Source organism: Coptis chinensis, chromosome 1, assembly GCF_015680905.1.
Source record: "Coptis chinensis isolate HL-2020 chromosome 1, ASM1568090v1, whole genome shotgun sequence".
Taxonomy (NCBI): domain Eukaryota; kingdom Viridiplantae; phylum Streptophyta; class Magnoliopsida; order Ranunculales; family Ranunculaceae; genus Coptis; species Coptis chinensis.
Genome location: NC_141456.1, coordinates 35463560 through 35532798, shown reverse-complemented (window position 1 = coordinate 35532798; position 69239 = coordinate 35463560). Strand labels below are relative to the sequence as shown.

Genomic DNA, 69239 nt, shown 5'->3' with positions numbered 1-69239 from the left:
CTTTCTAAGTACCTTCAAATTGTCAATCAAATACTGCCTTCTTTCAAGAAAGTCACTATCCACCATTTCCTACGGGAAGAGAACCGCCATGCTGACAGCTTGGCGTACCTCGCAATCCAGACACCGAACTGCGACCCCAGGCAACTACTTATCGAAGTAGTTAACAGACCGGCTTACCAAAATGAGCACGTCCTAGAGATTAGCGACCTCTGCCCACTCTCTGACACTCAGATGAGCCAAACATGGATGCAACCTATCATAGACTATATCCAGCTAGGCAAAGCACCAACAGATCGTACCAAGGCAAGACAGGCTCAGTACCAGTCAGGTCATTACTGCCTAGTAAATGGTAAACTTTTCAGAAAGTCTGCCGGAGGACCACATCTGAGATGCATAAGCCCATAATCCAAATGATTTTCGCAGAGATCCATGAGGGAGAATGCGGAAATCATGCAGGAGGTCGCTCTTTGGCCCATAAAGCGATCTCACAGGGATACTTCTGGCCAAGAATGCAGATCAACGCCAAGAAGTATGTATTAAAATGCATTAAGTGCCAAACTTTTGGCCACAACATCATCCAGCTAGCTCGAGAGCTCATCAATATCGCCAGCCCTTGGATATTTCACATGTGGGGTTTGGACATCATGGGTCCATTCATCCCACAGAAAAGCACCAGATTCCGATTTCTCTTAGTTGTAACAGATTACTTCACCAAATGGGTGGAAGCAATCCCCTTGGCTCATGTCAAAGAATCTCATGTCAGAAATTTCATCTAGAACAACATCATCACTAGATTTGGCCTACTTCATACATTGGTCATGGACAATGGCTCCTAATTCAAGGGAAAACCAGTTAAAGAATTTCTGGCAAAGTGGAAGATCATTCATGTATTCTCCACACCCCAGTATGCTCAGAGCAATGGTCAAGCAGAAGCTAGCAACAAAGCAATTATGGAGAACTTAAAGAAGAATTTTGAAAGAACAAGAGCCAGTGGCCAATGTAGCTAGAAAACATTCTATGGGCTCACAGAACAACAGCTCGCTCTAGTACAGGCGAGTCATCGTTCTCATTATGCTATGGCACTGAGGCCGTCATTCTGATCGAGCTGACAGTCATACCGACTTGATCAGAGATCGTCGAATCCAGATAGAACGACTCTATTCTCTCTCGAGAAGTCAACCTACTAGAAGAACGTCGCGACCTAGCAGCCATTCAAGTGGTCTCTTATCACCAAACTCTAAGGAAGTCATACAACAAATGAGTAAATCCTCGAAGCTTTCAACTTGGTGACCTAGTTTTGAAAAAGATTAAAGACGACTCAAAATTGGCTCCAACATGAGAAGGCCCTTACATCGTAGAACGAGTCATTGGCAATGGAGCATATTGGATCAAAACTCAGGACGGACAGACATTACCTCGTCCTTGGAATACCTTTTTGTTAATTAAAGAAATTTTATCAATAAATATTTCATTTGCATGAGTTCTTACTCTTATCACTATACACATTATTCTCGTTTGCATCAATGCACAACTCATTCTCTTAGGGAAAAACGCTTACTTGAACTAAAGCACTCTCTAGAGCTCAAACGTTCTCCACAACAAAACGCTCACTCGAGTTCACAGGCTACATAACCTTAGTATTTCTCACTAGTTGAAGACCTATACTTCTAAAATGCTCTCTACAAGCAGGACGCTCTCTAAAAGCATAACACTCACTTGAACTGAAACATTCTCCATGACAAAACGCTCACTTGAGCTTAAGCGCTACATAGTTCAAGCACTTCTCACTAGTTGAAAAACTACATTCGTATGATCAACTCACTGCAGAATGCTCTCGAAGAACAGCGCGCTCACTCGAGCCCAAAGGCTCTTTAAGAGTCAAAACGCTTTCTTAAGCCACACGTTCAATCGAGCCCAAATGCTCTAAGGCACCATAAATCTCCCTACACGACGGGACATACATTTCTAAGTCAAATTCCTACTAAGGTGTCACAGCAACATGCAATAAGCATTCAGATAAAAGTAAGCAAATATTTCGAAGCAAACATGCATTTCATAAGTGTAAACTACAAACTGCCTGAACATACTCAGGAAACCAATTCTTTAAAGTTTACCGAACTGCCACTTATGTGGAAACCAGTTCGTCCAATACAAAAATTAAAGCAGATAATAAAGGCGAACTGCCTAGGTCGCCCCAAGTTATCAGCTCTTAATGTATCTGACCCATGCCAAGCAACAATATTAAGGCAAACTACCCAGGCAAGCCTAAGAAGCCAGTTCTAATGTATCACAACTTAAGCTGTTTCAAACAAAGGAACATCACTCAAATCTCGAATTCAAGAAACATTAGCCAAATCTTCAGTGGCCAGGGGCTCCAGTATGCCCTCCACATCGGCTCCAGCAACAACTTCAGAGGAAGTACCAGCAATAGTTTGATCAAGACGGCTTTCCACAATCTCTAACAAAGAAGTACCCAAAGGAGGAACATCACATGCATCTCCAGGTATGTCTAACACTGGTGTACCTGAAGCACCGCGTTCCTGTTCATCCTTCAAAGCAGCGTACGCTTTCTCTAGCTCCACAAAAACAAAGTCCAGAGCATTATAAGCGTCATTCGCTTTTTGGGCGACCTCCTTACAGCATTTTGCATAGTTTGTAACCGTCACGAGCTCCGCCTTCACTTGAGCAAGTTCATTATTCAGCATGACCTTGTCCAGACAAGCGTCCTGGTACTTCCCCTTTAGTTCATCAAACTTTTTTTTCTTAGCTGCTTGAACGAGCTGGACGTTCTTTAGCTTTTCCCTCAGCCCGTCAACAACAACCTTCTCCGACTCAGCAATTTGGGCAATCTCTTTAAGCTTGCGATACCCACTGATCAACTATACAAAAAGGGAAAGGGCAATCAATCAAGATTCAAATGGATCAATTACAAGAAACATGATAAAATTATAACAACACTTACCAAGCATTGGGACAGATCCATCAACCTCAAATTTTCTTTTAAGCTCTTGCCATCAAGATCACTTCGGTCACCATCCAGAGTGATACTCTCAAGCAGAAAACCCGCTACAGGAGCTGACTTATAGCTACAGTAAGAACGCTTGACAGTCCGCTTATTACCCTGGTCATCAACGTACACCAGGTTGCGGTCCAGATTGTCTTGACTAATCACAGTTTTCCCACTTGCCTTACTCAGAGCCCTCTCTTTCGATGCCGGGGTACATACACCAAAGCCAGCAGGTTGGCCCCAAACGACTCTAGGTCCAGCCGCCGATCAGGCGTAACCTTGGACCTCGAACCCCTTACCCCTTTACCACTAGTTCGCTCCGGAGCAGCACCCCCTCCACTCCCAGTAGAACGGTCTACGATCCTAGCCAGCTTGGCAGCTCTAGGATCAGGCGAATCCGCCTTTCGCTTGACCAGACCGCTTGGCCAACGAGCTACAAAGCCAATCTTTTCCAGGTCAAGCAGAGACCCCTCCCTCGCTTTCTCCACTAGAGCGGCTCCCAAACCATCACCTCCACCACCTAGGACAGGTCGCCTAGTAGACCCATTCCCTGATCCAGACCCCCCTACAGATCACCCGTTCCCACCATGACTCCGGTTCCGCTATTCTCTCGTAACAATACCACTATTTCCCCTCTCCATTATCGACTCAGTAGACGACTCACTGTCAATTACACCTCGAGCTCGTTTCTTATGGTTCTTTCTCTTCAACCGTATCTCCCAACCTCCCCTCTCCACAAAGTAGTTCGCTACTTCAGGCAGCCTCGCTTGTTTCTGAGCTCGACTAAGCTTAGCGAACTTCTCAATCACTCCACACTTACTTCTCCTTGTGATAGCGACCTCTGAAAGAAAACCAGCTCAAAGGTCAGATCAATATAGAACCTATGTTTCAACAATGCAACAAAGAAAACATAAACATACCAGAAAAATTACAAACACTAGTATCAATACTAAACCCAGGGGCACAATAGTTTCTAACCACCAGCAACGACCTCTTCTCCCAGGGTTCATTACTAACCCCATCCAGGACGTTTGACTTCTTAGTTAGTGTCTATAAACTAAAGTTATTGGCCCTTGGCCGCTTCACAGCAAAATGTTCCACGATATCACCGACCTCAATGCGGTACTCACCACTCTCATTTAATAGGTCGAATACCCTTAGCAAACGCCACGTATTGGCAATGAACTAGCAGGGCATTTTCTCACAAAAGTTCAAGAAATCACAGGTTAACCGAGAGAATGGTAACCTCATCCCAGCCTTCAGTTGTCCCTCACAAACTACAACTCCATAATCTCTAGGAACGAACTCCGCACTAAAAACGTTCTCTACGGAACACACCTCATAAACGGCCAGTTCGCTAACCATAATACCACAAGATTCTCTTAAATCTACACAACTTTTTACAGCACGCTTATCTACAATTCTAGGATGCAACCCACTCGAAACAAAAACCTCTTCACGACCAGAGCTACTTGTTACCACAATTACAGAATCAGACTTTACAACCTCCTCCTCACTCCCAAGCCCTAACGACTCCTCTACTACTTCGTTAGAATGGGTGTCATTTGAGTCAGACATGTTTGACTTTTTCCCTCTCTTTTATTATAAGACAACGACCTAAACAAGACTACAAACGAAAAACCTTCAAAACAAGAAAAGGAAAATGAAAATGGCAGAGAGACTAACCTTGATACTCTAAACCTTTCACAAGCTCTGAAAAATGAAGAAACGGTGGCTCTAGTTCTCCAGACACGTTTTGTTAAAAAAAAAACCTTCTAGTTCCCAACATAAGTAATGATAGCACTCAAACCCTACGCAACACGTCACCTTATACAACGTCTTTTCAAATTCCACAAAACAAGTCGGTTGCTATTTCTGCTCATACCTGTTCGTATCCTCACATGTGCTAAACACGTGCTATCGTTCTCTCTCAGCAGGTCGCTCCTCTGCAAAAAATTGACCTACTGAGATGGGGCTGTGTGAGGGAGTAATATTCACATCCAATGAATATCACACACGTGTCCAACATATACAGAATTACCAAACGACCTCATATCCTCATCCTCACAGCTCGCTTCATAATGACTCGACGTAGGCAAGCGACGCGCACAGGTCGATGTCACCACCAACCGATCTCATGTACTCGACCTACAAGCTCGCTCCAAAGTAACTCGAGTCGAATAGAAGATCTTAATCAGAACCGACCTCCGTAGCACTTACTCCTCTCGCTCCATAATGGCTCGTAACATATGTCTTTATTTCAGCCATCAAGACCGAAGCTTCAGGTATGCAGCTCATTGATTCTTCATAACTCGCCATCATAGCTCGCAAGTGACCTGAAGACCTGGATCTGACTTGAAGCAGGAGAGCAAGAGGTGCGGGCACCTTGCCTATATAAAGAGGATGATGAACTACTTCTGACCTAATTTAAGTTCCCCCCCCAGAGAAATAGCTTGATACATAGGCAGTTCGTCCATACGAACTCGGTCAAATTTAATCCAAGATCCATATCTCCCCTTCCATTGCCTATGTTTCTAAGGTTAATCCAAATCTAACCTTTACACAGTTCATTAGACATTAGTAGCTTTTGCTTTCAAATGGGATTGACATGTTGTCAGTGGTTTTTCTCTTTGATTTTGTATCTCACACAGGATTGCCTATGTTTCTAAGTTAATCCAAATCTAACCTTTACACAGTTCATTAGACATTAATAGCTTTTGCTTTCAAATGGGATTGGCATGTTGTCAGTGGTTTTTCTCTTTGATTTTGTATCTCACACAGGTTTGATCATTCTCTGTTTAGAACTTAAACATCTCTAAATCGTCATCTAGACAGTGATTAGCAGAAGTAGTAAGTTACGTGTTTCTTAAAACCTCAATTCTGGTGTGCGATGTCTCTCCTTATTGACTGAAATCAAAGAGAGAAGCACTTAGGATTTTAGCAGACCAATGGAGCACAGACTTTCAGTAGAGTAAGTGCTTCTAAAATAGATGAAAATGGAATTGAACCAAGTGTTGCCATCCTAAAAAGCTGAGAAATGGATGAAAGATATAGAAATGCAAAGCTGAATACAAACTTCTTGCCATAGTGATATTTGCAATTGCCTTAGTGCCTTCAGCTGATGATCTGATGCAGACCAGGTTGCCAATGCATGTCATTGAACTGGAAAAGCGGGCAACAAAGTCGGAAAGACATGGGCAAGCCTATATTTGATTGGAAACGTCAAATAAGCATAACCCACTGCTTTGCCATGGGCACCACCCTCTCGGCCCTTAAATCCATCGTTTAGGCCTTCAAAATCACGTTTTTACCGTTTTAGAAAAGTTTTGTTTTTGCTATATCTTTTGATAGAAGAGTTCATTTTTGATTTGGTTTGTTGGGTTAGTTCTATTTTGATTAGTAGTTTCTTAATATGTGGTTATCCCAAAACTTTCTACTTTTGGAAAATTTCAAGTTTTGTGTTAATTAGGGTATTACACCTATATAAAGGCTGGTAGTCTGTATTAGGTTTTCAATTTTGATTAAGTTAATAATATTAAGAGTTTCTTCTCTTGTTTCCATTGTTTTGGTATTCCTTGTGTGTGAATCAACAAACCTTGAAGCCATTCATCTCTGGTATTTCATAAGAAATCAATAGGTTTTAGTGTAGGTTGTGAAAATCTGCAAGTTATAAGTTTTTCCCTATATCAGTTGGTATCAGTTGCCTCATATCTTGCACCATGCCTCCAAGAAGACGACCTGCTGCAGCACGCGAAGTTCCTCTTGCTGATGTTATAGTACGTGATGATGTAGCACGATTATCACGACAGGTTGAGGCGTTAGCACAAAGATGGTTGACGTAATGACTCAACTACAAAATTAGAATTCAAATCCATGTGTTGTGGAGGAGGAGGAAGATCAAGACGGTAATGATTTTGAAAATCCTTTTGCTGAATATGGTCCTGCTAGAAGGAGAAGGGTGTTTCATGAAAACCTTAGGGAAGAACGCGAATCTCGACGTTGGGAATTAGGATTTAAAGTTGAGATTCCAGAGTTCCATGGAAGTTTACAACCAGAAGAGTTTCTTGATTGGATTAATACGGTTGGTGGAAATTTTGGATTTCAAGGAAGTTCCTGATACTAAACGAGTTCAACTGGTGGCTACTCGGTTTCGTGGACGCGTTAGTGCTTCATGGCTACAAATCAAGCAAACACATTTTCGACATGGTAAGCAAAAGATTGAATCTTGGGAAAAACTTAAGAAGAATATGCGCTTAGGTTTCTTGCCTTTTAATTATTCGAGGGGTTTGTATCAACTCCTTCAAAATCTGCGGAAAGGACTCAAAACAGTTGATGAATACACCCAAGAGTTCTTTCAATTGGTGTCTCGGAATGACTTGGCAGAAACACATGATCAAATGGTCTCCAGATATGTTGGTGGTTTACGACAACCTTTCCAAGATCCTTTGAACCTGCTTGATCTTTATTCTGTCACAGAAGCACATCAGAAAACACTGACTATTGAGAAGCAGTTAAACTGGAAGAGTGACAATACTCAGTGGTCTAGCAGTTCTAGAAATTAGGGCAGTAGTACTAGCACACGTCCGGCTACAACACCTCCTAATAAAGCACAAGCAGCTCGCCCGGGATCTCATTGCTTTAAGTGTGGTGAACTAGGCCATATCGTAGCTCAGTGTTCGAAGCGTAATCCATCATATAAAGGTTTGTTTGTTGATGTGGACGATGCACACGTTGATGACTATGGCGTTTTTATGGTGAAGCAGTCTTTGATAATAATGAAGATGAATCGGTCACAGAGGAATTTGTTTCAGGTGATCAAGGGCAAGCTTTGGTGATACGCCGATCATGTTTTACACCAAAAGACACTGAAGGAGCTGGCTGGCTTCGTAACAATATTTTTATGTCCACCTGTACCATTGAGGGTAAAGTTTGTCACATGGTAATTGATTCTGGTAGTTATGAGAATGTGATTTTGGAGGAAGCAGTTTAGAAGTTGAAGTTGGAGACCACTGCACATCCCAAACCTTATCATCTAACATGGCTTAAGAAAGGCACCAAGGTAGTTGTTTCTAAACGTTGCTTGGTCAATTTTTTCTATTGGGTCGAAATATAAGGATAAGGTGTGGTGTGATGCTGTTATTGTGGATGCATGTCATCTTTTGCTTGGTAGACCTTGGCAGTTCGACAGGGATGTTTCTAACAGTGGTAAGTAGAATACCTACAGTTTTATGTGGGATAACACTCACATTGTGTTGGTGCCTACAAAAGAGGGTATGCTTAAACCCGCTAAGGGAGAGGCCGAGGGTTCAAATCTCTTGTCTATGAAATAGTTTGAAACTGAAATGCAGGATTCTGGAATAGTTTATCTGTTGTTTGGTGTTGATACTGGTACTTGTCTTGGTATCCCAGAGCGTGCACACCCGTTAGTTGAAGAATTTTAGGATGTGTTTCCTAATGATTTGCTAGATGAGCTCCCACCTCTGCGTGCTATTCAACATCAAATTGACTTGGTCCCTAGTTGTAGCCTTCCTAATCGGCCACATTATCGCATGAGCCCACTAGAGCATGAAGAGCTTCGTCGTCAAGTTGAGGATCTTTTAGCTAAAGGCTTTATTCAAGCAAGCCTTAGTCCTTATGTAGTACCTGCTCTTCTCACTCCAAAGAAGGATGGTACTTGGCGCATGTGTGTATAGTAGATAGTTGTGCGATAAATAAAATCATTGTTAAGTATCGGTTTCCGATCCCCAGATTAGACGATTTACTAGATCAGTTGAGTGGAGCTACAGTTTTTACCAAGTTGGATTTGAAAATTGGTTACCATCATATTCGGATTCGGGTGGGAGATGAATGGAAAACAATGCAACATTCAAGACTCGCGAGGGACTCTTTGAATGGTTAGTCATGCCTTTTGGCCTTTCGAATGCTCCGAGTACATTTATGAGGGTTATGAATGAAGTGTTGCATCCTTTTATTGGTAGTTGTGTAGTCGTCTACTTTGACGATATTCTGATTTATAGTGCTACCCCGGAGTTACATCTTTAGCATCTTCGTGATGTTTTGGCAGTTTTGCGTATTGATGAGAAGCTTTTTGCAGCTATCAAAAAGTGTTCCTTCATGACAGACCATGTGAAATTTCTTGGTTATGTGGTTTCTAAGGATGGTATATTAGTTGATGAATCTAAGGTTCAGGCAGTTAAAGAGTGGCCGACACCATCCACTATTCATGTAGTGCGTAGCTTTCACGGTTTGTCATATTTTTATCGTCGATTTATTCCTCACTTCAACAGTGTCATGGCTCTAATTACAGATTGTATGAAGGATGGAAAGTATTCTTGAACGGAGGACGCTGATAATGCTTTTTCTTTAATCAAGCAGAAGTTAATCACAACTCCTGTTCTTACTTTGCCTAATTTTTCTCAATCATTTGAGTTGCATTTTGCGCATCTAAAGTTGGTATTGGCACAATTTTGAGTCAGCATGGCAAGCCAGTAGCATTCTTTAGTGAGAAATTGAATGTGGCAAGGAAGAATTACAATACCTATGATGTTGAATTTTATGCAGTGTTTCGGGCCTTACAACATTGGCGGCATTACCTAATCCATCAGGAGTTCGTGTTGTATTATGATCATGAGGCTTTGAAACATCTTAACAGTCAGCACAATATTAATTAGTTCTCGACATAGTAGATGGTCTTCTTATGCCTAGCAATGTACTTTTGTTCTTAAACATAAAGCTGGTGTTCAGAACAGGGTTGCTGATGCTCTTAGCCGTCGTAGTTGCCTTCTCACTACTATGCACAACAAGGTACTTGGTTTTGATTCCTTTCGTGAATTATTGGCTATTGATCCCTTTTTTGCACCTGTGGTAGCTGATGTCTTAGCCGGCAATCATTTTGATTTTCTTATGCATGATGGCTTCCTATTTAAAGGGAAACAATTGTGTGTGCCTGAGTCTAGCCTTCGACTAAATATTATTCAAGAGCTTCATGGCGGGAGGCATGTTTGGAGAGATAAGACGTTTGCTCTTATTTCTGATTCTTATTATTGGCCATCATTACGACGTGAAGTGGCTAAGTTTGTGGAGAGATGTCGTATTTGTCAAGTTTCTAAAGGCAAATCCACCAATGTAGGTTTATATTTGCCTTTGCCAATTCCATCTCAGCCTTGGGCAGATGTTAGTATGGATTTCGTATTAGGTCTTCCCCGTACACAAAGAGGTGCTGATCGGTTTTCAAAAATGGCTCACTTCATTCCTTGCAAGAAGAAAATTGATGTTGTTCGTATGGCACAATTATACTTTCGTGAGGTTTATTGTCTTCATGGACTTCCTATGTCTATTGTCTCCGATCAGGATGTACACTCGTTTCCTTAGCCATTTTTGGAGGTGTTTGTGGAGACTTGTTAATACAAAGCTTGATTTTAGTAGTGCTTACCATCCCCAGACTGATGGCAGACTGAAGTTGTTAATCGTTCTTTGGGAGATTTGTTGTGTAGTTTAGCGGATACCAATTTGAAGTCATCGGATCAAAAACTTTTCCAAGATGAATTTGCTTTTAATCGATTCGTGAATAGGAGCATTGGTTTCAGTTCATTCAATGTGGTGTATGGTAGTAATCCTCATTCTCCTTTAGTTTTGGCTCATGTGCCTGATATCAAACGTGTTCATGATAAAGCAAAGGATTTCATTGCAGAATTGAAGCATGTTCATGGTGAAATTGAGAAGCACTTGTTAGATTATGTTGCAAAGTATAAATTGGCTGCTGGTAAGAAGCGTCGTTTTGTTGAGTTTGAGGTTGGTGATTTTGTCTGGGCTGTTTTGACTAGAGACCGATTTCCAGTTGGTGAGTATTCCAAGCGAGCAGCAAGGAAGATTGGCCCATTGGAGATTCTGGAGAAAATTAATGCAAATGTTTATCGGTTGAAGTTGCCAAGTCATATTCGTACTTCTGATGTGTTTAAGGTTAAACACCTTGTTCCTTATCATGGTGATAGTTCTGATGATGATGCTTTGAATTCGAGGACGAATTCTCTTCAGCAGGGGGAGGATGATGCATTCCAGGTTGGCAATGCATATGTCAATGAACTGAAAAAGCGGGCAACAAAGTCGGAAAGACATGGGCGAGCCCATGTTTGATTGGAAACGTCAAAATAAGCATAATGTCACACCCCGAATTTCGACAGAATTCGGAAAAACATTATTTGTTCCCGACTCTTCGATCTCCAAGGTGTGACGCACTCTCAACTTCCAAAAACCCATAAACAGTTTAAATATGCGGATAATTAAAAACCAATAAAATTTTTTAAACTTAAACAAGTGTCCTCTTCATTATAAAAATTTACAAATGAAAATACAAAAACATTGTCTAGACTGAAAATCTATATCACCTCAAAGGAAAACAAAACCTATCTTGAAATGCGACGCTAACGCAAACCACGAGCAGCAACCAATCTTCTTCAACACTAAACCTGTAAAGACTTATCAACTGTGTTCATTTAATGAACACACCCGATAAGCAAACATGCAAATCGGTTGACATTATAAAAATCTTTGGTGTGAGTAGCTCTAAAACACAACATATACTTATATACATATATTTACACAATCTATAAGGCAGTTAGTTCCTCCACCGAGGCGCTTTAACTTTCAACGACTAATACAACATCCTTAAGTATAATAAGTAAGGCAGGTAGTTCCTCCAATCGAGGGCTTTAACTTCCCACTAACCACACAACAAATCATATGCGATAATAAAAGGCATTTAGTTCCTCCACGAGGCGCCTTAGGTTCTAACTAAACTATAACCAGCCAAGCATATACAATCATCTATCTAAAGATACATCATTAACCAATACATTACCATAATTATATTAATTAAGGCTTTCTTTGCGTGTCCCTAAAATCACGTCGTATCTATGTCTTACCTAGTTTCCCTAGCTACCACAATCGCTACCCAACGCCGAACATGTACATCCACATGCCTCCCCTTACATAATGAACCACTCCGTGCGTAACCACCCTGAGCGGGATGCCGCACACCAGGTAAATCCTCACACGGAAGCCAAATATATGTGGGCATCGCCACTATTCGGCATAAAATATTGTGCATCTCGTTCTATATTAAGTAACGGAATAATCAAGCCACTATTCGGCTACGCCGGGAGGGCCATTCAAATTTTATTGAAACGCCAGAGGGCCAATCACATTACTTATGCCCGAAGGCCATTCGGATTAACGAAACGCCGGAAGGGCTAATCACATTACTTTACGCCCAAGGCCATTCAGATTAACGCAAACGCGGAAGGGCCAATCACATTACTTTAGCCGAAGGCCATTGGGGATTCGAAACGCCGGAAGGGCCAATCACATTACTTACGCCCGAAGGCCATTCAGATTCACTGAAACGCCAGAAGGGCCAAATCATATGAGTTGTGGTAGCTAGGTTCTAGGATTTTCGTTACGTAATTTATTCAAGTGTCATCTATTTATGACTCATAGTAATTCCACTATACCACGTGCAGGTCAATTACCTTATTGCACTAAGCCACAATATTTAGAAATATCTCAATTATATCTCATAACAACTTTTATTCTTTCACGTGCCAATATATTATTGCACTACGCCACAATCCCGTGGGAAATATCCACAAATACTATACTACCTCATAGTAGCATCTCACATATATAATAATGGAGCATTTATATAAATCTATGTCTCCAAAACTATTGCATTCAACATATATATCCCACATATTACATAGTGTCACAACATCCACGTCAAATCTTAATTAGATAAATGACAACCAAATTTATACAAGTTTTCACAGCATTTTATTACTACATGTGTCCATATAATATACAACATAAAACGTAGCACAATTAGACAGTCCACAGTCCACAATCAAAACCCAATATATATGTGCTTTACACACTACTCACGTCAAATCTAAATTAGATAATGACCAACCAAGTTATACAATATCCGACAACGTTTTATTATTACATTTATCCATAAAAACAAATATGTGAAAAACTGGAAAAGTCAACATTCCACAGTCAACGGTCAAAGTCAACAGTCAATAGTCAAAGTCAACATATCATGGTCAAAGTCAACATGTCATGGTCAAAGTCAAACTATCGTTTCCATGTTCGACAGGTTCAGGGTCGTAGCCATGGTTCATGGCTAAGGTCAATGTGCATGGCTCGTGGGCTCATGACTAAGGTAATGGTTCGGACCCAACTGGCCAAGCCCAAATCTTAGAACCCGAAAGTCTAAAAGTTGAAAGACCCATATAGATCTATTTTAAGTCCTATGGACTGGCCCCAAGCAATATTAGAAACTGACCCAAAACAGTTAAGTGGTTCGGTCCAAAAATTGAACTGAAACCGGCCCAATCAAAACTAAAGTGAGCTGGCCCCATCAACTAATAAAATCAGCCCATAGAAACAAATGAAATTCCGGCCCAACCAACTAAACAAGCTAGGCCCAAACAAAACAAAACAAGGTCGGCCCAACCAAAACCAAAGGCTTTGGCCCAAGGCCCAAACCGATTTACTGTTACTGTTCATCTTCTCCACCCATTCTCTTCCACCACCAAAACCGACCACCACAAACCTCCACACAACCACCAATTCCAACAAACCGAAAATGGAGAGGGTACAAACCCCCACCACTTTAATAAAACCAAAAACTCTAATTCATTCAATCCAAACATCACCAAAATTAGATCTAGAAATTATTTCGGCCGCCATTAATGGTTCTTCCATCTCCACTCGACAGCCCCCAACCATCCCCACTACCACCAAACATCATTCAACCAACCCACAACAACAAAACAGTTTAAACTATTTTAAAAACGCATCAAAACAAATCCTTCAGTAACACAGTAATGGACGTTCGACGCCATTAAAGCTTCTCAAGCTCCAACAGCACACTCTAATCCCATCTCGACGTCCTCACACACTCAAACATACCCCCTTCAACCCATTATCACTCAACCAAATAAAACCAACCAAAAACGGCCCAACCACCGGCGCCATTAGTGCCGACAGCATTGACCAAACTTCCACTAACACCAATCTTCAAACCAACAATAACCCACCCAAAACAAAACAACAAAATAATAAAGGCAGTAAGATTCATGGGCTGCGCCTCCCTGAACGCCTGTTCATAGTTCGACAGTTCAAAAACCAATTTTACCAAAGTTTCGACAGTTCTATATCAAATCCGAAATTTAACAAGGTTTAATAATACAAATGGCACGAAGTCCAATACAACAGTATAATGAACAGTATTAATAGGCCGAAACCTTAGTCGGTATAATTCGATACCACTAAAACCATAAATCCGGTGAAATAGCAAAATAGCTACTCACCTTTATTAACAGCTCGATGAATCCTCCTAGCCCGATTCGTCGCGCTCCAACCTCCAGCAAACAAGCTTCTAGCTCTGCCTCCATTTTCATTATTTTTATTATTTTTAAAACCCTATTCTCTATAACAATGTGTTTATATACTTGGGTCCGAAACCCAAGCCCAACACAAACTCGGGCCCAGAAAATCAGGCCCATATGTCCAATCCAATCCAACGAATTTTGAAAATAAATAATTAAATTAATTAATTAAATAGATAAAACGTATTTTAAAATACGGGCGTTACACATAACTCACTGCTTTCCCGTGGGCTCTCGGGCCTAAATCCATCGTTTAGGCCTTCAAAATCACGTATTTGCCGTTTTAGAAAAGTTTTGTTTTTACTATATCTTTTGATAGGAGAGTTCGTTTTCGATTTGGTTTTTTGAGTTAGTTCTATTTTGATTAGTAGTTTCTTAATATGTAGTTATCCCAAAAAAATTTATTTTTGAAAAATTTCAAGTTTTGTGTTAATTAGGGTATTACGCCTATATAAAGGTTGATAGTTTGTATTAGGTTTTCAGTTTTGATTGAGTTAATAATATTAAGAGTTTCTTATCTTGTTTTCATTGTTTTGGTATTCCTTATGTGTGAATCAACAAACCTTGAAGCTATTAATCCCTGATATTTCATAAGAAATCAACAAGGTTTTAGTGTAGGTTGTGAAAATATGAAAGTTATAAGTTCTTCCCTACATCATGATCACAAATGTGAAAGGAATTCCTCTGTTCTTAAAAGCTGAAATAGAATAATTTTGGTCCTACCCTTGAAATTGATGAATGGTCTTGCCCCGCATGACACCAATATCTGGTTCCTTCTGATGGTTTTACTAGCTAGCTTGCATACTGTTTTCCGTTACACAATTCAATTCTCAAAATAATGCACTCCTACAATCGACCTTGTCATTTTCCGTTTTCTTTAGGCTGTCATTGTTTTTGTGATGCTGCTGTCGGCAGCAGCATCAGGTGTTGTGAACTTGTGATGGGATGAAAAATCCTGTTGTGAGAATGTTGTTTGGAACTTCTTAGGTTTTAGTGGTGCATGTTTGTCAGGAATCAGGTTGCTTGGCAGGGCTTGGCTGCTTGTGGCTGTTCTGACTTGCAATTACTGTTAATGATTGTGGAGTGAAAAATGCCAAAACCTAGATCGGTAATGTAAACATTTAGATGTTGGGTCCATTGTCACCAAATTTGGCCTTAAAACGCGTTTAATTGACAAGGCGTTTTGTTTCAGTTTAAAATCCGAATTTTTCAAAATATCGCGTTTTAAACATTTTAAACTTAAAAAACGTTTAAAACCAGAGATTTTGAAAATTTTCCGTTTAAAAACTTTTTTTAAATCTAAAATAAAACGTGAGAAGAAAAATGGATTTTGGAGTTTACCCTTTTGAAGAGTGGGCGTTAGATTGACTTATTGAGATAATTCTATTTTGCTTTGGACTATTAATGTTTAGAAATTTTAAAATTATTCACTTATTTATAGTACTTGATTATGCAATTATGGTTAGTAATTAGTAGTATCTTATTTAGGGGTCGTACTGAATCTAAAACTTCTAGTATTTGGATGAGTAATTGATAATTTGATACTTTCATGTATTTGATTTTTTTTATTTATATTATTATTTTTTTTATTTTCTGTGCCTATTTTTTTTTCACTTTTATAAAAAATCAAACTCTTTATCTATCGTATTTTTTATCATTGGGTTTTACCGTTTATTTTACGTATTATACGTTTTAAATCCGTTTTTTATGCCCAACGTTTTTTATATTTTTTTTCCGTTTTTTTTCCGAAACGTTCCGTTTAAAACACGAACTAAGTTTTTTTCAAGTACGCCGTTTTAAACCCGTACTATACTTGGTGACAATGGTTGGGTCATTATGTCTTGGCTTCGTGAAAGACAAACTATTAACGTCATACATAAAGGTTTCTTCAGTCGATTGTGGCCACTACAGTACTAAACAAAGATATGCCAAATTGAAGAAACTTCACTACTCTATAATTGATCCCCCTTAAGATTTTCTAGTGTAACAATTTGCAGCAAGGTCGGGATCGATTGTCGAAGATACTAGTACATGTTTAGGCTACTAATACTACAAACCATAAAAATATAGGAGAACAGTCACATTCGCTATATACCATTATCACAGAGAATTAAACAGGCGTGGAACGTATTTAACCATCGAGTAGGTACTGTTTAGAACAACTTGTGAGCTCCCAAACCAAACTTAACATTGAGTTGTTTCTCAAAAGTACTCTCACGACCGAAACTTCATTTTCATTCATGCTATAAAAAAATTTACTGAATGAAATCTGACTATTTCTAGCGCAGTGCAAATACTAAAATAATTAGATTTCTCTCTTTCTTTTAGGTAAGAAATGTTTAGTAGGCATGCTGACCAAAACCAAGCTGTCATAAGGGACTATTCTTGGTGATCGATATTTAGTCTTAGTTATCGCATTCTCTTAACTAGCAGCAACTTATTTTAGCTGCTGAGAACTCTAAGAACCCACTCAACATTGTTTTGTGTAGAGAAAAGTTCACTGGGAACTCTTTGCTGTAAGGACTGTTAGCATAGTTGTATCAACACAGCAACTAGCAACTAGAGTATAACAAAAGGAACAATAGACAATGACATAATTAACAGGTAATAACTAAGGCGTGGATTAGGCTGTCTTTAAGGAAATATTTCACCTCTTCCAATGGTGCAGAAAGGCAGCAGTGACGTCTTTCTCACATGATTCAATGGTTAACAACAATCTGACTTTGTACTAGAACAGACTACCCTCTAGAACAACAATAGAACAGACTACCCTCTAGAACAGCAATATAATTCTCTCTGGCGGCTAAAGGAAGAAGAGAAGAAGAATAGGATGGGATCGAGTTCTGTTTCTCTGAGATGGGTTGAGATCAACTCTATTTTCTATGGACGCACAACCCCTGTATTTATAGAGGTAGGTCGGTCACAGTTAGTGGTGGATAACCAATGTGGGACTATCTACAATGCACTAAAGTGGAGAGAACACACTTTGTTCATCTCCTCCACTTTGCACACACACACACACTAGTATTTAGAAATACTTATAGAGATTCCAACAATCCCCCACTATTTCAAAATACTAATAGTCTCCCATTATTTTGGAATAAGATATTACAAAAGAAATGGGTTAACTAAATGCCAGAGAGAATCGAAAAAACAATGGATAAGATACTGGTGTTTTACGGGCTTGAACCAGTCATAGGGTAACATGTCTTATAATACGTGAAAGTGGTGGATGAAAGAATCTTTAAACCAACATTCTCTTGTAGTAAAATAGATCACATGCACCCACACTACTCTTTCAATATATGTCCGTTTAGCGATTGTTGCTTTTTGGCCCCTCATATTTTGTGTTCCATGAATGCTCTAGAGTACTTGCCCGTATACTCATAAGAACCGACCTAGTTCTACATTCACGTAGGTGGATATCCATCAAGTGTACATTGTAGTTAAAATACACTATCTCATTATAAAATGGACTATGGATTCCAATAAGAGTAAAATAACTCATCCTTACTCATTGCAATTATAGTTATACAAAGTATACTATAGTAACATCTCGCTATAGGGTGGGACGTCTCATAAATAAATAAGACGATAGTACTACAGGACGACGAAGTGGTTTGTTTTTCCCTTTGAACCTACTTCATGGGATCTCCAATCACATAGGTAGGGTTGCGTCAGTGTCGCCCTATATATGGGCATAAGTCCCATCCCCCTCGACGTATAACCACTTGCCTCCAAATAAGTGGTACGCGCTAAAATAATATAATAAGACCAACATGAGTTATAATTCCTATATTCACCAGTCATTCAATTCTGTAGTGCCCGAAATTCCCTTAGACCATCCGGCCAGTCTGGTTTAAGGTACGCTGTGAGCTTCAACTATATCCAAACGTTAACATTTTGACAATTGAATATAGCAGTTACAGAAATGAGTTTAACAACATAATGAACTATCATTTTCAATGACGGTATATTATGTGTTTCAAATAGAAATTTCTCTGTCTCATACACATTCTCAATGCTAGCACTCATGATATTAAATAATCTAAACAAAGAGAGATTAACACATATGTCTTGCTTTACTCTAAAGAAAAGACACACCTTTATCAACAATGGTACTTTGACATCCATATGACACTAATATGTTATTGAATTGCTTATGCCATTTATAGGCGCTTGAATCAACTCATACAAAGATTTAACTAAATTGTATACCTTCAGCTCATCACCTGGTACTACTTGCAAGGTATTGTAGTTCCGCACAACTACTTAACTAGAGTCTTTAGAATTCTGTAGAAGAAATTCTAGCTATATGAGCAAGGTTTCAAAGTAGTATAAATCTTGTTTCTGATTGAAACCCCTTGGCTATTATTATTAGCATTGTATTTTTACAACTATCACGTTTTAGTTTTACCTTAAAAATCCAATTCAACCTATAAATCCCCTAATAAATCAAGAGTCCAGTTTAGAGGAGTTGTATCCTTAAAAAAGGACACTTCTCATAGACAGACAACTTTCTTATAGGTTAATTAATGAATCTTCCTCAAGAAACATATAAACATCATCACCGTGAATGGTGGAAATACTCATTGATAGTCTTCCAAATTTCTTGTGCAGAAATTATGGGATTATCTTATGTAGTTCATTATGAACATTCAACCACTCTATGCCAATTTCTCAGAAAGCACAACCTCAAATAAAATTAGCATATAAGACATTCAATAATAGTGTGGTATCTACAAAATTGTTATTACTCATGACAACTGAAAACAAACATCACTATTATGAGTTTCATCAATGAACATCTACTAGATAATTCTAGGTCTCAAAAAGACTTATTTTAGATTCATTCACAATAGCCTTGGCAAGACACCCCCCCACATTTTGAAGCATTTTTGGATAGGCCCAAGACCTTTCCATAGTTTGTAGTTCAGTGTTTTTCCAGTTATCTTGTGAGGTAAACTTTGGTAAAACAGTGTCATGCATATGGGTCACAACCCCCCCACAGTTCAATGGTTACTCAACCTAATCAAATTTACATGCAAAACACAGTATACCGCTACAAACATTAAAAGAAATAACAACAAATATGCCTCTTATGACAAGAATATACTTTACTCAAGTCTATGATTATGAATCATATTAAACATAGTCATATTATGTTCATGCTATCTATATGAAAGGAAATCCACAAGTGATTCAAATGAATTTTAAAGAATAGAAGAATTAGATGAAAAAGGTTTTACTCAAGATAATATCATTATCATTTTTCTTTTCATCATTCAACATTCCAACTTACATAGAGAGACAATCCACGCACTTATACATCATCTTGGTTATTTATTCATAGTCATAGGAGGATAATGCCTAATAAGACAATCCACAAGTGTTACATCTCTTGTCTAAAATAGTCACTGGAGGATATTGTCTAAGAAGACAATCCATAACCTTACATCTCTTTGACTAAATTAGGTTTAGGAGGATATTGATTGTTTCCCATATTGTTTCCTATACTCAAAGAATTTCGTAGTAGAACAAAGGAGAGTGCTTTAATACGGCAATCAAAAGATAAGTCTTTTACTTTGAGTTATTGTTTGTGTTATTATTGGATTATGACTTTAGAAATTTTCTGATAAGTTGGTTTTGTTTGGGAAACCTATTAAAGATTGAATATTTATTGATCTTTTGTGGTTTATCAAACCCTATATGGTTGTAGACCTTTCTCCTACATTTGTAGGAGTCAAATATGAGATTTCTATCAAGAAAAACGTCAAAGTTCGTTTTTTTGACAGTTCGTCGCTCGTTATGGAAACTATTGTAACTTTCAGCTCAGAGCTCGGTTTTGCAATCCGCTTTTTGTGTTGGATAGCTGATTCAAAGAGCTTTCCAGTGGCATAAGGCTTGATACCAAATTCGTCCTGAGCTGGTTCAGAATTACAGTTCTTTTGAACTATTTTTCTAGAAGGAGGAAAATATGGTAATTCGGTTTTTCAATCGGTTAGGTATCGTATTCTTTCACTCTTTGCAATTCTTTTGATTTGATTATATGGTGATATTCTTGCCTTGAGTTGCATGCTAGTTTTCTTAGGAGAAAATCCCTAAGCTTGAACTTTTTAATAACCTAATCAACAAATTATACGTATTTATCACTAAGATATTAATTGGTTGGACTAGAAGTAATTTGATATTAATTTTCTTTGTACATATGTAGATGTATGTAGATAGTCTAAGAGAGACCTTAAGATAGTTAATATCAACCACACTCAAATCTTGGATAGTAATTATAATGTATTCAATGCATAATTGTTTACCTCTATTGAGTGTACGTGTTGTTAGACGATGGTTATAATTGTACTGTTGTGAAAATACATGTTAGATGAAGTAACTTGTAGTTTATATCCAATATAACATATATTAAAGTTGTGTAGCATGCTAGTTTTAGATATTAATCATCGTAGATTTACTTTGAACTTGATGATAGTTTATTGGTAAATTTTTTCTAGTTTAAAACATTAATGAGTTGAGCCATTAGATGTTGTAGTAGTACTTGAGGTCTTGTTGATAGGGTATTCTATCTTGCTTGAGCTCATGTAAGGAGTGGAGGTGGAGTCCTCAGTTGTTTTACATATTCAGTGGCGAGATTTGCTTAATATCGTATACCTTTTGTTGTGAGGGGTACAATGAAAGTTTATTTTTCCTGAACCTATGATATGATATTAACCATGTTTGACATGAATGTATTATTTAACATTGACATGAAGCTTAACCATGTCATATATTATTAAGTAATAAGCATCGTTGTCTATAATTACTATCCAAGATTTGAATGTGGTTGATATTAACTATCTTAAGGTCTCTTTTAGACCATCTACATACATCTACATATGTACAAAGAAAATTAATATCAAACTACTTTTAGTCCAACCAATTAATATCTTAGTGATAAATATGTATAATTTGTTGACTAGGTTATTAAAGAAGTTTAAGTTTAGGGATTTCCCTCCTAAGAAAACTAGCATGCAACTCAAGGCAAGAATATCACCATATAATCAAACCAAAAGAATTGCAAAGAGTGAAAGAATATGATACCTAATCTATTGAAAAACCGGATTACCATATTTTTCTCCTTCTAGAAAAACAGTTCAAAAGAACTGTAATTCTGAACCAGCTCAGGACGAATTGGGTATCAAGCCTTATACCACTGGAAAGCTATTTGAATCAGCTATCCAACACAAAAAGCGGATTGCAAAACCGAGCTATGATCTGAAAGGTACAGCAGTTTCCGTAACGAGCAACGCAGCTGTCAAAAAGACGAACTTTTTTTTTTTTTTTATAGAAATCTCATATTTGACTCCCACAAATGTAGGAGAAAGGTCTACAACTATATAGGATTTGATAAACCACAAAAGATCAATAAATATTCAATCTTTAATTGGTTTCCCTAACAAAAACGAAATTATCAGAAAATTTCTAAAATCATAACTCAATAACACAAACAATAACTCAAAGTAAAAGACTTATCTTTTGATTGCCGTATTAAAACACTCTCCTTTGTTCTACTACGAATTTTTTTGCTTAAGATTGTTAGCATAGTTATATCAACACAGCAACTAGAGTAGAACAGAAGAAACAGTAGACAAGGACAAAATTAACAGGTAATAACCAATGCGCGGATTAGGCTATTCTTAAAGAAAGATTTCTCCCCTTCCAATGGTGCAGAAAGGCAGCAGTGGCGTCTTCCTCACAGGATTCAATGGTTAACAGCAGTCTGACTTTGCACTAGAACAGACTACCCTCTAGAACAACAATATAACTCTCTCTGGCGGCTAAAGGAAAAAGAGAAGAAGAATAGGATGGGATCGAGTTCTGTTTCTCTGAGATGGGTTGAGATCAACTCTATCTTCTATGGACGCATAACCCCTGTATTTATAGAGGTAGGTCGGTCACAGCTAGTGGTGGATAACCAATGTGAGACTATCTACAATGCACTAAAGTGGAGAGAACACACTTTGTTCATCTCCTTCACTTTGTACACACATTAATATTTAGAAATACTTATAGAGATTCTAACAAGGACCGCCTAGAGAAATAACGGGACAATCTTGGTTTAATTGGCTAAACATAAAAGCAACACAAAGGGAACCACTGCAGATGCTTTGTGATTAAACGGTGCATACATTTTGAAACTATCTGGAGAAGAAAATACATCATCAAAGGTGGGGTACTATTGAAACAGCAAAATACGCATGGACGACCTTTGTCCATGGCAAAATAAGCGTGGGATGAAAATGTTGGCCAATGGGAAAAACGAACTTGTCCTCGTGTAGATTCAGCGTGTGGGTGGATAGCACAATTTGAAGGCAGTTTTGCATTGTCCGAGTTATTATCAAGTCCTGATTAACCAGATTAGTCAAGTCGAGTTGGACACGATTCACGCCAAACCAGTGGAGTGCTCTGCCTTGTTTATTCCAACCAGAGTCAGTTGGTCATATTTCAGCAAAATATATCTATATGAAATAGTAGAGAAATATAGCAAAATGTCTACCAAAATTTGAGCTTTGAAAGAAAGTTTGAACCCAAGACAAGGCTACTGAGACAAAGTTACATGGATATGATTCCCAATCAAACTGGGGTCTTGAATCAAAACTCGGTTACAGTACATAACCCACACAGATGTTACACTCAGAGATCTCCTTGTTGACTCTGTAACCCAACAGGCACTAAGAGTTCATACTCACCTCAACAGTCTTTAACAGAATAACTGATCTGGTCAGTTCAGTAGTAAAAGGTCAGGTGTTCCTGTCTCCTTTCCCTTCTTTGATAGTCACAAAGTTATTCCGAAAATCCCTTCAATCCCTTCCTCTGAAGGTGGGGAGGATCTGTGAGCAAATAGTATCCTGATGTAAGCTTTTTAAATAAAATAGGCTAATGTGAACACAACAAAATTTCAAAGAACAATCTCCAAAAGCTAAAAGTTGAATTTCTTTAACTAGGAAAGTTTTAAGAACAGCAAAATGTTTTTCCTGTGGTACTAGATTTGGAGCAGATAGCAATTTCCATGCCCCATCAAAGAGTTTCCCAACTCAAGTATTCTTTCGTGCCATAACAAAAGGGCAATTCACAACTAGAATTTAAAAGGCCCAGGTGTAGTCAACAGTTCTCCTTATACGCCAAGTACAATCGTCAAATAAATAACGATTTAATTTTGAACAAAACTTCAGACTTCGCATTGATAATGATTTTTGATAAAAGACAGGAGACGAAAAAAGGAAGGCATAATAATTAGGGTTACAAGGCATCCAACAAAACAATGAACAAAAACGATGAACTTGATTTGGTTTTTGGGAATGTTCCTCCAAAGCTAATCAGAGTCGCGGACTGCTTGAGATTGTTATTATTTGAAATTTCTCATTGGAAGCAAATTATCCCTAGTGCAAGTTTTGACGATTGCCTTCGAAAACCATCTGAAAGAAGTAAATGAGTCCACATTGTAGAGTAACAACATTCAGTGATCCTATCCTATCTAAGGACAAAATACTTAATGATGACATCATGCAGACTTGCCAGCTTTAGCTTTCTTCTTTCTCTCTTGTAGAAGAGTAACTTGGGATCGCTTCCGTTCTTGGCCAATCTGAATAACAAATGAGAGCGATCAGAAATTGTCAGACCCACAAAAAAAAGAACTCGTAAAATGTCACCGAATAACATCAACATAGAAGAATTAACAATGAGGATCATACTTTTAACAATGAGGAAGGATCATACTTTTGGTTAACTCTTTGAAAAACAAACCATTTGCTCAAGTATAAGATAACACAGCAATAATCATACAAAAACGACACAAGGATCACCCACGTAGACTGTTGCTCAGGGGTAAAGATAGTGCTAGGAAAATACATTAACATATCGAGATTCACGTAGGTTAAAGTCCCTGTGTATGACAATCTAAGAGAATGGGAACCACCCCCACCCCAAGAAAAAAAAAACTTAAAAGGGGAATTAAAAGTATACACAAAGACAACGCCCTATCTAAAATGGTGGTGTAGCATAAACCTGTTTCTGGATTTAATTTATTCAGAACCATATCTCATGATACTTCAATTGACACTCACACCACCTCAAACCATGCCCTCTTTGGTTTTAGAATTCTCACCTGTTAGACTCCCTGGGTTACAAAGCCAGACCATCTTAGATAGTTTCCTGGTCGTTAAACCTATTGGAACTTTGGAAGTAATCTTGCATTATCTTGAATGCGCAGTCCTAATTTATATTTCCTATTCTTACCATGCACTAATCTCAACATTCTGGGCCATGCTGAAGAGCACAACTCAAATTATAAATGCTTAATAAGCTGTGGATTGCTCTATTTTTATATTGATAGATCACAACCAGAAAAGCTAAAGGAAATTCAAAAGCATCAAATGCAAATCCTTGTCACTGAAAGCGGATACGATACCACAAGAACCAAGACGGGTTGAGTTAGATGCTAGACAGAGGCTAGACGATAGAAAGGAAGAACTACAAATCCTTATTGCAATTGTTGAGTTGTGCTATTTTGTTCCTAGATCGAAATTATCTAGTCCCATAGCTTATAATACCAAAAGCCTATTCTAATATACTCCCCCAGCCTCTCCAGTCAAGCCATTTTTGGTTTTTCTCTGGCTCTTTTACAGCCCTGAAATGCAGATTCCCTTCTAACTGTAGAGGTTGGAGTGGTTAGAGGTTTAGTACATGGCCAGACCATCTTATCCTCTTCATTAAATTTATTTGAGTTATGCTTTGTTACGTTAAATTGTGTATTTATTTGTATATAAAAATAGTAATAATAGAACACGGTCAGAAATGCCAAAGGAAATAAAAGAATCACAACTATAAATCAAGATTAATTTTAGAATACTCCATTATTGCACAGATTGACAAACAATAGTTAGTGGTTGGAGCAAAAAGAGGGATACCTTCATCGCTTTATATAGTTTCTGCTTCTTATTCGACATCCCAACCTGAGAAAGCCTCTCAGCATCCTTTGCAATTTGATCAGGATCTGGAAGAGCCTCTTCCTTGGCCTCTCTGTCCTCAATCGGACTCTGCATGTTCCTATCTGAACTAGAAGCAGTAAATGGTATCCCCCGAACTTCCATCTGTAGTTCATCATGATACTGCTTCTCAAGCTTGGACATCTGCAATATACCACCACCCAAATCAAATTGTAAGCCAAATAAGGTCATAACAGGGATTTCTAATTGCTAAGCAGAAGAGAGCTGTGCCGAACGACACCGACAGAATACAAGAATAAGAACATGAAGGCGAACGAATTATTAACCACCAAGAGAATTGGACAGAAATGAATAACAAGTTTCCTACTTGTAACATGCTATTTAGTACTCTAATAGAAATAACTTTCTTAAGTCTAAGTAAAGAAAAAGTTTCATAATCAAATTCCTAAATAAGTAAAGAAATGAGGTTTTCTTTCTTAATGCATGGACGCATAACTTGGTTCATAATTTTCTTAATAACCTTGAGTGAAAAACGGTAGTGTTGTTTAACATGGGTCTTTCGTGCCGAGGAAATACACACAGTTGTTTGAAACTTTGAATAAAAAAAAATAGCAGTTGACAGGGCTGTTTTCCACCACGGGCTGGGCCGTAGGTCTGAGTGTTTCTAATTTGAAACAATAACAAAACCTTTCTATGACGTTATCAGCGCATCAAAGATAAAGGGCTATTAGTTGGATAAACATATTCTAAATTACCTTTCGCTTTTTTTCTACTGCTTCATTGGCTTCCGTCCGACTGATAATTCCTTCCACCAACAGATTACGTGGATCTTCTATATCTTCTGCATCAAGACCTGGCATTGGCATCTTGCTGCAGCTTGTAGGCGTTTGATAGTTTCTGCATCAGCCTCATTATCAACAAACGGTGACAAGTGCGGTGGAGGTACCCTATCAATTGATCAACAAGACGGTGAGTATTTTTCTCTCTATGCTCAACCATCTGTGAATATTCTAGGTACGCAGCTCATCTGAAGAATTACTAAAATCTTACTCAATAATGAGATAAATCAGGGCGGCTAACACAAAAACATAATAAACTCATAAATAAGGAAATGGATATTTGAATTATTGGCATTATTCCGCAGATCTTTGTATACTCAACTATGAACTTACAAAATGAACTAAGTGCTCACATTTCATTGTGATGTCTTTTTTTCCTTAGACAGTTAAACGTTTTATTCCCTAACACCTTAGACTCCCTTTTTCCCCTGACGAAGGTGGGAATCAAACCCGAGACCTTGGCCCAACCTCCCAAGTCTTGACCAGTAAACCACTAGACACGTTCAAAATGGTCTCCCCAATATGGAGATCATCCTCACAAAAATCAGTTGGATTAAAGAAATTGAACAGCCTAAAATTTCTCACTTTTTGCAACCCTCTTTTTAAATAGTTAGATACTAGACTGATGAGATGGACACAGTTCATCTATGTGGGCAGGTAGGTCTCTGATGGATCTGCAGCATTCAATTACTATTCCACTACATGACAGATCTCCCTCATCTCCTGAGAAGTAATAAGTCAACAATGTTAAGGGTCTAGGGCCGTCCCTGAGTTTTCAATGGCCCTGTGCAAACAACAAAATATGGCACTCTTCCAGTCTTCTATCAATACAAAATGGATCATTGAAATATTGCTCGCATTTTTAGTTGCAAAATCATCAATGAAACTTTTAAAGTTAATTTTCTCTAAAAATTTATTTTCAAAAGATATTAACGCTAGCTCATTTAGTTTTTTTTGTGACATAGTCGAACTAAGATTTGATTTCAATCATTTTAATTTTAAAAATTTTCTTTCTACAGATACGAGAGTAACGGGAACAGTCAACAAAATTCTATAAGCTATATGCTTACTTGAAAAAGAATCAAAAGTTAGGTGAATAAATAATTGAGATTGATCAAAGTGAAAACTAATACAAATCTACAATTGTAAAGAAAGAAATTTTGAAAACGAGAGGATACTAGATGATCAGAAGATAAATAAAGGGTTTTTTTTTTTTTTTTTTTTTTTTTTTTTACTTTTTTTTATTTGAGTAATTGAGGGGTGACTCAAGCAACAATTAGTTGGAGTGATTTTCCAAAAGAAAACGTTATTAATTAGGGAGAGATATCTAGTCGTTGAGAAGATCTCCTCATTTATTATATCTCTTATTTTTATTTTTTTTTACAAAAATAATTAATGGGGAAAGAGAATATGAGAGGATATTTCGGTTGTTTATTATGAAATTTCCAGTTTTTTGCGCTTTTGGTTGGTTTGGGATTTTGATTTGGCAAATAGGCATTTTCACCTAAACATATTTTTTGGGGCCTTGTATATTCGGGCCCTGTGCGGTCGCCCACATGACGCCTGCTCAGGGCGGGCCTGTAAGGGTCCATACAGGTGACCTGATGCGCTTTTCACAAGCCTAACCGTTCCCAATCAACAGACTATATGCAAAATTATTTTGTTAGTCCTGTTACAGCTAACAGGGCCCAAGTATAATCACATACCAGATATTCAGAAGAAATAACTAGAAATGCAAACAAATTCGTTAAAAAAAAGGTAAGAAACTATGCCTTCGCCTACATAAGCTCACGGATCGTATTCTTGTGCATGCTTCTTCTATACATAGAAGTGATAGAACATACTATCGTCTCTGTCCTCCCCTGGACTCTCTAGAATTCAGCATCACGTGTCCTATGTCAGAAAGGGGAGGATTCGCAAGTCGGTGTCTATGATACCTTGTCCCCTTATATAGCCATTATTTCAAGATGCTGTGAATATAATGGATAGAAGACGAGTAGGAATGTGAAAAATCCCCGCGAAGGCAGGTCCTTGTCAGATCCCGACCATAGTGAGGCAGGTGTGGACGGGGACTATTGAGGGATTTTGCGGATGGGGGTGATCGTATCTGGTCAAGCATAGGGCAGGAACAAGGACATGGATTGCTATACCCACCCATAACTACATATGCATATAATATATATATTTTATTACATAAAAAATATTTGAACATGCGTCTGCATAAAATATCAAAACTTAGATTTTGTTTATCATACATACTAACATATATATGCATAAAACTATCTTCCCCTATTACTATACCAAAAAGCAAAACAAGAAAACAAGAAAAAAAAAAGAAAAACAAAACAAAAAACAAAAATATCGGATAGTGGAGTCTGATCCCCTAGCAGGACAAAAAGGGAACCCAAAGTTCTTTCAAGCAGGATGGAGAAGGGTGTGGCATACCGCATACCCACCCCAACCTCCCACATCCTAAAGATGAGATCCCCACGTCGTTATAAATTCCACATGATTCTCAAGCAGATATCCCTATTTATTTTATGTTTTTTAAAGACAACGTCTTTGTTTCTTTAATTTTCTTTAATCAAATTATAAATTATGAGATGTCTTCAAATGATTCAAGCAATTCTGCTACATCAAGAAAATCCATGCAGAAAACATGACAGCCGCATGCAATTGGCCAGTGCCACTGATGCGATGGTTTGCATGACAAGGAAGAACTTGATTGCTGATGGAAACAAGTTGAAATGTTTTAATAAATGAGCATGTCTTCAGTGCGCGTGATGTATGGCTATGCACAATTTCTGACCACATATTTTCTAACCCGTAACCGGTAGCCGAAGTGCCCACTTAAAGGTAGCGTTGGCATTTCACATATTTTCATTCATCCCCAATTTATCGTATTTTCTATTCTTCTCAATTAGATTGCACGCCCAAATCTTCTCACCCCTTTCACCTCTTCTTAAATTCATGGTCAATCATTTATTTCTTTCACTCTCTAAAGTTTACAGTAAGGAAGTAGAGCAAAAAAGAGTGACAGCAACCAACAACACTACTCGGCTTGAATACGTTTGAACATTGATGTTAGTTTATCATCTAATCACTGAAGTCGATTTAATCTTTCCTCTTCTCTTTAAGGTACATTAGAATTTTTCATATTTAGGTCGTTGTCTAAAAAAAAAAGTTTTTCTTTATTTAGGTAGGGCCCTATGGCCCGAATCGAATAAGGCTCGATGATGACGAAGAGTTTCTTAGAAGTCTATGTTTTGAAAGTTTTGGGTATGATGAAAGTGATTCTCTAGATGTGGAATCAACTGTTTCCCTGATGGAGAATGAAAATATTGACAGTAGTGATAGCGATGCTGAAGAGTTTGATACATATAGGGCTTATATAGAAGACAAAGCAACATTTTTATCTATGCAGTTCAAGTATGCCAAATCAGTTGGCTTCAGTGTTCGTAAGGATGTTTATAGAATTCATCCAAATGGAGTTGCTATTAAGCGGAGATTTGTGTGTTCATCAAGGTCAACGACATGCGGATAAACTCCAATCGATGACACCCAAAAAGAACACCCGCACAGGCCACTAGGTTCAATTGTAAAGCCCGCATTGTTGTTGTTTTGATTCGGAAGCAAAGTTTTGAACTGTGAAAGAGTTTATTGGGGAACACACACATCCACTTGTGCGGTATCCGAAGTTCAATGTTTCTTTGGTCACATAGAAATGTGAGTCGAGAAGCATTGAAATTTGCTACGATGCCTAAATGATGTCGGTGTTAAGTAAATGCCAAGTGATGGGTCACTATGCACATATATTTGGAGGTTTTTCTTAATGTTGGTTTTCTAAAAAAGACTTGTATAACAAAATGGGAAAAAGAGAGGAGAATTTGTCAGATTGATGGCGACGCCAACACACCGCTTGCCAACTTAGAGGACAAGGTGAAGTTAGATCCTTTATTTCATTACAACTATGAGTTAAATGCGAGTGGGTTGTCATTGGTTTGTTTTGGATTCCACCTCCCACTTTGGATTTCAGAAGCTTTGATGATGTGTTGTTGTTTGATTCAACGCATGGGAGCAATCGAGCACCAGATGTCGATCGTTGTGTTTCTTTGGAATCAACAACCACCTACGCACTATAGTTTTTGGTTTTGCTCGATCATAAGTGAGTCGCGGCGACACTTATAAGTGGGTATTGAAATCATTTATTGACGAATGTGTGGTGAACACCCTAAATCGCCATTACCGATGGTGACGCAAATGATTAAGTAAAGCTTTGAAATCTATTCTTCCATATTCGAAACACCGGCCGTGCTTTTGGCACGCGTATTGAAAAATTGCATCACCAATGTCAAAATCCCCGGATTTGCAATGTGAGTTCAAATTTCTATTATGTTTATGAAATGTTCTTGGGGAGAGTTCAAGAAAGGTGGAGACGACTAGTGGAAAAATACAAAGTTAGTCATAACACATGGGTGATAAAGGTACGTAAGAAAACGGGCGAGGAAGCGGGCGAATCGTGATCTTCATGGTGAGTTCTTTGGCGGTTCGCGTATAAACCAACGCCATGAAGTCTATTAACTCGTTATAAGACATCATGTTAAGCCGGGATGCGGCTGTTTGAGCTATTTGGGAAAATGGAATTGGCGGTTGCAAATATCCGCCACCGAGCACGAAGAAAGAGGTAAGAACCGCGAACGACGAAGCCTTTCATTGGTAGCCACTTGATTGAATATGCAAAGCGGTGAGAATCCATCTATACTCGAAATGCTTTTCTTGCTTTTATGAAGCGATTCTGGGGAGGAATCGATGTACACCGTAGAAGATAAACGGATGATGTGGGTGACAATATTCGTGTATACACCATCACCGCCATCCGAACAGCAAAAAAGACGAGTGTGGAATACAACCTTTTAGAAAGCGGGATGCTAGATGTTCATGTGGGCTATTTCAATCGTTTGGATTTCCATGTAGACATATCATTTCAGTTTACAAACACGAGGACCTTCGTGAAATACCCCGTGAGTTTTTTAAGGAGATGGACACGAAGTTGCTAAATCTGTCATTCCAAATAACGATCCAAGTTTTTCTTCGCAGTCGCTTTCATTATTCGTCCACGTGAGCTTATAGGAAAATGCAAGAAGATATGTTTGTGGGCCCTCAAAACAAAAAAAACGGTGAAGTTTTTAAATCCATGTTATCATCTTTTTCTAGAGCTTCCAAGGAAGTCCACAAGTTCTTTTGAAATGCCTTATATTCCACCGGAAAAAGTGGTACAATGGATGGCATTCCGTCTTTCTAAAGGCACCGCCGAGGTAGAGATGCCTTTCACCCCACCTAAAACCGCCCATCGTCCATTTGTTAATGATCCACCACACGTAAAATCGAAGGGTAGGCCGCATAAACGTAGTAGATTGAAAGGTCAGAATGAGACAAGAAAAAAGAAGTGTGGCCACTGTGGTATCGTCGGGCACACAAGGCCCACATGTCCACTTTTGCATCCAAACGATGGGGGTAAGTTTCTTATACCGTTGCCATATTTCACTTGTCTATTAACATTAAATAGTTACAAAAGTTTGTTGATTCTGATTTGTATTCGTCAATATCTTTCTTGTGGTGCACTGTTTTACAGGTCCAAGTGCTAAAAGCTTAACTATGTCGGCGTCTTTGCCGGGGAGTTGCCGATGTGAGTGAGGATGATGACGGGTTAAATAGAGATCTTGGATGTAAGTGATAATTTTCATGGCGTTATCTTCTTTTTATAAACGCAAGAAAAAATATTTCTTGTTTGTTATTTTCATGGGGTTCAAAGTAATGTTGCTTGTTTGGCGGGTAGTGGAAGTTGGTAATGAAGGGGAGGATCTCGAAAGACCAAGCAATGTAGCAAGTGTCGATCTACGGAGCACACAAAGTGTAGGTGTCCCGATTTGGAAGGTATGACACAATTTTTACCGGCGTAATTTTTCTAGTAGGGAGTAAACTAAACTTAGATTGTACCATTAAAGTGACTATTTTTCTCTGTTGAACTTATAGCGTTTCCGTGGATGAGGTTGGGAGGAAGGTTTGAGGAGAAATTCAATGTTGGAAAGTTTTATAGTGACGACGGAGAGTCTTTTCCGTATTACGGATGGTTGACGTTAGGAAAGAGGAGTACAATGCTGGCTAAGCTTTAGAGCAGTTGTTGCTAATCTTCTAACAAGATTTTTGTAAGCATTTTTGTAATATCGCACAATGGTGAAGATTTCAAGATTGGCTTCTAAATTATTTTGTAGCGGTATCTATGGTGTTATTTTCTTATTTTCTTTGGTTTAATCAATGAAATAGAGCAATATTCTATAAGTTATATTGACAAGCATTGTTTGTATATTATGTTGTTTCTTATTGTTGGGATGTTGGGGTTGTCCCTCACCATGAGACAAGACCATCAGCAGACATATGTCAGTTCATAAATGGATCCGTTTCGTTCTTCTTGGTAACGAGAGGAATATGCCATAAACAGTAACATAACATTCTGGTATGACAAATATAGTGTCATATCTATCTATGATTGTAGTATACTACCAAACGTATATATATTATAAAAAGTCACCTAACATTCGAGTATGACATATATAGTGTCATATCTATCAGTGAGTATCTAAAATTATATGACATAACTCCTAGGAGGTCGGAAGATCTAAAATTATTGTGAATATACCTGCTGGTTCCTCCTCATATGATGAGGACTTGCTTGATTAGTACTAATTACAGTAATGAGATTAAGAAACCAATTCTTGATTGTAATGCGTGGGGAGAAAGGGACTATGAACATCTCATTATTCATAGCTACCGAACTATGAACAATTATACTTTCTGGTATGTTTCTGTATACTGTACGTACTACGAACAATCAATGTTCATAGTGATGAGCTATGAATATTCTTTGTTCATACCACAATTCGACTATGAACAATGATTGTTCATAGTTCGGTAGCTATGAACAGTGATTGTTCATAGTTTGGTAGCTATGAACACTCAATGCTATGAACAATGAGTGTTGAGCTATGAACAATGAGTGTTCATACCACAATTGACTATGAACAATGATTGTTCATAGTCATGAGCTATGAACATTCTTTGTTCATACCACAATTGGACTATGAACATAACAGAAGGTTGGAGCGCTTGTAGATGAATATGTCATATGTTAACATAACATTCTAGTATGACAAATATAGTGTTATATCTATATGTGATTCTTATGATATACTACCAAACGAATATATTATAAAAACTGACATAACATTCGAAAGTATGACATATATAGTGTCATATCTATCACCGATTCACATAACATTTAAGTATGACATATAGTATCATATATATCGATTGATTGTAGCTTTATGACATACTACCAATTGTATAAAACTCATACTAGCATATATTATAAAAAGTAACATAATATTCGAGTATGACATATATCTAATTGTGATTGCTACGCTTTATGAGACCCAACGATAAAACTCTTATTGACATAACTTATAAAAGTGACATAACATTTGAGTATGACATATAGTCATATATATCGATGATTGTAGCTTTATGACATACTACTACCAAACGTATAAAACTCTTATTGACATACTATCCTCTTAAACAATTGTTTTATTGTACCATCCATAAAGTATGATATACTTTCCGTTTTTATAGAACATGAGTAACGATATACCATAAAGTATGATATACTACATCCTATATGACATTTTTTTATAACATATATCCATGCTTTTTACAATGCAATACCGGGTAGTAGGTCATGTACTCTGTACTCTATGAAATATTAACTTATGAGTAATACTCGTCACACCCCGATTGTCTCTCTACACATGGCAAATTTATTCCAAAAAAAATTGGTGCTGCTCTCTCCACACCCTATTTTTTGTTAATATGACCATTATAACCTTAAATAACTCTCAACTCTCTCCACACCCCATTGTAATTCAAACGAGCTCTTCACCGTACTTACTACTCCACGAACACTCCTACCACTCATGCTCTCTGAAATTTCTCCCCCTTCCTCTGTTGTTCTCTTAGGTTAGTCTTGAGTTACCTACAAAATTGTTGTTATTCCCACCAAATTTTCACATTAAGAATGGACTCATGTACTGGAAGCAACGATCAAGATAAATTCTCCCGCCAAAATCAAAATGATAACTTTGATTAGTGTTAAAAGTGACATGGAGTTAGCTTTAACACTACTGCAATCAAATTATTATTCCGATGATGAACTTTACAACAATGTTGAAATTAGCTATCCCGATATGACCGAATAATTTACAACAATTGAGGTAATAATGTAATTTGAAAGCTTGTATTTTTTATTTATTTTATCAATAACTTAGCAAAAAACAATTTTTGTCAATAGTATCTAAGATCAAGGGTTTACGCAGGTCTTGAAGATCGTCACTCATTGATCCGATGGTGTTGGCGGTTGGTATATTTGTTGGAGTTGTGGTTGTAATATCAAGGTCCGATAATTCGGGACTTGGGCTTAAGACCTAGAGTTTTCTTGAGTTGCGAAAGGAGTGGAAAATTTAGACCATCCGTAAAGCCAAAAATATTGAACAAAAACCAAAGAATATAGGCAATCGGTTGAAGAAATGTGGTCATCCATTTGTGTTGAAAGGGGAATTACGAAACGAAGGTGGATGGATACTGAGTGTTATGTGTGGAACTCATAATAATACTATGGGGAGCAGTTATGAGCTATGAACATTCTTTGTTCATACCACAATTGGACTATGAACATAACAGAAGGTTGGAGCGCTTGCAGAGGAATATGTCATATGTTAACATAACATTCTAGTATGACAAATATAGTGTTATATTTATCTGTGATTCTTATGATATACTACCAAACGAATATATTATAAAAAGTGACATAACATTCGAGTATGACATATATAGTATCATATCTATCACCGATTCTAGCGCTAATAATACTACCAAAAGTATAAAACTCTTATTAGCATATATAATAAAAAGTGACATAACATTTGAGTATGATATATATAGTGTCATATATATGTGATTCAACTACCTAACATTATAAATCTCTAATTCACATATATTATAAAAGAGACATAATATTTGAGTATGACATATAGCCAACGATATTATTGAATTATGTTATAAAAGTGACATAACATTAGAGTATGACATATATAGTGTCATATATATCATATAAAACTCTTACTAGCATATATTATAATATCATATATTATAGTAACATAATATTCGAAGTTATGACATATATAGTGTCATATCTATCCGTGATTAGACCCAACATATAAAACTCTTATTGACATATCTTATAAAAGTGAAATAACATTTGAGTATGACATTTATGTGTATAGTCATATTAGTGATTGTAGCGCTTATGACATACTACCAAACGTAAAACTCTTATTGAATTAAACCATTGGACCACCCATAAAGTATGATATACTTTCTGTTTATATAACTATTAATTACATACTATAGCATATATGACATTTTTTATAACATATATCCATGCTTTTTTACAATGTAATACCGGGTAGTTGGTCACGTACTCTGTACTCTATGAAATATTAACTTATGAGTAATACTCGTCACACCCCGATTGTCACTCTACACACGGCAAGTTTATTCCAAAAAAAATGTGGCTGTCCATTTGTGTTGAAAGGGGAATTATGAAACAACGAAGGTGGATGGATACTGAGTGTTATGTGTGGAACTCATAATCATACTATTGGGGAGCATCTTATAGGTCGTGCATTTCGGGAAGGTTAAAAACTGAAGAAAAATTGATTGTTCAGGATTTGTCTTTGAGTGGTGTTAAACCGCGTGAAATATTCATAGTCCATACTGTATGTACTACGAACAATCAATGTTCATAGTCATGAGCAATGAATATTCTTTGTTCATACCACAATTCGACTATGAACAATGATTGTTCATAGTTCTGTAGCTATGAACAGTGATCGTTCATAGTCCGGTAGCTATGAACACTCAATGCTATGAACAATGAGTTTTGAGCTATGAACAATGAGTGTTCATACCACAATTGATTGTTCTAACTATGAACAATGATTGTTCATAGTCATGAGCTATGAACATTCTTTGTTCATACCACAATTGGACTATGAACATCACAGAAGGTTGGAGCACTTGCAGAGGAATATGTCATATGTTAACATAACATTCTAGTATGACAAATATAGTGTTATATTTATCTGTGATTCTTATGATATACTGCCAAACGAATATATTATAAAAAGTGACATAACATTCGAGTATGACATATATAGTGTCATATCTATCAGCGATTCTAGCGCTAATAATACTACCAAAAGTATAAAACTCTTATTAGCATATATAATAAAAAGTGACATAATATTTGAGTATGATATATATAGTGTCATATATATGTGATTCAACTACTGAACGTATAAATCTCTAATTCACATATATTATAAAAAGAGACATAATATTTGAGTATGACATATAGCCAACGTATATCATTGAATTATGTTATAAAAAGTGATATAACATTAGAGTATGACATATATAGTGTCATATATATCATATAAAACTCTTACTAGCATATATTATAATATCATATATTATAGTAACATAATATTCGAGTTATGATATATATAGTGTCATATCTATCTGTGATTAGACCCAACATATAAAACTCTTATTGACATATCTTATAAAAAGTGAAATAACATTCGAGTATGACATTTATGAGTATAGTCATATTAGTGATTGTAGCTTTATGACATACTACCAAACGTAAAACTCTTATTGAATTAAACCATTGGACCACCCATAAAGTATGATATACTTTTCGTTTATAGAACTATTAATTACATACTATAGCCTATATGACATTTTTATAACATATATCCATGCTTTTTACAATGTAATACCGGGTAGTAGGTCACGTACTCTGTACTCTATGAAATATTAACTTATGAGTAATACTCGTCACACCCCGATTGTCTCTCTACACACGGCAAGTTTATTCCAAAAAAAATGTGGCTGTCCATTTGTGTTGAAAGGGGAATTACGAAACAACGAAGGTGGATGGATACTGAGTGTTATGTGTGGAACTCATAATCATACTATTGGGGAGCATCTTATAGGTCGTGCATTCGTGGGAAGGTTAAAAGCTGAAGAAAAATTGATTGTTCAGGATTTGTCTTTGAGTGGTGTTAAACCGCGTGAAATGTTCATAGTCCATACTGTACGTACTACGAACAATCAATGTTCATAGTCATGAGCAATGAATATTCTTTGTTCATACCACAATTCGACTATGAACAATGATTGTTCATAGTTCTGTAGCTATGAACAGTGATCGTTCATAGTCCGGTAGCTATGAACACTCAATGCTATGAACAATGAGTGTTGAGCTATGAACAATGAGTGTTCATACCACAATTGATTGTTCTGACTATGAACAATGATTGTTCATAATCATGAGCTATGAACATTCTTTGTTCATACCACAATTGGACTATGAACATCACAGAAGGTTGGAGCACTTGCAGAGGAATATGTCATATGTTAACATAATATTCTAGTATGACAAATATAGTGTTATATTTATCTGTGATTCTTATGATATACTGCCAAACGAATATATTATAAAAAGTGACATAACATTCGAGTATGACATATATAGTGTCATATCTATCAGCGATTCTAGCGCTAATAATACTACCAAAAATATAAAACTCTTATTAGCATATATAATAAAAAGTGACATAATATTTGAGTATGATATATATAGTGTCATATATATGTGATTCAACTACTGAACGTATAAATCTCTAATTCACATATATTATAAAAAGAGACATAACATTTGAGTATGACATATAGCCAACGTATATCATTGAATTATGTTATAAAAAGTGATATAACATTAGAGTATGACATATATAGTGTCATATATATCATATAAAACTCTTACTAGCATATATTATAATATCATATATTATAGTAACATAATATTCGAGTTATGACATATATAGTGTCATATCTATCTGTGATTAGACCCAACATATAAAACTCTTATTGACATATCTTATAAAAAGTGAAATAACATTCGAGTATGACATTTATGAGTATAGTTATATTAGTGATTGTAGCGCTTATGACATACTACCAAACGTAAAACTCTTATTGAATTAAACCATTGGACCACCCATAAAGTATGATATACTTTATGTTTATAGAACTATTAATTACATACTATAGCCTATATGACATTTTTTATAACATATATCCATGCTTTTTATAATGCAACACCGGGTAGTAGGTCACGTACTCTGTACTCTATGAAATATTAACTTATGAGTAATACTCGTCACACCCCGATTGTCTCTCTACACACGGCAAGTTTATTCCAAAAAAAAATGTGGCTGTCTATTTGTGTTGAAAAGGGAATTACGAAACAACGAAGGTGGATGGATACTGAGTGTTATGTGTGGAACTCATAATCATACTATTGGGGAGCATCTTTGAGGTCGTGCATTCGTGGGAAGGTTAAAAGCTGAAGAAAAATTGATTGTTCAGGATTTGTCTTTGAGTGGTGTTAAACCGCGTGAAATGTTCATAGTCCATACTGTACGTACTACGAACAATCAATGTTCATAGTCATGAGCAATGAATATTCTTTGTTCATACCACAATTCGACTATGAACAATGATTGTTCATAGTTCTGTAGCTATGAACAGTGATCGTTCATAGTCCGGTAGCTATGAACACTCAATGCTATGAACAATGAGTGTTGAGCTATGAACAATGAGTGTTCATACCACAATTGATTGTTCTGACTATGAACAATGATTGTTCATAGTCATGAGCTATGAACATTCTTTGTTCATACCACAATTGGACTATGAACATAACAGAAGGTTGGAGTGCTTGCAGAGGAATATGTCATATGTTAACATAACATTCTAGTATGACAAATATAGTGTTATATTTATCTGTGATTTTTATGATATACTACCAAACGAATATATTATAAAAAGTGCCATAACATTCGAGTATGACATATATAGTGTCATATCTATCAGCGATTCTAGCGCTAATAATACTACCAAAAGTATAAAACTCTTATTAGCATATATAATAAAAAGTGACATAACATTTGAGTATGATATATATAGTGTCATATATATGTGATTCAACTACCGAACGTATAAATCTCTAATTCATATATATTATAAAAAGAGACATAACATTTGAGTATGACATATAGCCAACGTATATCATTGAATTATGTTATAAAAAGTGACATAACATTAGAGTATGACATATATAGTGTCATATATATCATATAAAACTCTTACTAGCATATATTATAATATCATATATTATAGTAACATAATATTCGAGTTATGACATATATAGTGTCATATCTATCTGTGATTAAACCCAACATATAAAACTCTTATTGACATATCTTATAAAAAGTGAAATAACATTTGAGTATGACATTTATGAGTATAGTCATATTAGTGATTGTAGCGCTTATGACATACTACCAAACGTAAAACTCTTATTGAATTAAACCATTGGACCACCCATAAAGTATGATATACTTTCTGTTTATAGAACTATTAATTACATACTATAGCCTATATGACATTTTTTATAACATATATCCATGCTTTTTACAATGCAATACCGTGTAGTAGGTCACGTACTCTGTACTCTATGAAATATTAACTTATGAGTAATACTCGTCACACCCCGATTGTCTCTCTACACACGGCAAGTTTATTCCAAAAAAAATGTGGCTGTCCATTTGTGTTGAAAGGGGAATTACGAAACAACGAAGGTGGATGGATACTGAGTGTTATGTGTGGAACTCATAATCATACTATTGGGGAGCATCTTATAGGTCGTGCATTCGTGGGAAGGTTAAAAGCTGAAGAAAAATTGATTGTTCAGGATTTGTCTTTGAGTGGTGTTAAACCGCGTGAAATGTTCATAGTCCATACTGTACGTACTACGAACAATCAATGTTCATAGTCATGAGCTATGAATATTCTTTGTTCATACCACAATTCGACTATGAACAATGATTGTTCATAGTTCTGTAGCTATGAACACTCAATGCTATGAACAATGAGTGTTGAGCTATGAACAATGAGTGTTCATACCACAATTGACTATGAACAATGATTGTTCATAGTCATGAGCTATGAACATTCTTTGTTCATACCACAATTGGACTATGAACATAACAGAAGGTTGGGAGCTTTGAGAGGAATATGTCATATGTTAACATAACATTCTAGTATGACAAATATAGTGTTATATTTATTTGTGATTCTTATGATATACTACCAAACTAATATATTATATAAAAATTAACATAACATTCGAAAGTACATGACATATATAGTGTCATATCTATCAGCGATTCTAGCGCTAATAATACTACCAAAAGTATAAAACTCTTATTAGCATATATAATAAATAGTGACATAACATTTGAGTATGATATATATAGTGTCATATATATGTGATTCAACTACTGAACATATAAATCTCTAATTCACATATATTATAAAAAGAGACATAATATTTGAGTATGACATATAGCCAACGTATATCATTGAATTATGTTATAAAAAGTGACATAACATTAGAGTATGACATATATAGTGTCATATATATTATATAAAACTCTTACTAGCATATATTATAATATCATATATTATAGTAACATAATATTCGAGTATGACATATATAGTGTCATATCTATCTGTGATTAGACCCAACATATAAAACTCTTATTGACATATCTTATAAAAAGTGAAATAACATTCGAGTATGACATTTATGAGTATAGTCATACCAGTGATTGTAGCACTTATGACATACTACCAAACGTATAAAACTCTTATTGAATTAAACAATTGTTTTACATTGAACCATTGGACCACCCATAAAGTATGATATACTTTCTGTTTATAGAACTATTAATTACATGCTATAGCCTATATGACATTTTTTATAACATATATCCATGCTTTTTACAATGCAATACCGGGTAGTAGGTCACGTACTCTGTACTCTATAAAATATTAACTTATGAGTAATACTCGTCACACCCCGATTGTCTCTCTACACACGGCAAGTTTATTGCAAAAAAAATGTGGCTGTCCATTTGTGTTGAAAGGGGAATTACGAAACAACGAAGGTGGATGGATACTGAGTGTTATGTGTAGAACTCATAATCATACTATTGGGAAGCATCTTATAGGTCGATGCGCACATCGGGGGAGGAACATCGAGACAAAGGCCAAAAACATTTGAGAATTTTTTGAGTATGAACAATTTATGTTTATGTTCAAACAAATGATGATAACAACATTTCATCTTGAAGTTGAGTACTTGGAACACCTACGTTGTTTTAAACTTGAGTACGGAGATCATTATGGTGTTGTTGAATACATAGAAGACCAGTGGCTTTCGAAGTACAAAGAAAGGTTTGTCTCGACTTTGATAGATCTCCATATACATTTTGATACTTCGAGCAGTAATCGAATTGAAAGTATGCATTCCTCTTTGAAGAGGCATTTGCGTTCTAGCAATAATGGTAACTTATGCCGAAACTTTAATTTGATTAATAATCTCCTGACAAACCAAGTGACAGAAATTGAAAGTTCTTTTAATAGGAGCTTGAATCTCTGGGATCATCGTTACAAACAAAACACATATGTGCAACTTAGAGGGTACATTTCTAGAGATGCATTGGATTTGATAGCAAAAGAGTTAATAAGGTCTGTTAGAGTTGGGACAGATGAAATAGGTTGTCGTTGTGTTTACAAGAGTATGTATGGGCTTCCTTGTGCACATGAGTTATGTGAAATTGTTCTAATTGGTAGGGGAAGCATCCCCTTATCTTTGATACACCCTAGGTGGAGACAGCTTAGTAGCACTCCGATTGATCTTCCTAATGGGTCCTTTGATATTCAGCCCGAGCTTGCCACAGAGGAGGAAAGAAGTTTCAGTCGCTCTCAGATGAACAAAAGGTTTTGATGCTGAAAAAGTGTGTAGAACTAGGTGATCCAAAGGCAACTTCAGGCGAGAGCCTCGGTCAACACCAATGTGAGGGTAGGCCACCGGAATAAAAATTGGTGTGAAGACTTGTAAAGATAAAAGGGACACAAAAGAGAGCCTTCACTTTTCGAAAGTATGCACAAACGGTTGAGGAACAAATTGTAACTCAAGAAAGCAAGAATAGTAAAGCCAAGAAGTTGGTACCATGCAAAAGAAAACCAAGAAGAACTCATATTCAAGTGTTTGTAGATTTACCGAAATTGGGTCTAATTGGGATGATGGGCTACGTGACTTAAATCCATTGATCTGAGACTTCATTGTGGATTGGCAAGATGTTGAACCGAATGGACATTGTGGATTTAGCGATTACACGATGCTTAGGGTCTAATGGAGGTGATGCATGGATTCTTGTGAGGGCTCTTATGTTGACAAAGTTGATTTCCCATGAGGCAGATTATACTTCAATGATGGGTGGAGAAGAACTAAAAAAGAAGCGATCAAGACAAATCTATGATGTACAGTTCCATATACGATGAACCCCAAAGAATGGTTTGAACTTCCTTCAATGGGATTTTTAGCCGCTAATACTTTTCAGTGTGTCCTTGTCGTCATTGGAGAGAAAGAATGTATGTCATACTTTCCTTTGTGGACTGCTCCCCGATCCAACTTCGTGTCCGGATAGCGGCAATAGGCCACATTGGAGGAGGCACACATTTTGTGAAACTTCGTGCTTGAAGATGATAGTCCTATTCCGCCACTTGCCCAGGGGGGGGAGTCATTTGCATGGACGAAGCTTGGGATTGGGCAACTATAATGGAACCAAGGATCGTGAAGTGGTATAAAAGGGTTCCAAAAATGTTATGGATTTAGACCTTTCGTAACTATCCTTGTCTTGTGATGGGTTTTGGCTTTAATATCTATTTTGTGTATGTGTATATACTGTCATAAATTGCAGAATGTATTAGAATATGTCAGAAATGGTATTAACTAGTTTTTGTTAAGTGCTCTGTAAATAGCATTAAAATGCAAGAATATGGTAAGTGCTTTGTCGGTTTAAGGTAGGAACCAAAGGCGTATCGAGCTTCAGGTGAGCTTTATCACTTGTGTTGTGACAAAAGAACACCAGCTGCCTTTACTGCACAAAGTGAACGAGGGACTGATGGGTTCTAGAACAAGCTATCTTAATTCGTAATAAGAATTCAGGACTGGCGAACTAGCAAGGATATTCCTGTCATACAGTAAATGCAAAAAGATTTTTTTTTCTCTTGTAAACATAAGTCAGAGTATGTTTATGATGCTCTGCAGTGTACTCTGAATCCTATTTTTATAGCTAATTATGGCACTTGTTTGAACTTGCATTAATTTAGTGAATTGGCAATGGAATGAGCAACCCAGAGTCCAATACACATCTTAATCTCTGACAAATGTTTCTTAATCATGTTTTGCACACACTTTTGTTTTTCAAACATTCTCTTATAACATTTTTTATAAAGTTTGGGATATCATATGTAGCAATGACTTCATGGAGATTACAATTATCATTAAACCTTAACTATCAATGTTCTAAACCGTCATTTTAAACATGCCTCCACGAACACGAGGAGGATCAAGCACCCAAACCCGAAAAAGAAAATGTAACGAAGTGCCACCAATTCCCATTGTTGACAACTCCTCCACTAGAAATTTCATTGCCAACCATCGAAAGGCTTAGAGTAGGTTCATCTCTCTTTCATTTTGATTTAGTTATGACATTTTTAATGCTTGTTGAATGTTCTTAGAATTTGTTGTTCTCTGCCAAAAATTTGTAACTGGTTGAAATATATTTTATGGCTATACCCTTATCTTATCTTCACTCTCTTATCTTATCTTCAATGCTACTCTATTGTCCTCCATACTACATAGTGGAATTTAAGTGTTCATACTCCTAGTGGCTCAAACAGGGGGTATATCTCAAATTGACCCATGAACATTAGGTGTTCATACTCCTAGTGGACTATTTACACTGAATGTTCATACTCTTGTTGGACTATGAACATTCAGTGTTCATAGTTGACGCAATACAGTTTGCCAATGCATATGTCAATGAACTTGGCATATGATGCATATGTCAATAATTAACTGGAAAAGCGGGCAACAAAGTCGGAAAGACATGGACGCGGCCATATTTGATTGGAAACGTCAAAATAAGCATAACCCACGGCGAAGCATCCATCATTTAGGCCTTCAAAATCACGTTTTTGCCGTTTTAGGAAAGTTTTGTTTTTTCTATATCTTTTGATAGGAGAGTCCGTTTTCGATTTGGTCAGTTGGGTTAGTTCTATTTTGATTAGTAGTTTCTTAATATGTGGTTATCCCAAAACTTTCCATTTTTGGAAAATTTCGAGTTTTGTGGTAATTAGGGTATTCCTATATAAAAAGCTGGTAGTCCGTATTAGGGTTTTCCGTTTTGGTTAGAGTTAATAATATTAAGAGTTACTTCTCTTGTTTCCATTGTTTGGTATTCCTTGTGTGTGAATCCACAAACCTTGAAGCCATTAATCCCTGGTATTTCACAAGAAATCAACAGGTTTTAGTGTAGGTTGTGAAAATCTGCAACTTATAAGTTCTTCTTTACATCAATAATCCTATTGGACTACGAAAAATGTATGTTCATACTCTTGTTTGACTATGAACATTCAGTGTTCATACCATTGAATTATGAACAGTGAATGTTCATACTCTTGTTGGACTATGAACAGTGAATGTTGCAAAAACCCTTACCTGCACAAACCTAAAAAACTGACAAAACCTTTCGGATCCCCATGACAGCAATGATAACTCGCCCACAAACCGCCGCACATTTTTCAAAACCTAATTAAACAAACCAGCTGTCCAACACGTGTTCCAAAACTTTATTTTACCCTTCCTTTTTCCACAACAACCGGCCCAAAGAACGGATAAAAGGGGGGTGTGTAAAGTACCCTCCGTTCTACACCCGATTACGCGTGTCCACACATCGTAGTGTTCCACCGGTTTCGTACCAAGTCATCAGGTCGTTGTCCCCTAAACACCAAACCTCTACAATTGATTAGGCTATTTCATTATGATTGCTATTTGATTAGGATCGCTACAAACAAAAAATTGATTATGTTCTCGTTTAGTCATTAGCATATATCGTACCCACTCTCTTCATTGATTGCTCCCCGAACCGATATTCGTGCTTTCGACTAGTTAGGGAGTCCGAATGACAACCCTCTTCTGCTAGGAGTATGCAAAGGCGAGTATGAACTGAATATTCTAGTTCAACAAGTAAGAATGAAATGAATGTTCATAGTCCAACCGTGATGATGCCGACAAACGAAAATATTTGTTTAAACTTTTAAGTATGCGTATAATGTACTTCCCAAATGCAATTATAATTACGGATCCTTATATTTAAGAGTAAACATTACTGCATGTTACATTTTGGTTTCAAAACTTGGAGTGGTGGGTAAATTTGAAGTGAGATATCAGATTGTATGTATGCCACAATGTAGTGTAGGCTGGTTATGAAGCTATTTTATAGCAGCTATCGTTTCATAGCCGTTGACTCAGTTGAGGGGAAAGCAACAGGCTATTCTCATGGATGATTTGTACTATAGGTGAAGGAATGCTACACTTGAAGAACTAGGACGTGATACTATCTCTATACAATTTGGGAAAAACTCAAAACCAATTGTATATGCAGATAAAATATTTATTTTTTTCTGCGATAATGTAGTTTTCCTGTGAGACAATGTAGTTTACCTGTGAGACAATGTAGTAAGGTCTATTCTATGTGCAACTAACTCACATTTATCTTATATTATACTGTTGTAATTTTTATCCTTATATTTAAGAATTCTATCTTGTTGATACTGAACACTGCCAGAAGTCCTAATAAGGCTATATTGGCAAGTATAACCGCTCAAACACCAACCCACGAACTGGTAATTGTACCAACTAACAATAAAGAGCAGCCAACAATAAATAGGATAAGAGCACAAGAACCTGATGATAAGAAGCTTCTTTCTTTGGACATTTCTGCTTCTTTGATGAAAAAGGGTCAAACACGTCCATTTTGTTTTCAGGGTTTGGACATTAAGGAATCGGAAGGATTGCTTCAAATTGAAAATGTTGAAAATTGGCAAAATCTTCTTTTTCAAAACCTCAACAATCAAATTTTTTGTAAAACCTGAATTCATATCAAGGAAAACCAAATGGAGACTTTTTAAATGTTTGGTTTCATCTTTTGTCGAATGTGGGGTTGCTTCAAATTTTCATTTGGAAATGTTGGTTGAAAAGTTGACTTCAACTCATTTGGTCAAATTTGATTGTTGAGGTTTTCCAATGTTGAAAGTCATTTGACTTTCAAAATCTCATCAATGGTTTTCCAAAACTCATGAACCTAAGGTATTTTCAGCCGGAGGGAAGATTTCGAACTTGGGGCGTTTTATGGCCGAGTTTGCGCAAGAAAGAAGGAAAAAGCTAAGAGAGTTTCATGCGTAGTGATCCGAACACCGAATGGACGACATCCACCGACTTAACCGTTTGTTTGTGCTCGGGGCTTGAAAAGCGGTTGAAGGGCGTTAATGTCAAACATATTGATATTGCAGCTGATTTGAAGAAGTTTGACAAATTCCTTGGGGGTATCGACGTTTGAAGGCATTCGTGGTGGTGTTGAGGCTCTACATACAGATATGGAGAAGCACTTTCGAGTTCAACGGAAAACCCAACACTAATTCGAGTGTTGGGTTTTCCTTCATCCTTCGTGCCCACTTTGAATGTCCACGGGTGGATGGGGAGATATTCTGGTTTTTTGAAGTTGGGTGGGTTTCCACAGGAAAAACCAGGGAGAACTGGGAGACCAAATTAAACAACCCCAAGAAGTCTTGCTACTTTACATATTTTGAATATTTGATGGATGGTTAAAGGTTTATAAGTCTTTACTTGGATTTGAATATTTGATGGATGGTTGGTTATTTTTATTTGCTGAATTGGTGCTGAATTTCATGGTTTGTTACGCAAGAACACGATGATAAGAAGCTTGGACATTTTCTTTGAGAAAAGAAGCGAGAATCGAGGTTAATTTTTGCGTGTTGCACTTTTTATTGATATTGAGAATTTCAAGATCGACAAAGCTTGTCATCGTGATCTCGTAATGCGCAGTCGTAAACCGGCCAGCAAAGTTGTTCTTAGAGAGCAATCTCATAATCTTGGAAGTGGTCATGTGGAGCAACGAACCGTGGTAATGTGTCTTCGCGATGTGTCTTCATATTGCCACAATGTAGTTATGAGTAAACCTAATGTTTTTGTGCTCTGTCTTTGGTAGAATTTAAATCGGGTGCCCGCTAAGGAAGTGAGGAAGGTGCCTACTAAAAACGAGGGAATAAATTTGGTCTGGATGATGAAGAAAATGTGGTGATTTTATGTGTTATTGAATGTATTTTATTATTTGCATTACAAAAATGCAAGATGAATAAAATTTTCCCTTGGATTCAGCCCTTGCAGGAATTACTAGAACGTCGTGTGAAAAGAAGAAAATGTTATGTAGAAGATCGACAACCATTGGTAATTAATTATGTACTCTTGTACTCCGCCCATCCCTTAAATGTTTTTGGAATCGAGATATAGTGTCTTGGTAAATTTATATGTACCTTCATATTTGTAGTTAATTAAAGGATGCGGGCCTTGTGCTAAAAGAAGGGGCGATGATGAGAATAGTAGTGATAATGATTTTGTTCAGCCTCCAAAGAGGAGGGCAATAGCACCTTGTGAGAATAAATTAACTAAGAGTGGAAAACAGACAAGGCCACCAACCAACAACCACAACAAACCTTCAACTAAGAACAGTCCCAAAGAACAACGTAGCGATCCGAACACTTGTGACGACATCCACCGACTTACCATGGCCCAAAGCAGCTAATTCTTCATCTACTAACTTGATCACTGCTGCATTTGGGGGAGGAGTCACAGTGCCTCCTGCTTCAGCTCGGGCCTCTCTTGTGCCTTTGTCCGATATTTTGATTCCTCAAGAATCAGCACCTCGTACAAAGACTGCATATTACGCATGATACGTTGATTTCTTTCTTGAAAGTTCATGTTAACTAATGTAATGTTAGTGTTAGAGATATGTAACTTAAGTTGTCATATGCAGAAATGGTACCGTTCGGCTCTATGAACAGAAGGTTTTGAACTAAGGTTCATATGTTCATATGAACAGAAGGATGTTCATATGAACAGAAGGTTTTGAGTAGTCTGCAGATGTATGTTGTAAGAAGTGACATAAGATGTAAGTATGACAGTTATAATGTAAAATCTATCGTAAGTTGTACCCAGTATATAAGGGATTATTGAGAGTGAATGAAATACGAGAGAGAGTCTCTTTAGAGTAAAAAATCTATCTCCTTGTCTCTACCATTAACCTAACAGTTCAGACCATTTCCACTTCGATTTGTCTGAGCCATATGAAACCTAAAATAAAAAGTTTTTATAACTCTATGAGGTACCAATCAACCACCCTACCTCTACTAAAGCTCTATAAAGCTGTACAAATGCTCCAAAATAAAATTATTTCCATAATGATATATGGACTCATGATATATTACTTAATTAAATAATAAAGCTCTACAAACTACTGCTTTTTTCGACTTCTAGTTCCAGATATAAGCAGCTTACTGGAAAGACGTTTTTAGGTAGTGGTGTTTCGTTCGAAGGCGGAGGCTAGGCAGGCGGTGGTGGTTGGTGGGAAGGGACTGGGGGTTTGTATAGTTGGAGTGAGACAATTTTGTGTTCGAGAAGTTTGGTGACGTGGTGGAGACTAGAGAGAGAGAGGAGTGAAATTTCAGTGATTTCAGGGGAAGGAAATTTTGCAAAATATCAAGTGTTAGAGGGCTGGTGGGGAATCTGCGTTGGTTAATGGAAGAAAATTAACCTGGAATTTTTTGATTCTTGATTTAATCCTAGGAGTTCGGAAGATCTAAAATTAGGCTAAAATTATTGTGAATATACCTGATGGTTCCACCTCGTAGGATGAGGACTTGCCTGATTAGTTCTAAAGACAAGAATGAGATTAAGAAACGAATTCTTGATTAAAAACCATGGATTGGGGAGAAAGGGAGTTTGACTAAAACTAGTAAAACATAGTGGAGGAAGTTAACTTCTTTTTAACAGTGATTGTTCATATTTTCGGTAACTATGAACACTCATTGTTCATAGCTATGAACAATGAGTGCAATGCTATGAACAATGAGTGTTCATAGTCCATATTGTACGTACTAAGAACAATCAATGTTCATAGTCATGAGCTATGAATATTCTTTGTTCATACCACAATTGGACTATGAACATTGATTATAGGCTGCTCTTGATTATATACTATTTGATTTCAAAAGCCAATTTATTTTTCATTTCGATATATTGATTCACTTAACTTCGACTTGTATGCTTATTAATTAGATATGGCAATGCAATGGACAAATGAGATGGATGTTGTTCTTATCGATACATTCCATAGCAAGCTACTTCTAGGTGATAAGAATGAGAATAGATTTCTTCCAATACCAAAAGAGTGTGAAAAGGATCGACTTGACTATTAGTCATGTAACTTAGCAAATGAAGACCTTAATTACGATGGATAACACTTAATATTGCTAGTGTAACTATACAGACAAGGGTTTGAATGGAGTTATGACGCAACGTAATATCATAACTAGCAATGAGGTTTGGGATCAAGCAATAGAACAAAATCCGATTATGGGAAAGTACTGACTTTAAAATCTTAACTTGGTAGGCTTTTTTTTCTTAATTCGGGCACCTTTGATCCCATATATTATTTTGTAAACTATGATATGGAATTGATTAGGGATATAAATAGCAATAACGTAAGCCAGATTTACCCTTAATTAAATGCAATTGCTAACTTAAATAATTACACCTACTTAAAGTATTGCACCCATACATTACTAGTTTACTACTACACTAGTGAGTAAAATTTATGGGTAAATCTATGGTCTTGTGAGGGTGTATGTCATCTGGGCCACTCACATCTCACAAGACCGAAGACATGCTCTTTAATTAGCATATTGATCATTAATTAATGGTAAATCTATGGTGTGTAGGGTTTAAGCGGACCATGATTCCTACTTCAAATGTGCCTTGCATATTCTTGTTCCACCTGGTTACTCTGACATTTGGGCCCGCTCTTTTGTGCATCTTCCACAGCATGGGTCTCGTTTTTTGCAATTACGCCTCTTCTTGGTCGCTGCACTCGTATAGTATCTTGTTTCTGCAGTGACGGTCATACTTGTTTGTCCACATTAGATGGCTCTTGCATTGGAGATAGTAGTTGCTACTACAGTAGCTGTTCTTGCGCTTCAGATCCTGGTACAAACCGACGCCCATGATAAATCTCTAAACAATTGCATATCAACTTTACGACTATAGAAGCGATGTATGTTAGGCCTTTGATCGATCTATCGAAAAAAAATATTAAAAACAGAAAACGCGTCTGAAACCAATCAAACCAAACTACCAAAGAAACCATAAGGCAACTTGGTATGGTAGATTAAAGAGTTTTCAAAGTCTGTTATGCTAGAGTAATGTGGATGAATGCATGCATACAATTCTACAAGCACTTCAACTTTGGTAGTGTCAATTCTTACACAGGAGAAACAGAAAAATCATAAATTGACAAAAAAGGGTTAAAAACCCTCATAACCTAATTGTGTTTCAATATAGTTCACCTGATTGTGTTCCCTCATAGTGGACTTTAAGTGTTCATACTCCTAGTGGCTCAAACAGGGGGGTATCTCAAATTGACCCATGAACATTCAGTGTTCATACCATTGAATTATGAACAGTGAATGTTCATACTCTTGTCAGACTATGACCAACGAATGTTCATACTCTTGATTGCTAGGAATGAAAGAGATGTTGATTACCGCACTGAGCATAGTTCACGAATTGTGGCTAAAGATGCTTTCCTCCTTATGCATGCTGCGAAGGTCTATACGATTAATGCATTCAATATATTTAAGGAGCAATTAGAGAAGGCAAAGATGGAGTACAAAATTGATGGGGACGAGATTGTCAACAATGGAACCCGGAAGGTACATGGTGAAATTCGAGAGACCCTTGAGAAGAAGTCCGTTTGGAAAGTGAGTTTCAATAGAGGAACCTTAGAGGGAGACTGTGAATGTAAGTATTTTCAGTTTATGGGGTTACTTTGTGGTCACATGTTAAAGGTTTTTCAGCGTTACGAAATCGAAGAGATTCCAAGGCATTTTCTTTTGAAGCGGTGGATACAAAAGGCAAACATGTATAGAGCGGAGTTTCATACTGGATTAGTGGTCGGCCATGAAAACCATGAACTTTTGAGAGTGGCTCATTGTATCAAGGTTGCTTCTCAAGTGGCTTACGATGCGGGGAGTAGTGTTGAGGCTTATTCATATTTTATAGAAAAGATGGATGAAATGGCTAAGCATGTCTCAACGTTGAATATAGCTTCGAATGAAGGAGATGAAGATAATGAAGTTGAAGAGTCTTTCTTTGATACCTCACAGGTTATGATTGTGATATTAATGTTTAATTTGATATAGGTTTAGTGTTTAATGTTATTTGATTTATTATAATGTTTAATTTGACAAAATATATATATATATATATATATATATATATATATATATATATATATATATATATTTTGACTTCCAAATCTTTATTTCAGATATTGATTTTGAATCCCAACATTTCTCAAACAAAAGGGAGGAAGAAGAAAGAAAGAGATGGAAATCCCCGGAGAAATAGCCCTAAACAATCCGGAAGAAGAATGTGTAGAAACCGTGGAAAATAAGACTCGAGAAATTGTCCAAGAGAAAAAAAATAAGACATAATTTGTGAAATGTAAGTATTTTTGGTTGCTAGGTTGCTTGGTTTGTAGGTTAATACATAATCTATGATATGTTAGAAGGGTGCACATGCTTTGTGCATTTTGGTATTTTTCTGATCCTCTACTTGATATATGAAAGTGATTATCTTTGTGGTTGTTCATACCTATTTGGGGTATGAACAATCATCTATTCAAACCCCAATATGAGCTATGAACACTCATTGTTCATATCTTAACATGACCTATGAACACTCATTGTTCATGTGAACAACCATTGATGATGCATTAGCCAATGCATATGTCATTGAACTTGGCATATGTGATGCGATCAATGCTTCGATGCATATGTCAATGAACCGGAAAAGCGGGCAATAAAAGTCGGAAAGACATGGACACGGCCATATTTGATCGAAACGTCAAAATAAGCATAACCCACTACTTTGCGTGGGCACCACCCTCTCGGCCTTAAATCCATCGTTTAGGCATTCAAAATCACGTTTTTGCCGTTTTAGGAAAGTTTTGTTTTTGCTATATATTTTTTGATAGGAGAGTCCGTTTTTATTTGGCCATTTGTGTGTTAGTTATATTTTGATTAGTAGTTTCTTAATATGTGGTTATCCCAAAACTTTCCATTTTGAAAATTTTCAAGTTTTGTGGTAATCAGGTATTTCGCCTATATAAAAAGGCTGGTAGTCAGTATTAGAGTTTTCAGTTTTGGTTTTGAGTTAATCATATTAAGAGTTACCACAATTGGACTATGAACAAATTGATATTAAGAGTTAATCATTTTGAGTTAATCATATTATGAGCTATGAACATTCTTTGTTCATATCACAATTGGACTATGAACAGTGATTGATCATAGTTCGGAGTGTGACGAGTATTACTCTTATTTATAAGCCCATATAAACTACAAATAATTAAGATCTAACAACTAATTATCCTCTTAATTATCGCTCCATTAATTATTTTTACATAATACATTTGTACCGCGTTGGGTATGTAGTTTGTTATGTATGACGGTACGCTATGATATTTTTCATGACATACTATACTATGTATGTTCTTTATAATCACATATAACATTATGAAACATAGTACCTTTGAAAGGTGTTACTTATGACATACTTTCTTGGATGACTATTCGGATGACATACCATCATGTATGTCAAATAGAATGATATATATACATTTGTCTATACTAATTTTTAGTGAATTTTAATGACATACTTTACTACGTATAATGCTTTGTGAGTTTTGAGATTTTGCGGCTTGATAAGAGCCCAAAACTGTAGTTTTAACCCTGTAACAGTCATACTTTTAGACCAATTATGTGAGTAATAATTAAGAGTTAACACTGATTATGTGTTTTTATGCATTTCAGGCTTCAAAGTCCATTATGTGCAGAAATATGCCACTTTAGCTAGATAAAGGAGTAATGGTTGGTTGCTAAGGAGTTCTGTGATTAAAGGCAAAGATTCAAGAAGACAAAGCCTTTCTAAAGCCCGGTCAAAGCTGAAAAGTCAAAGTCAACGCAAAAGTAAAACAAAGACACAAAGTTAGCAGAACTTCAGAAGACCATATCTTTGGACTCAGACCTCGAATTGGGCCTACCTTATGTCAAAACGACCGGCTCGGAAAGAACTTTCCAATGGTCCAAGCCTTGACCCAATCAGAGAAGCAAAAGTGGACAAAACATCTGTCGAAGACAACTACAGCTGAATAGCCCATTTTGGACTAAAGAAATTGGGTTTTGGGCCTGATTCTCTGGCCCAAAACATGGCTCCAAGCCCATGCACGATTTTTGGATCTGAAAGTATAAAAACAAAAGCTTAGCTCTTTGTTAATGGTAGATAGTTAGACCTAGATTAGAAATTAGATTAGTAGCCTCCATTAATTAGTTTAGATCTCAGTTTTAGAATTTCATTCCCTGTTTTAGATTAAAACTTTAAATCATTGTTCTTTATTGATTAGATAAATAAAATAGTTATTCTTGTCAATTTCAATTTTTGTCATTTACAATTTATTAGATCTAATTTCAATTCTTGTTATCATTCAATTCTTAGTTATTAATTAGATTTCGATTATTGTTTAGTTAAATTTCATAAAGTTAGAATCTTTGTAATATGTTGTATTCAATTTCAATGGGAAATGATGGTTTGATAAATCAAGGCTAAAACCTCCATTAGAGGGGTTGATGAAGCCTTGATGAAAACTTAGTTGTATAGTGTAGAAGCGTTGTAGAGTCTATTCCATTCTAGAAGGTCGTGTTTTAGCCATGAGAATGGGTGGGCGACCTCACATGCTAGTTATAATTGGTAGAAATGCCATGTTAATTAGGGATTAGAGCGAGCAATTCTTACCGTAAGAACGTAAGAATTGGATTACAACAATCTATTCTAGGTGATTAAGTTGGATTCGAGGTGGATTCAATTCCCCTCTAATTCTTTATCTAGATTCAAGAACATTAGTATTTCCATATATTTCGTAGTGACATTCAACATATTGCTTTTCATATTGCATCGTAGTATAATTCCCCTTCGTAAAGCTCTCATTAGACTTAAGACCGACTAATTAGACTAGAAAACATTCCATGCTAGAGCACTAGGAGTGGAACGAATTTGTTACTCCACTCTATTTCGATAGAATTGAGAGTAGAAACTTTGATAATATAGGCTCACAAGAAAGTTTTAGTTTACTTGCGTTTTGAGTTTCATCGTTCATTTCGTAGGTAAATTATTCATTTTATGTTTTATCAAATGGCGCCGCTGTCATCTTAGTTTCACTTTAGCATTGTTTTCATAGTATAATTAGTCATTTTTAAGTCCCATTAAACCCACCCACCATTGTTTGATTCATACTGTGGTTGTCCGTTTCAGCGTTGAAAAGTTCCACAAAAATATACACGGAGCGCGACCGCGCCCTATCCGAGCGCACCTGCGCCCAAATGCCTAGAACCTTGAGCACGACCCGCCCCATACCGAAGCGACCGGCGCTTAAGTTATGGAAACGGACGACCAGCGCAAAGCGGCAAAGCGGTCTTACTAAGCTGAAATTTGCGGATTTCCCACAGGTTTGTTTCAATTTCAATTTTTCAAGTTTTTCAGTGTTTTAATTTGTTATATACACCGAACACGATAAACAAGACGCTTATTCATAAGCGAAGCAAAGGACGAATCAGGTATTCCTTTCTTCCACACCTCGCGATCTCCGGTTAGAGGTTTCTACTAGTATATCGAATTGTTTGGAGTGTTGCATGTTTAGTTAAGTTCGACTTAGTCTTGCATGAGATTAAGGTCCGGTCGAAGAAAACAACTAACGTAATTACACGGCAACGTCAACAAACAAGTCTATCTAGTTTCCTACCCAATACACCTCTAGCTACTATTTCACACACACCACCGATATTATGGATGAAGAAAGAGAGACTCCTCTCTCGACTTTTATAAAGCCTTGAGCGATAGCCCTAAATCTTGCATCGTTTTAGCGGACCGATTGGGGATTTCCGCGATCCCCAAATATATTTAATTTGTTACCCGCTTTTTCATGGTTTAGACCATGAAAAACCTATAATCTACACGCGTAGGATTGAACAAGTCCTTACAACATTCCACCATCCTACGGTTGGTGGAGAACAAATTAAATTGAGGGTATTCCCTTTCACCTTAGTTGATAAAGGCGTCTTGGTTAAGCGCCCAAAGCGCCCTAGTTGTGGACTCGTGGGCCAAACTTGTTCATTTGTTTATGGAACATTTTTACCTACCCAAAAAGACGGATGAAATGCTTTCCAAGATTCACTTCTTTCGGCGTAATCCTCATGAATCATTTTCGAGGCTTGGAATCGCTTTCACCGATCTCCTTATAGAGTGTCCACACCATCACCTAGCAAAAGACACGTTAGTTCGTGCCTTTTCAAAGGACTTCTACACCACCATAAAGAAGTCCTAGACATAATGAATGGGGGTAGTTTCCTAAGTAAAGGAGCCTCGAGAGGCATATAAATTTTTGGAAGATCGGACTAAAGCGTAATAATAATTGGGGGTAGTGACGATTACTCCGCTCCGCTAGTTCTTCTTCAATAGTTAAGGCTACCAAGTATGTTTGAGGTTAAATCAGATCCCGAGCTTAAAACTCTAATTGAATCCCTCACAAAAAGGTAGAGGCCATTTCGTACAACAAAAGCCTATCCCCGTAATGAATGTAAATTCAAATCCATGTAGTTTCGTTGGAGTCCCTGAAAGCATCCCGACTACCACCGGCCCTATAGCCTATGAACATTCTTATTCCATTAATAGTGAACCTAACGCCCTTGGAGACAAAATCCCAACTTTGGTTGGAGAAATAACCAACAAGTCACACCTATTGTGGTACAATAATCAATATGTTAGGCCAACGCGACGGTTATAACCAAGCTCCACCACAACAAGGACGGGATCGGGTAATTATAATAATTATAACAACCAAGGGCAACCTCGACAAAGTCAAGCACAAGGTCAATATAGTTATAATAATTATAATGCTAATAGAGGTATCATTCGGTAAATAATAACTATCACAATCCGCCCATAAATAATCAACGCGAGATAGTTCGTCCACACCACCCCGTGACTACTACACCCACACAACCGGATCGTCTTGACACCTTCATACAAGTGAGCCAACAACTTTTCCAAACCATGGCTCAATCTAACCAACACATTCTACAATCCGTTAATAATTTAAACCAACAGGTTAGCCCAAGAGAAAGCTCCAACCAAAAGGCGTGTTTCCGGGCCAAGCGATACCCAACCCTAGAACAAAAAACACGCCTTTGAGGTAGGCGGTAATACTAGTACGAAACTACATCCGTGGGGTCATTTAAATGCCATCACCACTCTCCGATTCGGAAGAGTGGTTGATAACAAAGTAACTATGCCTATAGTTACCCCATCAAGAGATCTCCTACACCGGATATCGAACTAGATACCAAAATAGAAACTGAAGAACCTACCACTGTAGAGGTACCAGTTAAACCACAACCTAAGAAATAGAAAGCCAAGATTACACATCAAGTCGAGCCATACGCTAAATATAGAGCAAAACCACCGTTCCCTCAGAAATTAGCCATGCTAACCGGGGATACTAACTTTGAGGAGATTAGAACGCGTTTTCAAAAATCTAACGATAAACCTTCCTTTTCTCGAAGCTATAAAAAGGCTACCTAACCACGCTAAGTTTCTTAAGGAGTTGTGCACTACTAGGCATAAGACCAACATACCTAAAGACGCCTTTCTAACTGAACAGTTCCCAACTTTATCTAAAAGTAATGGAATTGTTAAGTACAAGGACCCCCGGTCGCCCCTATTGTCATAATGCACCTTAGGAGATTCTCACACGACGACCGCGCTACTAGACCTGGGGGCTAGTGTTAACTTACTCCCGTTTTATTTGTATAAACAAATAGGTCTAGAGGAGATGCAACCTACTAAAATGACATTGCAATTAGCTGATCGGTCTATTAAATATCCTAAGGGTGTGGTTGAAAACGTGCTGGTTAAAGTCCAAAATTTTTACTACCCAGCCGACTTTGTTATCCTCGACACAGAAGTCACTAACGACTCTGTACCTATCATTTTAGGGCGTCCCTTCTTGGCTACTGCCAACGCGCTCATAAACTGCCGCGATGGTTCGATGTCCTTGTCCTTTGGCCATTTCACGTTGAGGTAAATGTTTTCAAAACGAGGACCACGATATCCGATTCATCTACAAATGGCGAGGTTAGCATGATCGAGCTTAGCTCAAGATTACTTCAAAAACATGTTTCCGGAGAAACAGATTAACAAATTTCTTTCCTTCGAAATTCGACTTTAACAATAACTCCCGGTAGTAGAGTAAATTAAAGAAGAAATTCTGCAACTCTTTTGCAGACCGCTTCTTTACCACTTCAGCGAGTCCCCCTTGCCAACAACCATTCATCCCTTGATGCTATGAATGAAGATGAATTTTTCAATTTCTATCCCGGTGATCCTTTTGACCCACCTATTGAGGAATGTCTTTGTATATATCAAGATTTCGATGATATGAACTTGAGAGCTCTAGCTGAGAATTATTCACCTTCCATCACCAATATTCCCCACCCTCCACCTTTTCAAAGGAACCTCGAGTTTGCACTCGATCCTTTAGTTTCTCCTGTGCTTCATGATTTTTTAAATCCACCTAATAAACAAATACTTCCCAAGGATAAACCACTTGACACCTTCATTTTCAGACTTGAGGCAGTCCCTAACTACACCATGAATGAAGTTTTGTGCTAAACCCACATCCTCATTTTTCCATGCTTTCCCTCTAAAACTTATCCCAATCCACCATATTTTCCACAACCATTCACTTTTCCACACTTATTCACTAGGACACCCTCTCGTTCAAAGATGAAACATAAGGTGCATGCTCGGTTATGTTATAGGTCTATCGGACTTCGCTTTCATTCCACTAGGGGCCAGAGGAAATCTTGGTGCTTGATTGTGTTTGGATATGTTTTCTGCGATATTTATTTATGGAACGATCCACAACTATTTCGGTTGTTGATATATGATAAACTGCATATTCATACATATGTTTAGATAAGTTTAGAGAATCTAACTTTAAAAGACCCAAGTTTTCGTACAATACCAACGTTCTGGAGTATAGGCCAAACAAAATTTTCAAACTTAAAAAGAGTTTTCCAATTTTGTTTGGGGGTGGCGTATTTTGGTATTTATTTCAAATCATGTTGCCACCCTAAGCCTGTAATGTTTACTCCAGTAGAGTTTGTGTTAGTTAGTACGTACCAGTTTAATTGTGCTTCATATTATCGTATCATCTTTACAATATTTTCATTATGTGCACGCCAATTTTTGCCACGTTTCTATGGTAAATTCTTTTCTTATCTCTTTACACTTTGAGGACAAAGCGTTCGATTGTTTGGGGGTGGGATAGAAATATTTGCAAAAATTAGACACTTTTAGGATGTAAATTATGCACTTTTATTTATAAAATGTTAAAAATTATAAAAATTAGTTAGTTACATAATTTAATTGTGCTATTGAATTGTTTCATGAACCCCTTCTCCCAAATTGTTTGGGGTGGTATAGAAACATGATGTAAATGTTAAGCACATATTAGGTTGTATATTACGTATTATTTGTCTTAAAAATAATAAAAATAAAAATAAAAAGTTTATGCTATACACTTAGGAATATTGGTATTGTTTCTTTTCTCTATGCTCTTAATAATCTAGAAGTCTCAATGTAGCTTTTGCATTAGAATAGTTTTAGAAACTTAGGTTAATATGTAGGTAATAATCTTTGCATCTATCTATAAATATATTACATGAGTATTTATGATTGTTTGGCAGTAAGTTTCTGAAATCTAGGCTAGAATACTTATTCTACAAATCCTGTGAGAATATAGCCTAAAGCCTTATAAGAGTGAAACATTTGAAAAATGACACAAGGGAGAAGTAAAATCCGGATAAAGAAATCACACGTCCACTTGTTTGATCACTAAACCATATCCTAAGCGAGAATTTAGGCCCTCTTTGGATCGATATAGCCAGAAATTCAGACCTATGAATTATTTTCCGCTAGTCAGCCCCTCGAGAGCCTTTCTTTAACCTTTCATAAAACCACAAATCCTTTACCCTGTTACAAAAAAACAAAACAAAATAAAAAAAAAAAAATCAACCTACCCAATTTAGAATAAGTCTGAGAATAGAATGAGGAAGAAAGAAGAAGAGAAAAACCTATGTAAACAAAAATTAGTTAGTTGGTTCAGAAATAAAGAAAAGAAGTTTCCATCCAAAGAAAATAAAAATAAAAATAGAAATAAAATAAAAACTCCAAAAAATAAAATAAAGGAGTCAAAAGCCAAAGAAAAAAAATATGGCTAAGGATGGAAACAAAGTGTAGAAGCAAAAGTAAATAACAAGGTTTTCTTTAGTTACATAATATGAAGACTCTTTTATCTCAGACTTGTCCGTTTTGAATATCCATTTCCTTTCTTCTTAAACCATCTCCTAATCCCCGAAACACCTAATAAAGACCTCTAGCTCAATTAGGAATAGGTTAGTGTGATAGTAAGTGGCAGATGTGTTTGATCGACTCGCTTCCTTGTGTGTCATTGAGATTGTAAGGTAAAGTGTGCCCATCTTGCAAGACTAGAGTAAATAAACTTGAGTGGAAAAATCGAGTGTTGTATCTTGACTATTATTGTGAGAACCTACTTAAGGACGCTTATTCGAAGTTTCAGAAATGGACCTCGCTATTGCATTTCATAGTAGTACTCATTGTATATATGTTTATTGTAGATGATTGATTATTATGCATATATTAGCTTAGGTTTTGACTTGGTTATTCTTGTTCATAGCTAGTGAGAGGAATAGTTAATTTAGAGCATGGATAAGGAAACAATAGTTTTATTTTTTAGTCGTTGTAGTATAGATGAAGTTTGTGAGTACCTTCACTGGAAAACTCTCACGAGGCTATAACTCATCCACTAGGGAATTCCTAGTAGTTTAAGGCCTTGTTGCATATGGTCAATGCAATCGCGACTCAAATAAAATGAGTAGTTAGAACTCCATTTTGGTCACTTATTCTAATTTCTCATCTTTGCTTGAGGACAAGCAAAATGCTGTTTGGGGTGGTTTGATAAGAGCCCAAAACTGTAGTTTTAACCCCTCAGAATTGATCATACTTTTAGACCAATTATGTGAGTAATAATTAAGAGTTAACACTGATTACGTGTTTTTATGCATTTCAGGCTTCAAAGTCCATTATGTGCAGAAATGTGCCACTTTAGCTAGATAAAAGAGCAATGGTTAGTTGCTATGGAGTTCTGTGATTAAAGGCCAAGATTCAAGAAGACAAAGCCTTTCTAAAGCCCGGTCAAAGCTGAAAAGTCAAAGTCAACGCGGGCAGAAACAACACACAAAGTTAGCAGAACTTCCGAAGACCATATCTTTGGACTCAGACCTCGGAATTGGGCCTACCTTATGTAAAAACGGCCGGCTCGGAAAGAGCTTTCCAATGGTCTAAGCCTTGACCCAATCAGAGGAGCAAAAGTGGACAAAACATCTATCGAAGCCAACTGCAGCTGAAGAGCCCATTTTGGACTAAAGAAATTGGGTTTTGGGCTTGATTCTCTGGCCCAAAACATGGCTCCAAGCCCATGCGATTTTTGGATCTGAAAGTATAAAAACAAAAGCTTAGCTCTTTGTTAATGGTAGATAGTTAAACCTAGATTAGAAATTAGATTAGTAGCCTCCATTAATTAGTTTAGATCTCAGTTTTAGAATTTCATTCCCTGTTTTAGATTAAAACTTTAAATCATTGTTCTTTATTGATTAGATAAATAAAATAGTTATTCTTGTCAATTTTGATTTTTGTCATTTACAATTTATTAGATCTAATTTCAATTCTTGTTATCATTCAATTCTTAGTTATTAATTAGATTTCGATTATTATTTAGTTAAATTTCATAAAGTTAGAATCTTTGTAATATGTTGTATTCAATTTCAATGGGAAATGATGGTTTGATGAATCAAGGCTAAAACCTCCATTAGAGGGGTTGATGAAGCCTTGATGAAAACTTAGTTGTATAGTGTAGAAGCGTTGTAGAGTCTATTCCATTCTAGAAGGTCGTGTTTCGCCATGAGAATGGGTGGACGACCTCACATGCTAGTTATAATTGGTAGAAATGCCATGTTAATTAGGGATTAGAACGAGCAATTCTTACCGTAAGAACGTAAGAATTGGATTACAACAGTCTATTATAGGTGATTAAATTGGATTCGAGGTGGATTCAATTCCCCTCTAATTCTTTATCTAGATTCAAGAACATTAGTATTTCCATATATTTCGTAGTGACATTCAACATATTGCTTTTCATATTGCATTGTTGTATAATTCCCCTTCGTAAAGCTCTCATTAGACTTAAGACCGACTAATTAGACTAGAAAACATTCCATGCTAGAGCACTAGGAGTGGAACGAATTTGTTACTCCACTCTATTTCGATAGAATTGAGAGTAGAAACTTTGATAATATAGGCTCACAAGAAAGTTTTAGTTTACTTGCGTTTTGAGTTTCATCGTTCATTTCGTAGGTAAATTATTCATTTTATGTTTTATCACGGCTCCCTTGGAGCCTTGGAGGAATGAATGTTGCACGCGTCATTGAATGGTACGAGTTAGGAAAATTTTCTAGTTGGGTGGAGTCCAATACAATAGCTAACACAATAGCATTTTGGATAGTGATGGATAAATATGATGATTTATTTTGGATGATACTTAGGCACCTAGCTTTTCAGATAAGTGTGTAACTTCAGAACTTATAAATAACTATAAATAATTCCAAAATATAGTATTTGGTTGAATATGGATTTTGTTAGTTGGTTCAAATTTTTGTTTCATATGATTCTTAGGAAATTCGAAGAAAAGAGTGGAATCCGAAAAAGAGAAGCAATGAAATCTCATGTAATGGCATCTAATTTAGAGAGAGAGAGAGAGAGAGAGAGAGAGAGAGAGAGAGAGAGAGAGAGAGAGAGAGAGAGAGAAAATGACTTTTTCGTTGTGAGAGAGTTAGATATGACATTTTCTTTCCTTTGTGAGAGAGTTAGAGAAAACTTTTAGATGGTTTCTTTGAGGTCTTTTGAGAGAGAACATAACAACAAGAAGTACCAAATCCAATATAAATTCTAACTTCATTAAGTCATGAGTATCTCCCAATAATTACATAGTCATAAAAACCAAAGCACCTAATGAGTAATGAAATCCTCATAATATTGAAAAAAAAAAAAAAATGAAATCTTCATGAAATTATCCTTAACAAAATTGACATTTTTGGCAACATGGACAAAATGGATCATCACTCTTGTCCCCACATTCTAAAATCTAAACGATGTGTCCATATCGTTGGAGACTTAGTCCATATCGTTGGGGATTTTTCTAAGTCCAAATCCCAAACGACATGGCCACATCGTTTTGGACTCAATCCAGACGGTGTGGCCATGTCGTTTGGGATTTGAATTTTGAAAAATATAAAGTTCTGTTTTTTGGGCTCTTGACCGGTGTGGGCACATCGTTTGGACTAAGTCCCAAATGGTGTGGCCAAGTTGTTTGGGACTTAATCCAAACGACCTATCCGGTCGATTTAAGTTTGGGGGTTTCGAATTCAACTTTTTGGGACCAATGGCATACTTGTAATAGTTGTTTTTTAAAAGATTTTTTAAAAGTAATAATTGTTTTTTTTTTTGAGACCTAATGGCACACTTGTAATAATTGTTTTTTTTTGGGCTAGGGCTAAGATTTTAAAACATAGGCCGACCCCTAACCAAGCCCTAACCGGTCCTGTTTCATACTTTCACTATAAATACACACCATAAAATCTTTGTTAAATATTTTCAATTAAAATAACATTGTCCTTTGGGTACTTCCAATAACTTGTTTTATATAACAAAAACTTGTCAACTTAGCAGCCATGAAGAACAAAGCACTAGCCTAATAAAAAATAAGACTTTATTCCTTTGATCCAAGTCAAAGTCCATAACTTAAATACCATTTATATTTTTAGGCCAAAAAACTAAACTTAATTAAAGCAAAATCTGAGGCGGACATTTGTAACATAGAAACCAAAAACACCCTTTGTCGAGGAAAAATGACATTTATAATCTCAAACTCCATCACTTGTTCAAAAGCTAATATTTTCATTTCCATATACAAAGCTTGAATCACTTTTTAAATTAGAAGAAAGGTAATATTATATTTGTTTGAATCTATTATAGAAATAATTTATGATATTACAAATAGTTTAACAACTTCCATGACCCTTAACCAAAACTATTATGTTTTTCTTTATATATCTATTACTTCTTCCTTTAAAATGATAATATAATTATTTGTCTATGTATTTCAATGTTAAATGTAATTTTAGTGAGGTTTGAGTACAAGGAAGAACAAATTAACTAATTGATTTGGATGTGCATTTTAAATTTTTGGACTTATGGGATTATTACTAGATTGGTTGGACTTTTGAGTTTGTAGATTATTGTACATTTTTGGTTCAGATGATGATGTTTTCTTCAAGAGCCCCCCATTTATAGGGCAAGAATCCGTTCAACAACAAACTAACTAATAAGAAGTTTTTGTGAATGGATGATGGCCTTTAATGGCTGGCCTTTAATGCTAAGAAGAAGAACAAAGTTGATGGGAAATGTTTTGTGTTGAATCGATGCAATGCTAACGGTTGCACGATCTAACTTTATTTACACTCGATCTAAATGAAGGAAAATGTGCCAAACAAACAATCTCATCTAAAGTACTTCCCACATGGTCTTAGCATATGTTTACTAGGTCGAGTAGATCATTTGGTGCCTCTTTGTAGCATATCATTCTATAATATAATTTTGATTGTAATGATTACATGTCCAATTACATACTCCCTATTGTCTGCATATGTCGTTAACTAGAACCACTTACCACGTCCTAACCAAACACGCACCCAAAATGCCAAACCTTTTGACATACACTCTCTTCCTAGTTGAAATCGTACATATGAATGCTCTACTCTTAGCATAGTTTAGTTTGTAATATGTTGGTGATGGCAAAATAGATACTCAAGAGACTAGTCAAAATTGAGTGACCATTTCTTTAGATTAAATCGAATTCATAAAGCGACTAAGCAAGAGGACCACATGCATTATCTCAAGTTACGCACATACATGCATTCCTTCAAAATTATACATACATGACAAAATTCAATTGATAAATTCATTTCCAGAAGTAATCGTGTATAATTCGAGATCCTGCACAAAAAAAAATTATATGCTAGGTTTTCGGTTTAGGGCCTATATACAGTCTATAGCCTATAGCCCTATACCAAGGACCAAAATATCGAATTCGGTGAATATCTCGATGTACCAAAAAACCTATATATATCGGAAATATCCGAGATATTCATTTTTGGCTTTTGTTGACCAGTCAAAATTTTGTTTGGTATGTCGATGTATCGGATATATTGTCTATTATATTGGAAATAAAGTCAATATATCAGTCAAAGTCAACAATATTCGGTCAAAGTCAACAATATCTGTCAAAGTCAAAAATTTATATCGTATATATCGGTCGATATATATCGGTATATTTGAAATTGCGAAATATATCGAGAAAAAATAGATTCAATATTCGGTTGAGATATATCGGGTATTTCCATCTCGGTGTACCCAAAAAATGATATATATATATATATAAAATATATATATATATATATATATATATATATATATATCTCGATATCAATTATTTTGGCTCGTTCAATTACATACCCTTTTATCAAGTAGACTATGAACAAGGCAACTAAGAAGGAAAAGATGGAATTGGAGAAAGTATGTCATCGAGCTCCAAGTGCAAAACGAGTCGAGTAGGGAGCCGTGGTTGAGCTCGAGCTATTAGTAGCATTGGACGAAGTCGAGCTTCAACTTCAATATTAAGCTCGAAGTCTAATTCGAGTCAAGCTTCTGCATGTGTGAGTCGAGCTTCTGAGTATAGCAAAACTCGACTCGGGTACTCGGGTAGCTCGATGACCAGCCCTAGAATATTCTTTGTGGCCACAATTGGACTATGAACAATGATTGTTCATAGTCATGAGCTATGAACATTCTTTGTTCATATCACAATTGGACTATGAACAATGATTGTTCATAGTTCGGTAGCTATGAACACTCATTGTTCATAGCTATTCATAGTCCAATGAGTGTACTATGAACAATCAATGTTCATAGTCATGAACTATGGCCATACGAGGCAATAATTCATAAAATATCGATCTCGGTTTGCTAAAAAACAGGCATATATGATATATCGTCATATTTCGCTGCAGTGCAGGACTATAACATAATATATGTCATACGTCAAAGTTATGTCACTCCCTGTGACATAATACATTGACTTTTTCATATTCGAACTCTATCATGATGGGCGGACACATTGGTGCGTGTATGGCACCAATGGTGTCATACCCCAAACTCAATCTCACATTTGGCTCTGTTCGACTCTTTAGCCAAAAGAAGAATTTCAACATATGTGATCCCACCGGCAACAATTTTGTGCGCATGAAGAGTTAAATGGAAGAGCCGAGTAACATGTTAAATGTCCGATCAAAACGGTGAGTGGTTCAAACAATTACACCTAGGCTATATGATCCCTGACAAATAAGGCTAAATCTATGGTGCGCAGGTCGTATGGTATGCTATCAAATCTGGGCCACTCATACCAAGGCCCACATTACCTGCGACACCATACATCTCGCGCACTAAAGACATGCTCGACAAATAAAGATAGAGAGTAAAATCATTGCATCTATGGTCTCTTGGGGCCTGCGCACCATACATCTTGCGCACTGAATACATGCTCTAAGACGGTATATATACAGAGGAAATTAATGATAGAGAGTAAAATCTGTTGACTTTAGCTCTACTTTTAAGGGGATAGGGAGCCATTGAGTATGCCATCCTCTAGGCTTAAAAGAGAAGCATCGGTTTTTGTGTTAAATAGGTTGTTAGATTCAAATATCAAATGAGAGCTTCCTGAACACGCCACGGGAATGGATAGGACAAATAAGTTTAGGTATTTGTTATTGACGGACCCCAATTTGTGTTGGGCAGACTCCTAAAGAAAAAACTATTATTACAAGTATGCCATTGGTCTCAAAAAATCTAAAAAAAAACAATTATTACAAGTATGCCATTAGTCAAAAAAAAAAAAGTTGAATTGAAAACCCAAACTTAAACGACCGGCTAGGTCGTTTTGGACTAAGTCCCAAACGGTGTGGCCAAGTCGTTTGGGACTTAGTCCAAACGACGGACAGTCGTTTGGACTAACGGTTGAGTTAGAAGACATGCTCAAATATTAAATGCAGAAAACTTCTAGGCATTGAGAGAACCTCTTGAGAGAATATTAAAGGTATTTGTTACTGACGGACCCCAATTTGTGTTGGGCAGACTCCCACAAAAGAAACTATTATTACAAGTGTGCCATTGGTCCCAAAAAATCTAAAAAAAACAATTATTACAAGTATGCCATTGGTCCCCAAAAATTGAATTCGAAACCCCAAACTTAAACGACCCGTCTAGGTCGTTTGGACTAAGTCCCAAACGACTTGGCCACACCGTTTGGGACTTAGTCCAAACGACCCGGCCACACCGGTAACGAGCCCAAAAAACAGAACTTTATATTTTTTCAAAGTCCAAATCCCAAACGACATGGCCACACTGTCTGGACTCAGTCCAAAACAATGTGGCCATGTCGTTTGGGATTTGAACTTAGAAAAAAATGGCCACACCGTTTGGACTTAGAAAAATCCCTAACGATATGGCCACACCGTTTGGACTAAGTCTAAATCCCAAACGACATGGCCACATCGTTTGAGATTTAGTCCAGACGGTGTGGCCATGTCGTTTGGGATTTGAACTTTGAAAAAAATATAAAGTTATGTTTTTTGGGCTCTTAACCGGTGTGGCCGGGTCGTTTGGACTATGTCCCAAACGGTGTGGACAAGTCGTTTGGGACTTAGTCCAAACGACCTGGACACATCGTTTGAGATTTAGTCCAGACGGTGTGGCCATGTCGTTTGGGATTTGAACTTTGAAAAAATATAAAGTTCTGTTTTTTGGGCTCTTGACCGGTGTGGCCGGGTCGTTTGGACTAAGTCCCAAACGGTGTGGCCAAGTCGTTTTGGGACTTAGTCCAAACGACCTATCCGGTCGTTTAAGTTTGTGGTTTCGAATTCAATTTTTTGAGGACCAATGGCATACTTGTAATAATTGTTTTTTTAAAGATTTTTTGGGACCAATGGCACACTTGTAATAATAGTTTTTTTTGTGGGAGTCTGCCCAACACAAATTGGGGTCCATTAGTAAAAACTCCACACTTGAAATTAAACCCACTCGAAAGGACAACAATGGAGAGATCTACTTCACATGGAAATAACAACAACAACAACATCCAAACCAACAACACCAACAAGGACATGCCAGCAGAAATTTGTGAAGAAATTGTCAAACGTGCTCCACTTCCTTTTCTAAAAAAAGCCAATTTAGTATCCCGAAAAATGGGCAGTCTTTACAAGTTCAACTTCCTTCACCAAGGAGCCTTGGCGTTGATGACGGGATCTTTTCTTGGTTACATCATAAATGGCGCAGACAAAAGGGAACGCCGATATCTTTTGCTTCAAGCATTGCAAACAACCCACCAATTCCATTTCCAAGTTTGGACTCGGACCATATGGTACATCGGTCATTGCCTCGTCAATGGAAGGTATTGTTCTCTTGAACACACCTTATGAAAGATACCAACAGTTTTACATATGCAAACCAACGACTAGAAACGTTCATCGCCTAAATAATCGTAGGAACAAATTCTACACTGAAAGTGTGGGCATGGTGGTGAATTCTGTGGAACCTTTGCGATTCAAAATTGTTAGTATTTCAATACCGAGGTACGATTCTGTCCGGCCTTCCCGAGAGAACAACAGGAAATTATGTATCTATCGTCATGTTGAATTATTTGATTCCCAAGTTGACAAATGGAAAAGGTTGGACAATCTGGAGTTGTCTGTTAATAATCATGAACGCATTAACCCGAAGGCCGGAGTTGTTGCAAATGGAATTCTGCATTGGTCTCTTTGGCATGCAGGAATATTGGTTTTTAACATTCGCCAGGAGCAATGGACAAGGATTAGGCTACCGGAGACTGAACATCCATTTGAAACTTACAAGTTGTTTCTCTATGATGGCTCCGTAGCTGTTATGTTTTCCTTTTGGCCAGTGGGCAACACGTTTACTCGAAAAATATTTGAACTATTGGTTTTGCGCGATGCGAGAACACCCGATTGGAGTGAACCCAGGAGGTTTATATTGTATGATAGTTTCCGC

At 36.8% G+C, this 69239-nt stretch overlaps 2 protein-coding genes across 4 annotated transcripts in view; one reads left to right on the top strand and one right to left on the bottom strand.

The window, feature by feature from the left end:
• Nucleotides 1-22946: 22946 nt before the first annotated feature.
• On the bottom strand, nt 22947-27011 carry LOC147523695 (pescadillo homolog). 3 transcript variants are annotated; one of them, XM_086599369.1, is made up of 4 exons: nt 26210-26396; nt 25416-25637; nt 24025-24091; nt 22947-23339 (listed from the first exon to the last, which is right to left on the bottom strand). In XM_086599369.1, exons 1-4 carry the CDS (start codon nt 26318-26320, stop codon nt 23293-23295), a joined length of 447 nt encoding a protein of 148 aa, XP_086455495.1. In that variant the 5' UTR covers nt 26321-26396; the 3' UTR covers nt 22947-23292. The 3 variants fall into 3 exon arrangements, with proteins under 3 accessions (XP_086455495.1, XP_086455501.1, XP_086455499.1); XM_086599375.1 differs by lacking the exon at nt 26210-26396 and adding an exon at nt 25951-26026; XM_086599373.1 differs by lacking the exon at nt 22947-23339 and adding an exon at nt 26647-27011 and having other exon boundaries at nt 23772-24091; nt 26210-26401.
• Nucleotides 27012-68498: 41487 nt separating this feature from the next.
• The window catches only part of LOC147523694 (uncharacterized), a 918-nt gene continuing 177 nt past the window's right edge, over nt 68499-69239 (top strand). The window contains exon 1 of the mRNA XM_086572020.1: nt 68499-69239. This exon is cut by the window's right edge and continues 177 nt beyond it. Coding sequence (XP_086428146.1) covers nt 68499-69239 — 741 coding nt within the window.

What these genes read in the sequence shown, in the direction of transcription:
- LOC147523695 (XM_086599369.1), bottom strand. Translation starts at nt 26,320, where the DNA reads ATGCCAATGCCAGGTCTTGATGCAGAAGATATAGAAGATCCACGTAAT. An exon ending in CAGTAGAAAAAAAGCGAAAG is followed by an intron (nt 25,638 to 26,209) that starts GTAATTTAGAAT and finishes GGTATATTGCAG; the next exon opens with ATGTCCAAGCTTGAGAAGCA. An exon ending in AAAGAAGAAAGCTAAAGCTG is followed by an intron (nt 23,340 to 24,024) that starts GCAAGTCTGCAT and finishes ATTTGCTCACAG; the next exon opens with ATCCTCCCCACCTTCAGAGG.